Genomic DNA, 72,089 nt, shown 5'->3' with positions numbered 1-72,089 from the left:
GATGGCATACACCCTCGGGTCCTAAGAGAATTACGTTTAGTTATCAATAAACCCCTTTATCTTATCTTTTGTGACTCTCTTTCAACTGGCAGAGTTCCAGTAGAGTGGCTTCAGCCCATGTTTTCCCATGAAGGGCAAAAAAAATCGGATCTGGGAAATTATAGACCTGCTTGCTTAACGTCAGTTGTGTGCAAACTATTTGAGAGGTTACTAAGAGATACTATACAAGACCTCATAGTAGAAAATCTTATTTCTCAGCATCAGCATGGGTTTACTAAAGACAGGTCCTGTGTGACTAACATGCTCAGCTTTTATGAGATCGTGAACGCTAATGTGGCTATTGGGAATGCTGTAGATGTGATATACTTGGACTTTGCAAAGGCCTTTGACACTGTGCTACACAAAAGTCTGGTGCAGAAGTTGAGGATGCAAGGACTGCGGAAGAGTCTGTGTGCATGTATAGGTAGTGTTGGGCGAACAGTGTTCGCCACTGTTCGGGTTCTGCAGAACATCACCCTGTTCGGGTGATGTTCGGTCGGAGTTCGGTCGGAGTTCGGTCGAACACCATATGGCCGAACTAAGAGCGCATGGCCGAACGTTCCCCAAACGTTCGGCTAGCGCTGTGATTGGCCGAACGGGTCACGTGGTTCGGACCCGAACGCGCTCTGATTGGCCGAATGGGTCACGTGGTTCGGGTAAATAAATACCCGATCCACGTCATTTCTCCGCCATTTGTCTGTGGGTTTAGCTTTGGGTAGGCAGGCAGGGTAGTTCTCTCTCCAGCCAGGCTAGCCAGGGTCCCCCGGTCATTGTGTCGCTGCTGGGAATAGTAGTACACCTCTCACCCACACTATATAGCATTGTGTTTACTGCCACTCTGTGTCTCTGCTGGGAACAGTAGTACACCGCTCACCCTGTATAGCATTGTGCTCTGTGTCGCTGCTGGGAATAGTAGTACACCGCTCACCCACACTATATAGCATTGTGTTTACTGCCACTCTGTGTGTCTGCTGGGAACAGTAGTACATCACTCACCCTGTATAGCATTGTGCTCAGTGTCGCTGCTGGGAATAGTAGTACACCGCTCACCCACACTATACAGCATTGTGTTAACTGCCACTCTGTGTCTCTGCTGGGAACAGTAGTACACCGCTCACCCTGTATAGCATTGTGCTCTGTGTCGCTGCTGGGAATAGTAGTACACCGCTCACCCACACTATATAGCATTGTGTTTACTGCCACTCTGTGTCTCTGCTGGGAACCGTAGTACACCGCTCACCCACCACTGTATAGCATTGTGCTCTGTGTCGCTGCTGGGAACAGTAGTACACCGCTCAGCCACACTATATAGCATTGTGTTTACTGCCACTCTGTGTCGCTGCTGGGAATAGTAGTACACCGCTCACCCACACTATATAGCATTGTGTTTACTGCCACTCTGTGTCTCTGGTGGGAACAGTAGTACACCGCTCACCCTGTATAGCATTGTGCTCTGTGTCGCTGCTGGGAATAGTAGTACACCGCTCACACACACTATATAGCATTGTGTTTACTGCCACTCTGTCTCTGCTGGGAACAGTAGTACACCGCTCACCCTGTATAGCATTGTGCTCTGTGTCGCTGCTGGGAATAGTAGTACACCGCTCACCCACACTATATAGCATTGTGTTTACTGCCACTCTGTGTCTCTGCTGGGAACAGTAGTACACCGCTCAGCCACCACTGTATAGCATTGTGTTTACTGACACTCTGTGTCTCTGCTGGGAACAGTAGTACACCGCTCACCCACCACTGTATAGCATTGTGCTCTGTGTCGCTGCTGGGAACAGTAGTACACCGCTCAGCCACACTATATAGCATTGTTTTTACTGCCACTCTGTGTCGCTGCTGGGAACAGTAGTACACCGCTCACCCACCACTGTATAGCATTGTGTTTACTGCCACTCTATGTCTCTGCTGGGAACAGTAGTACACCGCTCACCCACCACTGTATAGCATTGTGCTCTGTGTCGCTGCTGGGAACAGTAGTACACCGCTCACCCACACTATATAGCATTGTGTTTACTGCCACTGTGTGTCTCTGCTGGGAACAGTAGTACACCGCTCACCCACCACTGTATAGCATTGTGCTCTGTGTCGCTGCTGGGAATAGTAGTACACCGCTCACCCACCACTGTATAGCATTGTGCTCTGTGTCACTGCTGGGAACAGTAGTACACCGCTCAGCCACACTATATAGCATTGTGTTTACTGCCACTCTGTGTCTCTGCTGGGAACAGTAGTACACCGCTCTCCCACCACTGTATAGCATTGTGCCCTGTGTCGCTGCTGGGAATAGTAGTACACCGCTCACCCACCACTGTATAGCATTGTGCTCTGTGTCGCTGCTGGGAATAGTAGTACACCGCTCACCCACCACTGTATAGCATTGTGCTCTGTGTCGCTGCTGGGAATAGTAGTACACCGCTCACCCGCCACTGTATAGCATTTCTGTACTGCCACTGTACTGCTGCCAGTCAGCGTGTACTTTAAGGATAAGTGAAATGAAGAAGAAATCCTGTGAAAGAGGGAGGGGCAAGGGAAGAGGTGTTCCCCCTGACGGTTCACGTACAGGCCACAGTGGAGCACCGAAGAAAACCCACTCAATACCACCCATGTTGTCCAGGAAATCAACCCTCACAAATCCAAAAGAACAGGACCAGATAATTAATTGGATGACCTCTCAAGCGTCCAGCAGTGGGTTAAGCAGCACCAGCACATCACGCACGAGGTCCGAGTCCTCAGGCAGTTACAAGGAGACAGTGGGCACACAGCTGACACAACCGGCAGCGACACCACGCACACACCTGCCAAATAACCAGTCCGAAGAGTTTCCTCAGGACACAATGGGGTATTCGCAGGAGCTATTCCCAGCCCAACAAACTTCCACCTTTCAAAGGTCAATGGAACAGCCAGAAATTTTGTGCCCGGATTCACAACCATTGACTGTGGGAAATGCACCGCGCACTGAAATGCAAGGCGAGTCCGAGGAGGACTTTGAAACCCAAATCCCAGAGCAAGTTGGGCAGGAGGGGTTTCAATTGCAGGAGGTCGGCCGAGAAGATCTTGAAGACGATGTTGGAGTGTGCTGCGCAGAGGTTGTTGTGGGGAGCTCTACTCCACGGCCCACAATCACATATGACGAGTTTGAGGAGACCCAGATTTTGTATGTGAAGGAGAACATCGCCGTCGTAGCAGCAGCACAGATGAGTCTGTTGAAGAACCCACTGCTGCACGAGTTCGCCTTGTGCCACAAGGTAGGCGGCGCGAAATTTCAGGCACCACAAGCGTGGAAGTTCAAGTGAGACGCAAAAGAGGCGCAAACAGAAATCGCCAGCAAGGCAGGTGCTCCAAAGTCTGGCCTTTCTTTGAAGACTGCAGTGAGGATGGTACCATGGTGATTTGCAAGGTGTGCAAGACCCGCCTGAGCAGGGGGAAACATATTAACAACCTCTCCACCACCAGCATGACCCGCCACATGGTATCCAAACATCCCACTCTGTGGCCGCCAGGACAGGGTACCAGCAACACTGCCTCCCTTGGGGTCACTAGACTCACCACCAGACCCTCCTCAGCAGGAGCGCTTCAATCTCCCCCACCATCGCTTGCTGTGTGATGTCCCTACGCGCTGGAATTCTACGCTGCACATGCTAGCCCACTTTTGCGAGCAGAAGAGTGCAGTGGTCCAGTACATGACGGCGCAGTACCGAGGCGCATCCGGACAGCTGCCAAGCTTCTGTGGATCCGATTGGGCCAACATGTTGGACCTCTGCCAAGTCCTCCAAAATTTTGAGCAATCCACGTTGCTTGTGAGCAGTGACAACTCTTCAGTCAGCATTACCATACCACTGCTGTGTTTACTGAAGAAGTCAATGTTGAAAATCAAGGAAACAGCTGTCATGATGCAACTGGGGGAATCTGAAGGAGAAAACGATCAGCGTGATGATACCAACATCAGGCCATCTGCCTCAGGAAACGCTGGCCCCAGCAGCTATGACGAAGAAGAGGAGGAGGAACAGCTGGAGTTGGAGCAGGAATTTCATGCCACCACAGACGAGGGCCAGAGCGGTGCACGTTGGACTTCCACAATTCAGCGCGAATGGTCAGCAGAAGCAGACCAGGAAGAAGGTGACGACTATGATGCATCACAACAACTATCACAACGCTCACAAGAGGATGATGAGGATTCTGGCAGGACTCTGGCACACATGGCTCAATTCATGCTAGACTGCATTGAACGCGACCCACGCATTGTGCGCATTCTGGACAACACCAATTACTGGGTTTATACCCTTCTAGATCCACGGTACAAACACAATGTTCCAAAACTGCTTGAAGAAAGAGTCAGACATGTCAAAATGGAAGAATACCAGCAGGCCCTTGTGGAGACTTTAGAGAGGAGATTGACATCCTCCCCCTCCTCTAGCCAGTTGTACGCCGACAGACTGACTTCCGCAAACCCAGGACGACCAGGAGGGCAGCAAACAACACAAGCCGCAGCTAGTGCCCAAAAGGGAATGGTATCGGCAGTGTCCTTGGAGTGGGAACATTTTCTGACACCCATGCAGCAGCCCACAGAACAGCAAGCGTGCAGATCCACCTCCAACACCGATCGCCTGGAGAAGATGGTCAAGGACTACATGTCAGATGGCGTAGCTGTGTTGAACAATCCATCTGCACCCTTCAACTATTGGGTATCGAAGCTAGACACCTGGCACGAACTGGCAATGTACGCAATAGAGGTGCTGGCTTGCCCGGCAGCCAGCGTTATGTCGGAACGCTATTTCAGTGCTGCCGGAGGCATCGTCACAGATCGGCGTATCCGCCTCTCCACAGAAAATGCAGACCGTCTGACTCAAATTAAAATGAATCAATCCTGGATTGGAAACGACTATGCAACACTCCTGGACCCCAACCAAGTAACATGAACAATGACCATCTGTGATGGGTTAGCGTTTCCGGTCCCTGTTTATTGAACCTCTTATCTGTATTACATTTATGACTGCATGGCGGCAAAATGCATGCTATCCGCACGCTTCTTGTCCTCATGCAAGGCCTGGGTTGTTGTGTCTGAAAGCGTGGCCTTCTCCTCCTGCGCCTCCTCCTGTTCCATCACGTGTGCTGCTGCTGGGTTAGCGTTGCCGGTCCCTGTTTATGGAACCTCTTATCTTTATTACATTTATGACTGCATGGCGGCAAAAAGCATGCTATCCGCACGCTTCTTGTCCTCATGCAAGGCCTGGGTTGTTGTGGCTGAAAGCGCGGCCTTCTCCTCCTGCGCCTCCTCCTGTTCCTCCTCCTGTTCCATCACGTGTGCTGCTGCTGGGTTAGCGTTGCCGGTCCCTGTTTATGGAACCTCTTATCTTTATTACATTTATGACTGCATGGCGGCAAAATGCATGCTATCCGCACGCTTCTTGTCCTCATGCAAGGCCTGGGTTGTTGTGTCTGAAAGCGTGGCCTTCTCCTCCTGCGCCTCCTCCTGTTCCATCACGTGTGCTGCTGCTGGGTTAGCGTTGCCGGTCCCTGTTTATGGAACCTCTTATCTTTATTACATTTATGACTGCATGGCGGCAAAAAGCATGCTATCCGCGCGCTTCTTGTCCTCATGCAAGGCCTGGGTTGTTGTGTCTGAAAGCGTGGCCTTCTCCTCCTGCGCCTCCTCCTGTTCCATCACGTGTGCTGCTGCTGGGTTAGCGTTGCCGGTCCCTGTTTATGGAACCTCTTATCTTTATTACATTTATGACTGCATGGCGGCAAAAAGCATGCTATCCGCACGCTTCTTGTCCTCATGCAAGGCCTGGGTTGTTGTGTCTGAAAGCGCGGCCTTCTCCTCCTGTTCCTCCTCCTGTTCCATCACGTGTGCTGCTGCTGGGTTAGCGTTGCCGGTCCCTGTTTATGGAACCTCTTATCTTTATTACATTTATGACTGCATGGCGGCAAAATGCATGCTATCCGCACGCTTCTTGTCCTCATGCAAGGCCTGGGTTGTTGTGTCTGAAAGCGTGGCCTTCTCCTCCTGCGCCTCCTCCTGTTCCATCACGTGTGCTGCTGCTGGGTTAGCGTTGCCGGTCCCTGTTTATGGAATCTCTTATCTTTATTACATTTATGACTGCATGGCGGCAAAAAGCATGCTATCCGCGCGCTTCTTGTCCTCATGCAAGGCCTGGGTTGTTGTGTCTGAAAGCGTGGCCTTCTCCTCCTGCGCCTCCTCCTGTTCCATCACGTGTGCTGCTGCTGGGTTAGCGTTGCCGGTCCCTGTTTATGGAACCTCTTATCTTTATTGCATTTATGACTGCATGGCGGCAAAAAGCATGCTATCCGCACGCTTCTTGTCCTCATGCAAGGCCTGGGTTGTTGTGTCTCAAAGCGTGGCCTTGCGCCTCCTCCTGTTCCATCACGTGTGCTGCTGCTGGGTTAGAGTTGCCGGTCCCTGTTTATGGAACCTCTTATCTTTATTACATTTATGACTGCATGGCGGCAAAATGCATGCTACCTGTGCAAAGAAAACAGACATTTCCCGCATTTAAAAGACAGTTTTCCCTTTGAAACTTTAAAATCGATTTTCTCAAAAACTATAAGCTCTTTTTGCTATTTTTTTTTCCCTCTTGTACCCACTCCCAAGGTGCACATACCCTGTAAATTTGGGGTATGTAGCATGTAAGGAGGCTTTACAAAGCACGAAAGTTCGGGTCCCCATTGACTTCCATTATGTTCGGAGTTCGGCGCGAACACCCGAACATCGCGGCCGTGTTCGGCGAACGTTCGCGAACCCGAACATCCAGGTGTTCGCCCAACACTATGTATAGGGAACTGCCTAATGGACAGAAAACAAAGAGTTGTGGTCAATGGATCTGTCACAACTCCTGCTAGCAGGGTATTTGCTGATCACATTTAGTAGCATATACAAAAGGTCAGGACACAGATATGCAATGAATTAGTGTTTAATATGAACTGTGCTATATACATATATACACATATAACAATTGCAGTACAGAATCATCAAGCATAATCAACATCAAACACAGTCCAAGATCAAATACGCACTAAGATCAGAACCCCTACGATATTACATACACACAGAGCTGCAACTAAGCTAACCTATGTATGTACAAAACAGGGTTAAATGAATACACTCTAGCTAATCTGGGACACAGACAAGCGACAGGGCAAGCTAGGACGCAAGCCAAAGGCTCACACAGACAGACAGACTGGAAACACGGAGCAAGGCAAGAAAGTATGTAAGCCAGAGGCTTACACAGGCAGTCAGACAAGCTGGAAACACAGAGCAGAACAAGGAAGTGGACCAGCAAGCAGAAGTCACACTGACACGAGGATCTGCGCAGTGTGAAGGGAGTGGCCAGCTTAAATAGGAACTAGCAGCCTGGCCGGACACCTGTGGAACAGAGGCATGTATAACCCATGATACTTCATCTAGTGGTAAACCTGTAAACTGCAGGCAACCATGAAAAGCAAACAGAGCCACCTGCTAGTGACTTGTGAAGACACCAGCAGGTGAAGCAGGAAGCAACAGAGTTTCTGACATTACCCCCGCTTTCAAGAGCAGCCTCCGGATGCTCAAAAATGTAACCTGCCCCCCAAGGTAGATCCCGGAGGGAAGCAAGCCAATCCAAAGATCATTCTGAATAAAATAAGGAATTCCACCCCCAGGGTCCTCTGAGCCACTTCGATAACCAACCGTCTCAGCTGCCAACCAGAGCCCCAGAACACCGGAATTAATGACTGCACATCTGAGCACTGGACCGAAAACCCACAAACTGCAAGTGATGCCTTGACACAAACAGCATTCGCCAACAGGTATCAATGCAGGTTCCTCAAAGACACTGGCAACCCCATTAGGGTACTTTCCAGTATCTCCGAGCAAGGCGAATTCCTCCGAAAGAGAGAGAAACCTAGAACAGGCTTGCCCCAGTTCCGAAAGATCACCAAGACTGCGGAAACCATAATAGCAAATGTTCTGTAACACAGGGACATGACTAAGCAAAAGAGCGCTCGTGCAGATCAAAAACATCCAGGCAGAGTTAGGTGGCTCCGGCAGCTTGCTGATAGTGCCGGCAACAAACATGGCTCTGTTCAAAAAACACGAAACGAGGACCCCAATAAGCAAAACCCCAGTACATCCAAAGCAATCTTCAGACAGCTGAATTCTGTAGGCAACAAATGGGAAAAAAGGCTGACTAGAAGCAAAAACCTGCTGAACAAAAATGAACAATTTTTCTGGATGTTACATAGTTACATAGTTATTTTGGTTGAAAAAAGACATACGTCCATCGAGTTCAACCAGTATAAAGTACAACACCAGCCTGCTCCCTCACATATCCCTGTTGATCCAGAGGAAGGCGAAAAAACCCTTACAAGGCATGGTCCAATTAGCCCCTAAAGGGAAAAATTCCTTCCCGACTCCAGATGTCAATCAGATAAAATCCCTGGATCAACATCATTAGGCATTACCTAGTAATTGTAGCCATGGATGTCTTTCAACGCAAGGAAAGCATCTAAGCCCCCTTTTAAATGCAGGTATAGAGTTTGCCATAACGACTTCCTGTGGCAATGCATTCCACATCTTAATCACTCTTACTGTAAAGAACCCTTTCCTAAATAAATGGCTAAAACGTTTTTCCTCCATGCGCAGATCATGTCCTCTAGTCCTTTGAGAAGGCCTAGGGACAAAAACCTCATCCGCCAAGCTATTATATTGCCCTCTGATGTATTTATACATGTTAATTAGATCCCCTCTAAGGCGTCTTTTCTCTGGACTAAATAAACCCAGTTTATCTAACCTTTCTTGGTAAGTGAGACCTTCCATCCCACGTTTCAATTTTGTTGCTCGTCTCTGCACCTGCTCTAAAACTGCAATATCTTTCCTGTAATGTGGTGCCCAGAACTGAATTCCATATTCCAGATGTGGCCTTACTAGAGAGTTAAACAGGGGCAATATTATGCTAGCATCTCGAGTTTTTATTTCCCTTTTAATGCATCCCAAGATTTTGTTAGCTTTAGCTGCAGCTGCTTGGCATTAAGTACGATTATTTAAATTGTTTTCGATGAGTACTCCTAAGTCCTTCTCCAAGTTTGATGTCCTCAACTGTATCCCATTTATTTTGTATGGTGCTAGACCATTAGTACGTTCAAAATGCATGACTTTACATTTTTCAACATTGAATTTCATCTGCCATGTATGTGCCCATATAGCCATCCTATCCAGATCCTGTTGCAATATGACACTATCTTCCTGAGAGTTGATGATTCTGCACAATTTTGTATCATCTGCAAAAATAGCAACATTGCTCACTACTGCATCTACTAGGTCATTAATAAATAAATTGAAGAGCACTGGACCCAGAACAGACCCCTGTGGTACCCCACTGCTAACAGTCTCCCATTTTGAGTACGATCCATTGACCACAACTCTTTGTTTTCTGTCCATTAGCCAGTTCCCTATCCATGCACACAGACTCTTCCCCAGTCCTTGCATCCTCAACTTTTGCACCAGACTTTTGTGGGGAACAGTGTCAAAGGCCTTTGCAAAGTCCAAGTATATCACATCTACAGCATTCCCAATATCCATATTAGCAATTTAGCATTCACTACCTCATAAAAGCTGAGCATGTTAGTCAAACAGGACCTGTCTTTAGTAAACCCATGTTGATGCTGAGAAATAAAATTATTTTCTAGTATGAAGTCATGTATAGTATCTCTTAGTAACCCTCAAATAGTTTGCATACAACTGATGTTAAGCTTACAGGTCTATAATTTCCTGGATCTGATTTTTGTCCCTTCTTAAATAATGGGAAAACGTGGGCTGTACGCCAATCCACTGGGACTCTGCCAGTTGAAAGAGAGTCACAAAAGATAAGATAAAGGGGTTTATCTATAACTGAACTTAATTCCCTTAGGACCCGAGGATGCATGCTATCCGGGCCAGGTGCCTTAACTATTTTTAATTTATTTAGTCTTGCCTTCACTTCTTCCTGCGTTAAGTATTTAATATTAGAAGATTGAGACTCTTCTGCCTCTGTAATTTTCAACAGTGCTGTTTCTTTTGTGAAGACAGAAGCAAAGAAAGCATTTAATGATCTGCTTGGTGCAGCATTTCACAAAATAGTAAATTGCTCTCTGCAAGCAGGGAGGTTTCCTACCTCTCTAAAAGAAGGAATCATCAAGCACCTTCTTAAAAAACCTATCATGGATCCAGATGCTATGAGCAGCTACAGACCTGTCTCCAACCTCCCCTTCTTAGGTAAAGTTATTGAAAAGGCTGTCTATCTGCAACTTGAAACCAGGCTGTCAGTAAACAACATCCTGGACCCTCTACAATCTGGCTTTTAAAGAGTAACTGTTAGCCCCCAAATTGAAATTTAAAACACTATTGCAATGTTTTATTTATTATATAAGTGAGCCAAAAAGCCAATGTACAAGTTAAAAATCAATCTAATTTTGTTACTATGTAACCTTTTCCCCCAGCTCCTGACGCAAGCCGCATATCAGATACTGTAGCATGCAGAGCATGCCTATGTCTGGCCAACCCCCCTCTCCCCCCCCAGGACCAGGTGCCAATATATTCTCCCCACCGCAGCTGACCGCTCTGACACGGAGAGAGAGCGGCAGCACTTCCAGAGCAGCACCGCAGAGCAGCCAGCGCCGTGCATCTCTCTCACATGTGATTCTCTCACATGTGACTCGGTGGCGGCTGCTCTGCGGTGCTGCTCTGGAAGTGCTGCTGCTCTCTCTCCGTGTCAGAGCGGTCAGCTGCGGTGGGGAGAATATATTGGCACCTGGTCCTGGGGGGGAGAGGGGGGTCGGCCAGACATAGGCATGCTCTGCATGCTACAGTATCTGATATGCGGCTTGCGTCCGGAGCTGGGGGAAAAGGTTACATAGTAACAAAATTAGATTGATTTTTAACTTGTACATTGGCTTTTTGGCTCACTTATATAATAAATAAAACATTGCAATAGTGTTTTAAATTTCAATTTGGGGGCTAACAGTTACTCTTTAAGAAACACCACAGCCCTCATCCAAGTCTGCAACGATCTGCTCATGGCAAGGGACAGAGGGGAACGCTCCATCCTAATCCTGTTGGATCTCTCAGTGGCTTTTGATACAGTTGACCATGAAATCCTGCTTAACAGACTGCAGGAGTACTGTGGCATCAGTGGATCAGTCCTCCAGTGGTTCAGATCATTCCTGACTGACAGAACACAGAGAGTATCCCTAGGTCCTATAATGTCCAAACCTGCACCTCTACAATTCGGAGTGCCACAAGAATCAATCCTATCCCCTCTGCTGTTTGCAATCTACATGTTGCCACTCAGTACACTTATCCTACGTCATGGCCTGACGTACCACTGCTACGCCGATGACACACAGCTATACCTGTCCTTCAAACCTGGTGGAACAGACCCTACCCCAAAAATAAACTCTTGCTTAGCTGAGCTACAGGCATGGATGAATGATAACTGCTTGAAACTAAATGCTGACAAAACTGAGGTCCTGTTTGTCCAAAGCCAGCACTCGCCATCAAAACAGCTCTATCCTAAAGCAACACCAATCAGGATTGGGAATTCAAACTTAAACAGCTCCAACCTTGTGCGCAGCCTTGGCGTACTAATCGATGGGGAATTGAGTTTCAGAAACCAAATTTCATCTGTAGTTAACTCTTCCTTCTTTCATCTGAAGAACATTGCAAAGATTAAACATCTGATTCCCCCAGAGGATCTTCCAACCCTAGTCCACGCCTTCATCACATCACGGCTGGACTACTGCAATGCCCTTTATGCTGGCCTCCCCAAAAAGGACCTGCGTCGCCTGCAATTAGTGCAGACTGCTGCTGCCAGATTGCTAACAAACCAGCCTCGCCACTGTCACATTACACTGATCCTTCGCTCACTGCACTGGCTACCAGTAGAATGGAGAAAACTCTTCAAGATTGGACTGCTGACATTCAAATCCCTGCACAATCTGGGCCCTGGATACATGAAGGACCTGCTGAAGCTGCACCACACCTCTCACAACCTCAGATCAGCAAGTTCTATAAACTTGGTCACTCCCAGAGTGCACCTCCAAAAATCTGGAGATAGAGCCTTCTGTCATGCTGCCCCTGCTCTTTGGAACTCCCTGCCACACCCAGTAAAGACAGCACCATCCCTGGAGCTATTCAAATCCAGACTGAAAAGCCACCTGTTTAGCCTGGCATTTCCAGACTTCTTCCTCTGTACCACGATGGTCGGAGCCATGCTTATGTGCTTTGAGTCCCATAGGAGAAAAGCGCTTTACAAATGTTATTTGTTGTTGTTGTTGTTAATAACTCTGCCTTACCTTGGTCATCCACCATTGAGTTCCCACCCTCATCATTTAGGAGTCCTATACAGTCAACCTTTCTTTTTTTAATGTACTTGTAAAACTTTTTTGGGTTAGATTTGATATCCCTAGCGATTTGTTTTTCAGCTTCAATCTTTGCCTGCCTAATTTCTTTTTTACAATTTTTATTGCACTCCTTATAATTGCTTAGTGCAGCCTCGGTCCCCTCCTGTTTTAAGACCTTATAGGCATTATTTTTCCTCTTCATTTTATCTTTAACCTTTCTATTCATCCATAGAGGCCTTTTTTTATTCCTAGATATTTTGTTTCCATATGGGATATACATACTACAATATTGATTGAGTATAAGTTTAAAAGCTTGCCATTTCCCTTCAGTGTCTTCCCCTTGTAGTACATTATCCCAGTTCACCAAACTTAGTGCCTGCCTAATTTGATTGAACTTTGCTTTTCTAAAATTCATAGTTTTAGTGGTCCCGCTGCCCCGTGGCCTATCAGTCACCAGATCAAACGTTATCATGTTGTGATCACTATTTCCCAAATGTTCTTGAACCTGCACATTTGATACATTATCTGGTCTATTACAAATGATCAGATCCAGTAACGCATTCCCCCTAGTTGGTTCCGTTACCATTTGAGTCAAGTAATTGTCCTGTAGTGCTGCCAGAAATCTGCTGCTTTTACCAGAATGGGTAGCCTCAATACTCCAGTCAATATCTGGAAGTCGCCCATAATTATGACCTCATTGTTACTTGCAGCTTTTTCAATCTGCTGTAGTAATCGCAGTTCTGCAGCTTCATTAATAAGAGGTGGCCTGTAGCATACCCCAATGAGCAATTGGCAACTTTTATTTCCACCATGAATATTTACCCAAACGGACTCCACATCTTCGCAATCTTCCTCCATCTCATTGTTGAGGACAGCTGTAAAATAATTCTTAACAAAGAGACAAACCCCTGTATGGCAAGGAAACACATAGGGCCTGATTCACAAAGCCGTGCAAACTGTTTAGTACGGGTGTGATAAACAGTTAGCACGTGAAGTGCCGTTCGCTGACTTTTGCGCGTGCAAAGTGCCACGATTCGCGTGAATCGCGGCACTTTGCGCGCGCAAAAGTCCGCGAACGGCACTTCACGTGCTAACGGTTTAGCACACCCGTGCTAAACAGTTTGTACGGCCTTGTGAATCAAGCCCATAGTCTCTGTATACATAGCAATAATGTAAGAATTCTCTGGGTACATGGAAAAATTGAACATCACCTGATAAATGGCAGGAATACACAAAGTCTTTGAATGCACAGAAAAGATGTACACAATTTCTGGGTACCTAGAAAAAAATGCAAAAAGTCTCTGGGGGCAACACTGGCGTGCACCCAATCCCTAAGGACATAACAAGTATGCACACAGTTTCTGAGGGCATGACAGATGTGCATAAAGTCTCTGCGGGTATAACAGGTGTGCCCAAAGTCTCTGAAGGCACAACAGGCATGCACAAAGTCTCTGAGGGTACCACAGGCATGCTCAAAGTCTCTGAGGGCACAACAGGCATGCACAAAGTCTCTGAGGGTACAATGGGCATGCACAAAGTCTCTGAGGGCACAACAGGCACGCACAAAGTCTCTGAGGGAACCACAGGCATGCTCAAAGTCTCTGAGGGAACCACAGGCATGCTCAAAGTCTCTGAGGGTACAATGGGCAAGCACAAAGTCTCTGAGGATATGGCAGAAGTTCACACAGTACCCAAAAGTATGGCTAACAAAGTTTCCAATGGCAGTTGTGCAGAAGCTACTGGCAAAATTTGTGATGACTGATCAAGAACAGTTTGCAGTGAGGAGACTGAAACAGCAGACAAGTTTTGCAATAACTGATCTGGAACTACTGACAAGGCTTGTGTTGACTGTGCAAGGACATTTGGTAAAGTTTGCAATGATGGCTCTGGCACAGCTGGCAAGGCTTGTAACGACTGTACAGGAACAGCAGGAAGAATTTGAGATGTCTGAGCCAGAACTATTAGCAGGAGCTGAAGTAGTTGTGCTAAAACAAATATCTCTCCGAAAGACTGAGACCATACACCATCAGCTGTAGGTGGACTTGAAACACAACCTGTTGCACACTCACTGGTTGCAAACTGGATAAAAGTACATTGCATATCATGTTGACTGACTGGAGACTGAATCAAAGCACGATTTATTGTATACAAACTGATTGCAAGCTGGAATGTAAAACAGTCTATTACATGTTGGTTAACTTCAGGCTGAACTGATGCACAACTTACAAAGCACAAATCGGCTGCAGATTGGTTTGAATTGTATGACATTACTTGTGAACTGGTTTCAAAGCGATCATCTTTGTAAATGTCTGTATGCTGATCGATTGCAGACTGAATTGGTGTACAATTTTTAGCATACAGACTGGTTGCAGACTGATTTGAATTACATAACATTGCATGTGAACTGGTTCCAGAATGATTATCTTTAGACACATTAATATGCTGATAAGTTGCAGACTGAACAGAAACACAATCTTTGGTACACAAATTGGTTGCAGATTGATTCGAATTGCATGATATTGCATGTGAACTGGTTTCAGAGCGCTTATTTTTGGAAACATTTATATGCTGATTAGTTGCAGACTGAACAGAAACACAATCTTTGGTACACAGATTAGTTGCAGATTGATTCGAATTGCATGATATTGCATATGAACTGGTTTCAGAGCGCTTATTTTTGGAAACATTTATATGCTGATTAGTTGCAGACTGAACAGAAACACAATCTTTGGTACACAGATTAGTTGCAGATTGATTCGAATTGCATGATATTGCATATGAACTGGTTTCAGAGCGCTTAGTTTTGGAAACATTTATATGCTGATTAGTTGCAGACTGAACAGAAATTTTGGTACACAGATTGGTTGCAGATTGATTCGAATTGCATGATATTGCATATGAACTGGTTTCAGAGCGCTTATTTTTGGAAACATTTATATGCTGATTAGTTGCAGACTGAACAGAAACACAATCTTTGGTACACAGATTAGTTGCAGATTGATTCGAATTGCATGATATTGCATATGAACTGGTTTCAGAGCGCTTATTTTTGGAAACATTTATATGCTGATTAGTTGCAGACTGAACAGAAATTTTGGTACACAGATTGGTTGCAGATTGATTCGAATTGCATGATATTGCATGTGAACTGGTCTCAGAGTAATTAATTTTGGAAACATTTGTATGCTGATTGGTTTCAAACAGAGTTGAGGCAGAATTCACAACATGGTGACAGGATTCAAACTGGACTGGTACAAAGTCAATAGCATACTGGTTGGTTACAGATTGATTCAGATTACATGGAATTGTATGTGAACTGGTTGCAGAATGATTTTCTTTGGAAACATTTGTATGCTGATCAATTTCAAACAGAATTGAGGCAGAGTTAACAACATGCTGACTGGATTCAGACTGGACTGGTGCAAAGTCTATAGTATGCTGGTTAATTACAGATTGATTCAGATTGCATGGAATTGCATGCAAACTCGTTGCAGAATTATTTTTGTTGGAAACATTTGCATGCTGATTAGTTTCAAACAAAATTGAAGCAGAGTTTACAACATGCTGACTGGTTGCAGATTGATCTAGATTGCATGAAACTGCATGCGAATTCTTGGTAGACAAATCATTATTACCATCATTTGTAAGCAGATTGGTTGCAGACTGGAGTGGAATACAGTTCGTAACATATTGATTGGTTGTAGATTGATTAGAGTTGCATGAAATTGCATGTGGATTGGTTACAGGCTGAACATTAACATAGTCTCCTGCATGTTGGTTAGCTGAAGGCTGAATAAGATTGCAGTCTTTTAAATGTAAATTGTCTGCAGGCTAAAGTATTGCACCGTCTTTAGTAGGCTGGCCGGTCACAGATTGGATCGAAGTACAGGCAGCAGCAGAGGTATAAATGGCTGAGGTAACCACAGTAGACGTTGGAAGTACAGTATGGACAGATGACAAATGCTGGATAGAAGCGGTAGGAAGAACCTTCTTTTTAGACTATGCTCTGCGAGTTGCTCTGCGAGAGGATTTAGAAACTGGAACAGCTACATTTACTGGCTTATCAACTGATGGACATACTGTTGCTGAGCACAATGAGTGAGAAGCAAAAGAGGAAAATTGGGAGGTTTGCAGGACAGGGACGTAAGAGAGAAAGAATCTTATACCATGCTGTCAATAAAGGAGAAACCTCCTCATACACACAGATTCCCAGACTGACAAGGTACTGTACATCATCCACACATTCTTGTACTAACTCTCTGGATTCATCACAATAATGCTCAAAGAATTCACCTTGATCATCCTTCAGCAAACACAGCAAGCAAACTATTGCATCTTGATCAAAAGGAGGTGCATAATTATGGATAACTGGACCAGAGAAAAACAAATCAGTCCATATCTCCAACAACGGTAGAACCTCCTCCATACCAAATATTCCTTGCTTAACAAAACTTTGCACACAATTATATAACTCAAGCAATCGGTGTTTAGAGTATTCAGAAAACGTTTTCTGACAAATAGTCTTGTGCTCCTTAGCCAGGCGCACCAATGAATCCACCTGATTGGGATTCATTTTCTGGGATCAGCACACAGGGTGCTGTCAGAACCTTTTGTATAGTTACAGTGATCAATGTTTGGCAGATCCTACTGTCACAACTCCTGCTAGCAGGATATTTGCTGATCACATTTAGCATATACAAAAGGTCAGGACACAGATATGCAATGAATTCGTGTTTAATATGAACAGTGCTATATACATATATACAAATATAACAATTGCAGTACAGAATCATCAAGCAGAATCAACATCAAACACGGTCCAAGATCAAATACACACTAAGATCAGAACCCCTACGATATTACATACACACAGAGCTGCAACTAAGCTAACCTATGTATGTACAAAAACTGAAAAAGATATTCCCTGAACCTCCCCTCCTAGCGTTCCGACAGCCACCCAATCTTAAGCAGATGATAGTGAGGAGTGCCTTAAATAGGCAAGAACAGAATGGAACATTCCCCTGCCGAGGGAAAAAGTGTGGGACCTGTAAACACATCCATTCCACTGACAGGATACTAATACCAGGTACACAACAGGAATACAAAGTACAAGGCACCTTTTCCTGCGACTCATCTAATGTGGTATACGTGATCATGTGTGCAAAATGCCCCAAAGGAATTTATGTGGGAGAAACAAGTCAACCACTGCGTGATCGCATGACAGGGGAGCTTTTAGCCTTTTTGTCACTCCAGGCAAGACATCCTTCGGTGCCCCCTCCCCCCGCCACACACACATATAATAAGAAATAGATGAATAAATAACACATTATAGAACTCTTTAATGGGGCTCTAGGCAAGATAACACATAACAGACTCTCACCAGGCCCTAGGCAGCTGCCTTGTGGATGATCCAGCTCTGTATGCCATACAGCACATGCTGCCACTATGTGCCTCAAAAAAAAAAAAAAAAAAAACAGCACGCACACTACAAGTCCCAACATCATGTCCCCACAGAACAATGTAAGGTATCATGTCATTCACATTGCAGGATCAGATCATCAAGCAAGACGTCTTCATTTCAGAACACTTTTTCACAAGCATTATGGGATATGTAAATAGGTTACCACCTGTTAGGCTAGGACTGGAGTGGGTGTATCAGGACTCTGAAATGCTACAATATTAATATTTACTTTCCATGTACTTTTTATTTCCTGCCATTTTTAAATGGCCCAGCACCAAACAGTATAGAATATGCAATTACGTTTATTGCATTTTATCAACTACAACACATCCCATTTGATATAATGCCATGAAAATGTCATTAAATAAAAATAGCCAAATCAGCAGATAACATGGCCACCTCAAAACATGTTTGGATATAACATGTCCCCACAAATCCAATGCAGTTACCATGTCCCCACTGATCAGATGCAGACACCATTTCCCCACAGATCAGGTGCAGGTATCCTGTCCCCCACAGATCAAATGCAGACACCATTTCCCCACAGATCAAATGCAGATACCATGTCACCACAGATCAAATGCATATACCATGTCCCCACAGATGAGATGCAGTTATCATTCATGTCCCCCACAGATCAAATGCAGATATTCTGTTCCCACAGCTCAATTGCATGCACCATGTCCCCTACAGATCAAATGCAGATACCATGTCAGAACAGATCAATTGCAGATATCCTGTCACCTGTGGGAGGCGTCAAGGTGAGAAAATTCACCTGTGGGTGCTGCTGGGAGGTGTGAGAGGTCATTGTGGCTGCTGCTGGGGGAAGAGAGTGGTTGAGGTGGCTGATGGGGGTGGGTGGGAAGAGGTCACTGTGGTCGCTGTAAGAGTGGGAAGGGGTCACTTTGTGCTTCCAGGGTGTAGGGAAATGTCACTGGGTGCTGCTAGAGGGAGGGGTCACTAGGTTATGCCAAGGAGTGGGTGGTCACTGGGATCTGGGGGGAGATGGTTGGGGGGGGGGGGTCACTGGTTGCTGCTGTGGGGTCGGAAGAGGTCACTGGGTGCTGCCAAGGGGGTAGAGGTCACTAGGTGCTGCTGGCGGGTAAGGAGAGGTCACTGGGTGCTGCCAAGGGGTGGGGGAGGACACTGGGGGGGGAGGGGGGGGGAGAGGTCACTAGGTGCTGCTGGGAGGTAAGAAGGAGAGGTCACAGGGTGCTGTCAGGGGTGGGGGAGAAGGTCACAGGGTGCTGCCGGGGAAGAGGTCACAGGGTGCTGTCAGGGGTGGGGGGAGAAGATAACAGGGAGCTGCCGGGGAAGGGGGAGAGGTCACAGGGTGCTGTCAGGGGTGGGGGAGGTCACAGGGTGCTGTCAGGGGTGGGGGAGAAGGTCACGGGGTGCTGCTGGGGAAGGGGGAGAGGTCACAGGGTGCTGTCAGGGGTGTGGGGAGAAGGTCACAGGGTGCTGCCGGGGAAGGGGGAGAGGTCACAGGGTGCTGTCAGGGGTGGGGGAAGGTCACAGGGTGCTGCCGGGGAAGGGGGAGAGGTCACAGGGTGCTGTCAGGGGTGGGGGAGAAGGTCACAGGGTGGTGTCAGGGGTGGGGGGAGATGGTCACGGGGTGCTGCTGGGGAAGGGGGAGAGGTCACAGGGTGCTGTCAGGGGTGGGGGAGAAGGTCACAGGGTGCTGCTGGGGAAGGGGGAGAGGTCACAGGGTGCTGTCAGGGGTGGGGGGAGAAGGTCACCGGGTGCTGTCAGGGGTGGGGGGAGAAGGTCACAGGTTGCTGTCAGGGTTGGGGGAGAAGGTCACAGGGTGCTGTCAGGGGTGGGGGAGAAGGTCACAGGTTGCTGTCAGGGTTGGGGGGAGAGGTCACAGGGTGCTGTCAGGGGTGGGGGGAGAAGGTCACAGGTTGCTGTCAGGGTTGGGGGGAGAGGTCACAGGGTGCTGTCAGGGGTGGGGGGAGAAGGTCACAGGGTGCTGTCAGGGGTGGGGGGAGAAGGTCACAGGGTGCTGTCAGGGGTGGGGGGAGAAGGTCACAGGGTGCTGTCAGGGGTGGGGGGAGAAGGTCACAGGTTGCTGTCAGGGTTGGGGGAGAGGTCACAGGGTGCTGTCAGGGGTGGAGGGAGAAGGTCACAGGGTGCTGTCAGGGGTGGGGGGAGAAGGTCACAGGGTGCTGTCAGGGGTGGGGGGAGAAGGTCACTGGGTGCTGTCAGGGGTGGGGGGAGAAGGTCACTGGGTGCTGTCAGGGGTGGGGGGAGAAGGTCACAGGTTGCTGTCAGGGTTGGGGGAGAGGTCACAGGGTGCTGTCAGGGGTGGGGGGAGAAGGTCACAGGTTGCTGTCAGGGTTGGGGGGAGAGGTCACAGGGTGCTGTCAGGGGTGGGGGGAGAAGGTCACAGGGTGCTGTCAGGGGTGGGGGGAGAAGGTCACAGGGTGCTGTCAGGGGTGGGGGGAGAAGGTCACAGGGTGCTGTCAGGGGTGGGGGAGAAGATCACAGGTTGCTGTCAGGGTTGGGGGAGAGGTCACAGGGTGCTGTCAGGGGTGGGGGGAGAAGGTCACAGGTTGCTGTCAGGGTTGGGGGAGAGGTCACAGGTTGCTGTCAGGGTTGGGGGAGAGGTCACAGGGTGCTGTCAGGGGTGGGGGGAGAAGGTCACAGGTTGCTGTCAGGGTTGGGGGGAGAGGTCACAGGGTGCTGTCAGGGGTGGGGGGAGAAGGTCACAGGGTGCTGTCAGGGGTGGGGGGAGAAGGCCACAGGGTGCTGTCAGGGGTGGGGGGAGAAGGTCACAGGGTGCTGTCAGGGGTGGGGGGAGAAGGTCACAGGGTGCTGTCAGGGGTGGGGGGAGAAGGTCACAGGTTGCTGTCAGGGTTGGGGGAGAGGTCACAGGGTGCTGTCAGGGGTGGGGGGAGAAGGTCACAGGGTGCTGTCAGGGGTGGGGGGAGAAGGTCACTGGGTGCTGTCAGGGGTGGGGGGAGAAGGTCACAGGGTGCTGTCAGGGTTGGGGGAGAGGTCACTGGGTGCTGTCAGGGGTGGGGGGAGAAGGTCACAGGGTGCTGTCAGGGGTGGGGGGAGAAGGTCACTGGGTGCTGCCGGGGAAGAGGTCACAGGGTGCTGTCAGGGGTGGGGGGAGAAGATAACAGGGAGCTGCCGGGGAAGGGGGAGAGGTCACAGGGTGCTGTCAGGGGTGGGGGAGGTCACAGGGTGCTGTCAGGGGTGGGGGAGAAGGTCACAGGGTGCTGCCGGGGAAGAGGTCACAGGGTGCTGTCAGGGGTGGGGGGAGAAGATAACAGGGAGCTGCCGGGGAAGGGGGAGAGGTCACAGGGTGCTGTCAGGGGTGGGGGAGGTCACAGGGTGCTGTCAGGGGTGGGGGAGAAGGTCACGGGGTGCTGCTGGGGAAGGGGGAGAGGTCACAGGGTGCTGTCAGGGGTGTGGGGAGAAGGTCACAGGGTGCTGCCGGGGAAGGGGGAGAGGTCACAGGGTGCTGTCAGGGGTGGGGGAAGGTCACAGGGTGCTGCCGGGGAAGGGGGAGAGGTCACAGGGTGCTGTCAGGGGTGGGGGAGAAGGTCACAGGGTGGTGTCAGGGGTGGGGGGAGATGGTCACGGGGTGCTGCTGGGGAAGGGGGAGAGGTCACAGGGTGCTGTCAGGGGTGGGGGAGAAGGTCACAGGGTGCTGCTGGGGAAGGGGGAGAGGTCACAGGGTGCTGTCAGGGGTGGGGGGAGAAGGTCACCGGGTGCTGTCAGGGGTGGGGGGAGAAGGTCACAGGTTGCTGTCAGGGTTGGGGGAGAAGGTCACAGGGTGCTGTCAGGGGTGGGGGAGAAGGTCACAGGTTGCTGTCAGGGTTGGGGGGAGAGGTCACAGGGTGCTGTCAGGGGTGGGGGGAGAAGGTCACAGGTTGCTGTCAGGGTTGGGGGGAGAGGTCACAGGGTGCTGTCAGGGGTGGGGGGAGAAGGTCACAGGGTGCTGTCAGGGGTGGGGGGAGAAGGTCACAGGGTGCTGTCAGGGGTGGGGGGAGAAGGTCACAGGGTGCTGTCAGGGGTGGGGGGAGAAGGTCACAGGTTGCTGTCAGGGTTGGGGGAGAGGTCACAGGGTGCTGTCAGGGGTGGAGGGAGAAGGTCACAGGGTGCTGTCAGGGGTGGGGGGAGAAGGTCACAGGGTGCTGTCAGGGGTGGGGGGAGAAGGTCACTGGGTGCTGTCAGGGGTGGGGGGAGAAGGTCACTGGGTGCTGTCAGGGGTGGGGGGAGAAGGTCACAGGTTGCTGTCAGGGTTGGGGGAGAGGTCACAGGGTGCTGTCAGGGGTGGGGGGAGAAGGTCACAGGTTGCTGTCAGGGTTGGGGGGAGAGGTCACAGGGTGCTGTCAGGGGTGGGGGGAGAAGGTCACAGGGTGCTGTCAGGGGTGGGGGGAGAAGGTCACAGGGTGCTGTCAGGGGTGGGGGGAGAAGGTCACAGGGTGCTGTCAGGGGTGGGGGAGAAGATCACAGGTTGCTGTCAGGGTTGGGGGAGAGGTCACAGGGTGCTGTCAGGGGTGGGGGGAGAAGGTCACAGGTTGCTGTCAGGGTTGGGGGAGAGGTCACAGGTTGCTGTCAGGGTTGGGGGAGAGGTCACAGGGTGCTGTCAGGGGTGGGGGGAGAAGGTCACAGGTTGCTGTCAGGGTTGGGGGGAGAGGTCACAGGGTGCTGTCAGGGGTGGGGGGAGAAGGTCACAGGGTGCTGTCAGGGGTGGGGGGAGAAGGCCACAGGGTGCTGTCAGGGGTGGGGGGAGAAGGTCACAGGGTGCTGTCAGGGGTGGGGGGAGAAGGTCACAGGGTGCTGTCAGGGGTGGGGGGAGAAGGTCACAGGTTGCTGTCAGGGTTGGGGGAGAGGTCACAGGGTGCTGTCAGGGGTGGGGGGAGAAGGTCACAGGGTGCTGTCAGGGGTGGGGGGAGAAGGTCACTGGGTGCTGTCAGGGGTGGGGGGAGAAGGTCACAGGGTGCTGTCAGGGTTGGGGGAGAGGTCACTGGGTGCTGTCAGGGGTGGGGGGAGAAGGTCACAGGGTGCTGTCAGGGGTGGGGGGAGAAGGTCACTGGGTGCTGTCAGGGGTGGGGGGAGAAGGTCACAGGGTGCTGTCAGGGGTGGGGGGAGAAGGTCACAGGGTGCTGTCAGGGGTGAGGGGAGAAGGTCACAGGGTGCTGTCAGGGGTGGGGGGGAGAAGGTCACTGGGTGCTGTCGGGTGGGGGGAGAAGGTCACAGGGTGCTGCTGGGGAAGGGGGAGAGGTCACAGGGTGCTGTCAGGGGTGGGGGGAGAAGGTCACAGGGTGCTGTCAGGGGTGGGGGGAGAAGGTCACAGGGTGCTGCTGGGGAAGGGGGAGAGGTCACAGGGTGCTGTCAAGGGTGGGGGGAGAATGTCACAGGGTGCTGTCAGGGGTGGGGGGAGAAGGTCACAGGGTGCTGTCAGGGGTGGGGGAGAAGGTCACGGGGTGCTGCTGGGGAAGGAGAAGGTCACGGGGTGCTGCTGGGGAAGAGGGAGAGATCACAGGATGCTGTCAGGGGTGGGGGAGAAGGTCACAGGGAGGCACCATCTTACCTGCCTGGGCTTCCCCACTTATATAGCTCCAATGTTCCTGTGGCAAGCTTTTACGGGGTGTGGGCAGAGCTTTCACCAGGTGGGGAGGCGGAGCCTAACATGAATGGAGGCGGAGCTTTAGCGGCAGGGGGCGTGGCTTCGCCCGTGACGGGCGATTTTCACTTACTTAGCAGGCATGATCTGCAGTTCAAAGGGCCCTCCTGCAGGTCCACCGGGTAGAAGGACTCACTGTATGCTCATTGGAGCCAGGGTGAGCCATGCCTGCAGAGCGCCTCTCTCCTCTCTCTCCCTTCCCTGCCTCACAAGCATCCTTCCCGCTCTCCTCTGACAACACGTGCAGAGGGCGGAGCCTAACACCCTCTTCACTGATTGGCCAGCGGCAAGGGTAACATCCGTCGGCTTGAGAGGGGAAGTGGATGCACGCAGCCAGCGCGAGACCCGCCGAAGGAGCTCTCCTGGCTTAAAGGGGCCATGTCATGAGAGGGTTAAAGGGTCAAAATACATCGCCCTTTGACCTTTGTGGCGCTCTAGGCACAGGGCTGTCCTGCCTATGCTCAGGAGCGCCCCTGTCGCATGACACACCACAGATCCACTATTAACAGCCGGAAAAAGAATATTACAAAATATACTGATCTCCCAATACCAACACACTTTTGTTTACCTGGACACAGTTTAAGCGATTTTCGCGTCACTGTAGTAATGGGTGGCTTCAAATCGGGAAACATGAGACTAACACAAGAAACTAAGTTTATACATTGGTTCAAAACTGTAGAAGATGGTTTAAACAAGGACTCTAACTTCTTGTGCTGGTACGATGGGTTTTAAATGCCACAATTCTTTTAATTTTAATTTTTCTATCTTTTCATTCATTTTTGTGCCATATGCTGTGTAAGATGGAATTCACTGTCACTATTCATTTTATTTGCTTTCAGGTGCTGGCTTTAAATGCCACAATTCTCTTATGGCCCATACTCACGGGCTACAATTGTCGCCGCAACACGCGGCACGCGCGTGTTGCGGCGACAGGTCGCCCGTGAGTATGCGGCGTTGCACGGGCGCGCACCCCGAACTGGCCCTCGTCGCTGATGTCGGCAGGCGATTGAACCGCTCAATCGCCTGGCGACAGTCGCCGCCGCAACTCCGCCGCAACTGTCGCTAGTCCGCGTGAGTACGCGGACTAGCGACAGCAACAAGATAGAAGTACATTGGGCTTCCGGCGGGGGAAGGAGCAACAGCAACAGCTTCCGCCGCATCAGTTGCCAGGTCCCTCCACCGTGTGTATGCGGAGGGACCTGGCGACGAGCTGTCGCCGGCCTGTCGCGCACACGCTCACGTGTGCTGGCGACAGGCCAAAAAGTTGCCCGTGAGTATGGGCCATAAAGCTTAGAATTAATGGTGCATGTAACCAGGCCAGTTACCATTTGAATTCGGAATTTACGATGTCTCCCCATCACCAGAGTCTGCTTTATGTCATGTTGAGGATTCTATTGATCTTATCAATTTAGATAGGATGCCTGGGAAAGCCTCCTCAGTAACAGTTAAGGCATCTAATTACATTTATGTTTGCTAAAGAATGTTTCTCCTCTGTATGTCAGTGTATATAAGCTGTGTTTTTCAGTTTTGGTCAGGAATCAGTCCGACGAAGGCTTTTTATAAGTCGAAAGCTCACTGTTTATCCATCTCTAAGTTAGCCAATAAATGGTATCATCCTGATTCAAAACCTCTTGCTATGTATGTACAAAACAGGGTTAAATGAATACACTCTAGCTAATCTGGGACACAGACAAGCGACAGGGCAAGCTAGGACGCAAGCCAAAGGCTCACACACACAGACAGACAGACAGACTGGAAACACGGAGCCAGCCCCGTTTCTATGGGCGTGCGATGCGTGCAATCGCCCGGGGCGCTGTATTGTTGCGGCCTGAGAGGGGCGCTGTGGCGGTGGGAGCCGGTATAATAGTAATAACTCACCTTCCTTCAGCAGAATAGCCAATCTCGTCCCACGCTGCTTCAATGTACTTCCTTTCTCGGCATCTGTCTCAGTAACAGCGCCCCCTGTGTTGATGTTCCGCATGTCAACACAGGGGGAGCTGTTACTGAGACAGATGCCGGGAAAGGAAGTACATTGAAGCAGCGTGGGATGAGATCGGCTATTCTGCTGAAGAACAAGGTGAGTTATTACTATTATGCCCGATCCCACCATGGTGCCTGCCCACCTATCTAAGCTATACTGCAGCACTTACCTACCTACCTAATCTATACTGCAGCACCTACCTACCTAACCTATACTGCAGAACCTACCTACCTACCTCATCTATACTGCAGCACCTACCTAATCTATACTGCAGCACCTACCTAATCTATACTGCAGCACCTACCTACCTACCTACCTAATCTATACTGCAGCACCTACCTACCTACCTAATCTATACTGCAGCACCTACCTACCTAATCTATACTGCAGCACCTACCTACCTAATCTATACTGCAGCACCTACCCACCTACCTTATCTATACTGCAGCACCTACCTACCTTCCTACCTAACCTATACTGCAGCACCTTCCTACCTACCTAACCTATACTGCAGCACCTTCCTACCTACCTAACCTATACTGCAGCACCTACCTACCCACCTAATCTATACTGCAGCACCTACCTACCTAATCTATACTGCAGCACTTATCTACCTACCTAATCTATACTGCAGCACCTACCTACCTACCTAATCTATACTGCAGCACCTACCTACCTACCTAATCTTTACTGCAGCACCTACCTACCTACCTACCTAATCTATACTGCAGCACTTACCCACCTACCTAATCTATACTGCAGTACCTACCTACCTACTCTATACTGCAACACCTTCCTACCTACCTAACCTATACTGCAGCACCTACCTACCTACCTACCTATACTGCAGCACCTACCTACCTACCTCATCTATACTGCAGCACCTACCTAATCTATACTGCAGCACCTACCTACCTAACCTATACTGCAGAACCTACCTACCTACCTCATCTATACTGCAGCACCTACCTAATCTATACTGCAGCACCTACCTAATCTATACTGCAGCACCTACCTACCTACCTAATCTATACTGCAGCACCTACCTACCTACCTAATCTATACTGCAGCACCTACCTACCTAATCTATACTGCAGCACCTACCTACCTAATCTATACTGCAGCACCTACCCACCTACCTTATCTATACTGCAGCACCTACCTACCTTCCTACCTAACCTATACTGCAGCACCTTCCTACCTACCTAACATATACTGCAGCACCTTCCTACCTACCTAACCTATACTGCAGCACCTACCTACCTACCTCATCTATACTGCAGCACCTACCTACCTAATCTATACTGCAGCACTTATCTACCTACCTACCTAATCTATACTGCAGCACCTACCTACCTAATCTTTACTGCAGCACCTACCTACCTACCTAATCTATACTGCAGCACTTACCCACCTACCTAATCTATACTGCAGCACCTACCTACCTAATCTATACTGCAGCCAGCACCTTCCTACCTACCTACCTATACTGCAGCACCTACCTACCTACCTCATCTATACTGCAGCACCTACCTAATCTATACTGCAGCACCTACCTACCTACCTAATCTATACTGCAGCACCTACCTACCTAATCTATACTGCAGCACCTACCTACCTAATCTATACTGCAGCACTTACCCACCTACCTAATCTATACTGCAGCACCTACCTACCTAACCTATACTGCAGCGCCTACCTACTTAATATATACTGCAGCACCTACCTACCTACCTACCTAATCTATACTGCAGCACTTACCCACCTACCTAATCTATACTGCAACACCTACCTACCTAATCTATACTGCAGCACCTACCTACCTACCTAATCTATACTGCAGCACTTACCCACCTACCTAATCTATACTGCAACACCTACCTAATCTATACTGCAGCACCTACCTAACCTACACTGCAGTCACTTACCGACCTAACCTATACTGCAGCACCTACTTACCTAACCTACACTGCAGTCACTTACCTACCTAACCTATACTGCAGCACTACTTACCTAACCTATACTGCAGTCACTTACCTACCTAACCTATACAGCAGTTACTTACCTACCTAACCTATACTGCAGTCACTTACCTACCTAACCTATACTGCAGCACCTACTTACCTAACCTACACTGCAATCACTTACCTACCTAACCTATACTGCAGTCACCTACCTATCTAAGGTATACTGCAATTACTTACCTACCTTACCTATACCTCAGTCACTTACCTACCTAACCTATACTGCAGTCATTTACCTAACCTATACTGGCACCTACCTATCTAAGCTGTACTGCATTCACCTACCTATCTAACCTGTACAGCAGTCACTTACCTACCTAACCTATACTGCAGTCACCTACCGATCTAACCTATACTGCAGTCACCTACCTAAACTATACTGCAGTCACCTACCTATATAACTTATACTGTAGTCACCTACATATCTAACCTATACTGCAGTCACTTACCTACCTAACCTATGCAGCAGACACCTACCTATCTAACCTATACTGGGGGCATCTACCTATCCAACCTATACTGCAGGCACCTAGCTAATTAACATATACTGGTGGCACCTACGTAGCTAACCTATACTGTGGGCACCTATACCTGGCTCCACGGTGGGGGGGTGGGGGGGCGACTTTTACACCCTCGCCCTGGGTGAAATTTAGCCTAGAAACTGCCCTGCACGGAGCAAGGCAAGAAAGTATGTAAGCCAGAGGCTTACACAGGCAGTCAGACAAGCTGGAAACACAGAGCAGAACAAGGAAGTGGACCAGCAAGCAGAAGTCACACTGACACGAGGATCTGCGTAGTGTGAAGGGAGTGGCCAGCTTAAATAGGAACTTGCAGCCTGGCCAGACACCTGTGGAACAGAGACATGTATAACCCATGATACTCCATCTAGTGGTAAACCTGTAATCTGCAGGCAACCATGAAAAGCAAACAGAGCCACCTGCTGGTGACTTGTGAAGACACCAGCAGGTGAAGCAAGAAGCAACAGCGTTTCTGACAGGATCTTATTCAAAATGGGGGACTGTTAGCAGTGGGGTCCCACAGGGGTCAGTACTGGGTCCAGTGCTCTTCAATTCATTTATTAATGATCTAGTAGATGCAGTAGAAAGCAATGTTGCTATTTTTGCAGATGATACAAAATTGTGCAGATGTCACAAGCCCGAACGGAGAAACAGGATTTGACCACAGTTTGCAGTATACAGACACTGGAACCAGGGAAAAAGGTGCAAAAATAAAGATTTTTTGAGAATGCACGCATACAAACGTGAATGCAAATATCATACTGGAGCGGAGCCTGTGTGGGCTGGAAACAAAGTTCTGTAGACTGGATGCAACATTCTGCGGAACAAACGTCTGGATTGGTTTCTGCCAATGGATTTGGTGCAAGCAAGATCTTTAATAACTGTGTAATAAAAGCTATAGTCTATACCAGAGGGAAATCAGCTGGAGGCTGCACCGGACAGGAGTTGACTGTAGGCTGCACCAGACAGGAGTCGACTGGAGGCTGCATCGGACAGGAGTCGGCTGGAGGCTGCACCGGACAGGAGTCGGCTGGAGGCTGCACCGGACAGGAGTCGGCTGGAGGCTGCACCGGACAGGAGTCGGCTGGAGGCTGCACCGGACAGGAGTCGGCTGGAGGCTGCACAGGACAGGAGTCGACTGGAGGCTGCACAGGACACAAGAAGACTGGAGGCTGTACTGGATAGGTGTTGACTGGAGGCTGTACCAGACAGGAGTCGACTGGAGGCTGCACGGGAGGGAAGACGATCTGAGGCTGTACCAGACAGGAACTGACTGGATAATGGAGGCTGTAGGGAAATATTTGCGTCCTGTTTTATGGACCAATCTGGAAACAGGAGCAAGTTCCGGTGTTGTAACTGAATACTGCCACGACCAAGGAGCGGACCTGATGGCGGTTTGTAATTTTACAGGATTTTTACTACTTACAGGTTCTGAGCTCTGGACTAGAGATGGCCTGAACCTCCGATTTTTGGTTTGCGAACCTCCCGCGAAAAATCGGTTTGCGCGAACTTTCGCGAACCGCAATAGACTTCAGTGGGGAGGCGAACTTTGAAATCTAGAAAAAATTATGCTGGCCACAAAAGTGATGGAAAAGCTGTTTCAAGGGGTTTAACACCTGAAGGGAGGGGCATGGCGGAGTGGGATACATGCCAAAAGTCCCGAGGAAAAATCTGGATTTGACGCAAAGCAGCGCTTTAAGGGCAGAAATCACAATAATTGCTAAATTGCAGGCCCAAAGTGCTTTAAAACATCTTGCATGTGTATACATCAATCAGGGAGTGTAATTAGAGTACTGCTTCACAATGACACACCAAACTCACTGTGTAACGCACCGCAAACAGCTGTTTGCATAGTGATGGCCGTGCTGGACTGGTGCGCACCATGGCGAGAGTGCAGGCCGTGGCGGTTTTTAGGTTGGATGGCAAATTGGGACAGCTCTGGCCACAGGTCAAGCCTGCGCACCCAGTAGTCCAAGGGTTCATCGCTGCTCACAGTGTCTACATCCACACTTAAGGCCAGGTAGTCGGCTACCTGCCAGTCCATGCGTTGGTGGAGGGTGGATCCGGAAGGGCTAAGGCGAAGCGTTGGACTAAAGAATGTCCGCATGTCTGACCTCACCATTAAATCGCTGGAGCATCCTGTCCTTGCCTGCGTGGACATGGGAGAAGGATTACTGGCAGTGGTACCTTTATTGCGGTGCTGTGACATCACCCTTATACGCATTGTAAAGCATAGTTGCCAGCTTGTTCTGCATGTGCTGAATCCTTTCTGTCTTCAGGTGAGTTGGTAACAGGTCCGCCACTTTGTGCCTGTACCGAGGGTCTAGTAGCGTGGCCACCCAGTACAGGTCATTCCCCTTGAGTTTTTTTATACGGGGGTCCCTCAACAGGTTGGACAGCATGAAAGACGCCATCTGCACAAAGTTGGATCCAGATGTACTATCCATCTCCTCTTGCTCTTCCTCAGTGACGTCCCGGTAAGTCCTCCTCCTCCCCCCAGCCATGAACAATACCACGGGAACGTTGAGCAGCACAAGCCCCCTGCGACGCCTGCTGCGGTTGTTCTTCTGCCGCCGCCGCCTCCTCCTCCTCCAAAGAAACACCTTCCTCATCATCCGAGTCTGACTCCTCTTCCCCACACGACTCTTCCTCCTCCTCCCCCCTCTGTGCTGCCGCAGGTGTTGAGGAAACATCTGGTTCTGATGAAAATTGCTCCCACAACTGTTCCTGTCGTAACTGTTCCTGTTCATGCTTCTCCACAGCTTGATCCACCACTCTACGCACAGCACGCTCCAGGAAGTAAGCGTACGGGATCAAGTTGCTAATGGTGCCTTCACTACGACTCACCAGGTTGGTCACCTCCTCAAACGGCCGCATGAGCCTGCATGCATTTCGCATCAGTGTCCAGTTGTTGGGCCACAACATCCCCATCTTCCCAGATTGTGTCCTTTTACAGTAATTGTGCAGGTACTGGGTGACGGCTTTCTCCTGTTCTAGTAGGCGAGAGAACATGAGCAGGGTCGAATTCCAGCGAGTCGGGCTATCACATATCAAGCATCTCACCGGCAAGTTGTTTCTCCACTGAATGTCCGCAAAGCGTGCCATGGCCGTGTAAGACCGCCTGAAATGCCCACACAACTTCCTGGCCTGCTTCAGGACGTCCGCTAAACCTGGGTACTTTGACACAAATCTTTGAATGACTAGATTCAGCACATGTGCCATGCAGGGTACATGTGTCAGCTTTCCCAAATTCAAAGCAGAAAGGAGATTGCTGCCGTTGTGTCACACCACGTTGCCGATCTCCAGCTGGTGCGGGGTCAGCTACTGATCCACCTGTTTGTTAAGAGCAGTCAGGAGAGCTGCTCCAGTGTGACTCTCCGCTTTGAGGCAAGACATGTCTTGAGATGGGGCTGTGTAGCTGGAGAGGAGATCGCGGCACCAGCCGAGGAGGAGGATGATGACAGCGAAGAGGATGTAGCAGGCGGAGAGGAGGTGTCAGGAGGCCTGCCTGCAACCCGTGGAGGTGTCACAAGTTGGTCCGCTGCACAGCCACATACTCCCTGCTTGCCATCGGTCACCAGGTTAACCCAATGAGCCGTGTAAGTAATGTAGCGACCCTGACCGTGCTTGGCAGATCAGGCATCCGTGGTCAGGTGGACCCTTGACCCAACGCTGTGTGCCAGAGATTACACCACTTGCCTCTCCACTTCATGGTGCAGTTTTGGTATCGCATTTTTAAAGAAATAATTGCGGCATGGCATCTTCCACTGTGGTGTCCCAATGGCCACAAATTTACGGAAGGCTTCAGAGTCCACCAGCTTGTATGGTAACAGCTGGCGAGCTAACAGTTCCGCCACGCCAGCTGTCAGACGCCGGACAAGGGGGTGACTGGCAGAAAATGGCTTCTTCCGCTCAAAGATTTCCTTCACTGACACCTGGCTGCTGTGGGCAGAGAAGCAGGAACCGCTTAAGGGCAGAGGCGGAGTGGAGGAGGGTGGCTGTGAAGGTGCAAGGGAGAAAGCGGCTGAATATGCTGCACCTGAAGGAGGAAGAGGAGATGGGTGGCTTTTCTTTTGTGTGCTGCTTTTACTCAGGTGCTCTTAACATTGCAGTTTGTGCCTTTTCTCCATGTGCCTTCGTAAGGCACTTGTCCCTACGTGAGTGTTGGCCTTTCCACGGCTCAATTTTTGGAGGCAGAGACAACAGATGGCATTGCTCCGATCTGAGGCAGACACATTAAAAAATTTCCAAACCGCTGAGCCTCCCTGGGGTGATGGCACTATGGTGGCATCAGCAGCTGACGTTGAAGGGCATGTTGGCTGGCTGTACATAGGTGGCGATACATGGCGCCGGACACTGCCACCAGCTGTTTCTGATTACGAGCTCCCCCTGCTTCTTTCAGGAACTCGTCTCCTCCTACTCCTCTCTGACTCCCCCTCTGAACTGTCCCTTTGGTCATCTTGTCTCTTAGGAACCCATGTGGGATCCGTATCTTCATAATCATCATAATCATCCTGCCCAGCTTCGCATGCCTCAGATACCTCCAAAAATGCACCAACAGCAGGTACTTCATCATCCGTATCATCATTATTATTATTATTTATTGTATTTATAAAGCGACAACATATTACACAGCGCTGAACATTAATTTAGGTTACAGACAATATTTAGGGTTGACATACAGCAATATGACAATACAGGAATACAAGAAAACCAGATCACACAGCACAGTATGAGCATAAGGTAATGCTTAGTCAGTCACTGGATGGAGCATGGGGATTAGGCACGTTAGGTTCACTCAAGTGCATAGCATGGGTTCACAGTAATGGAGGTGCATGATCAGGTAGGACACAAAAGGAGGAGGACCCTGCCCAAAGGCTTACAATCTAAAAGGAGAGGTAGAGACACGAAAGGTAGGGACCAGAGTTCCGTTGTGGCTTTATAGCAATTGTGAGGGGTGGTAGGCCAGATTGAAAAGGTGAGTTTTTAGGGCCTTCTTGAAGATGTTGAAGGAGGGGGCTGCCCTAATGGGTGAAGGTAGAGAGTTCCAAAGTGTTGGAGCAGCTCTTGAGAAGTCCTGGAGGCGTGCATGGGACTGTGTGATGCGGGGGGCGGTCAGGCGAAGTTCATTGGAGGAACGGAGTGAGCGGCTAGGTGTGTATCTCTGAGTAAGATCAGAAATGTAGGTTGGACAGGTTTTGTGGACAGATTTGTAGGTCAGACACAATATCTTGAATCTGATTCTGGACTGGATAGGAAGCAAGTGGAGGGATTCCTGGAGGGGAGCCGCCCTGGTGGAGCGATGGGAGGAGTGGATAATTTTGGCTGCCGCATTCATGATGGACTGCAGTGGGGCTATTCGGGTCATAGGGAGACCAGACAGAAGGGCATTACAGTAGTCGAGCCTGGAAATTATGAGGGCATGGATGAGGAGTTTGGTGGTGGCAGAGGTCAGGAAAGGGCGAAACTTACAGATGTTACGAAGGTGGGAGTTGCAGGACTTTGTGAGGTTTTGGATGTGGGGAGTGAAGGAGAGTTCGGAGTCCAGGGTGACACCCAGACAGCGGGCTTGAGAGGTAGGAAGAATGGTAGTAAGGTTAACAGTGACATGCACATCTGGGAGGTTCAGGGATAGCCGGGGTGGGAAGATCATAAATTCCGTTTTGTCTAGATTTAGTTTCAGGACCCTAGCGGACATCCAGGAGGAGATGGCTGATAGGCAGGAGGACACCTTGTCCATGGTAGTGGTTGAGATGTCTGGTGTGGAGGTAGATTTGGGTGTCATCTGTATACAGATGATAGTTAAAACCCATGGAGGAGATAACCTTGCCAATGGAGGATGTGTTTAGGGAGAACAGTATTGGACCAGGTACTTCATCATCCTCCTCCTCACACATTACGTCCATAGTGTCGCCTAACTCACACATATGAGGTGGTGTAACTTGCTTAGCACCTTCATCTTGTTGATGAACTAGTGGCTGTGAATCAGTGATTTCACCACCAAATAACTCCTGCAAATTGTCAAATGCAGCGGATGTGGTGCTTGTAGTAGCGCTGGTGGCTGCGGAAGATGAGGTGTTCTGTGTTAAATAGTCAACCACGTCCTGACAATCTTAGGAGTTGAGGGCACGTGCCTTCTTCTGAGCACTGTACTTTGGGCCAGGGCCACATGAAATCACATCAACACGACCTCGCACAGACCTGCCGGGTGGCCTTCCTCTGGGTCTGCCTCTACCTCTTCCTCTACCTGTTTTGTCCATATCGGGGGGGATGAAGTGAAAGGTATGCACCGACTTGACTAATACAATGTGCAGTCACACAGGTGCTGTTAACAGGTATGCACAGAGTGGCATATCACACTGCGTGCACTCACGTCGGTAGGTGTACTGTATATCACACTGCGTGCACTCACGTAGGTAGGTGTGTTCACTTAACACAACAGGTAGGTATATGCAGTGATGAGGTGGGTGCACTGAACACATCAGGTAGGTATATGCAGTGATGAGGTGGGTGCACGCAACATAACAGGTAGGTATATTCAGTGATGAGGGGGGTTCACTGAACACAACAGGTAGGTATATGCAGTGATAGGTTCACTGAACACAACAGGTAGGTATATGCAGTGATGAGGTGGGTTCACTGAACACAACAGGTAGGTATATGCAGTGATGAGGTGGGTGCCCTCAACACAACAGGTAGGTATATGCAGTGATGAGGTGGGTTCACTGAACACATCAGGTAGGTATATGCAGTGATGAGGTGGGTTCACTGAACACATCAGGTAGGTATATGCCGTGATGAGGTAGGTGCACTGAACACAATAGGTAGGTATATGCAGTGATGAGGTGGGTTCACTGAACACAACAGGTAGGTATATGCAGTGATGAGGTGGGTGCCCTCAACACAACAGGTAGGTATATGCAGTGATGAGGTGGGTTCACTGAACACATCAGGTAGGTATATGCAGTACTGGGTATTACAATGTGCACCTGTCACACACACAGGTAGTCACTGAATGTGCTGGGCCTGGCTGGCAGTGGCACACACACAGTATGAATTAACAAGGCTGTCTATGCAACACAAGTGTCAGTGGGACACACAGAAAAAAAAATCATAGATCACAAGAACAAGATTAGCTCTCAAAAGAGCTGTCGTGGGGTGCTATTTTAGCAATAAGAAATCAGAAAGGAGCAAGCTAACAAGCCTACAACACAGCCTAACTTTCCCTATGAGAGTCTGCCAGCAGCTGTCTCTTCTCTCACAACTGCAGGCACACGAGTGAGTGTAATGGCCTGACATTTATAAGGGGGGGGAGTGGCTCCACGAGGGAGTCTAGCCTGATTGGCTACAATGTGCCTGCTAACTGTGATGCAGAGGGTCAAAGTTGACCCTAATGGTGCATTATGGGGGCGAACCGAACTTCCGGAAAAGTTCGCCTTACATGGCCAACGAGAACCACCGGAAGTTTGCCGGCGAACCGTTCGGGCCATCTCTACTCTGGACATGGTTGGAGATATATGGAGGGTGAGGAGAAGGAGGAGATGGAAACAGGAAGAAAGAATCTCACAACAGACAGTAATCAACACAGAAGCAAATTCACGCTTACAAAGCTTGTGCAGCATCAATGACTCAGTTGCACGAATACAGGCACACACATACAATTCACCCTTCTCAAAGTAAGATTCATAAAACCCTTGTTTGTCTCTCTTCAAATAACCATATAAGTAATCAATCTGATCAGAGTTGAAAAATTAAATCAAATTGTTTTTTGATGGGTATTTTACATTTAAGCTGTTTAGCGGCTGAGGGTTCTGAATGTGACAGACATTTGGGGGTTAACAGAAGAATGGCTGAACTGCAGAAATCAGTAACACTTTGCTCACATGCAAATGTTCAAACAAATGCATTCACAGATTCACTCATCCAGGCACCACTGTTATCCCTACAGCTAAATTAAAAGCCGGGGTCTTAATTCACAAAGGAATGAATTATTTTGCTTAGTCACCTACACTGCGCAGAAGTACCCAGGTAAACGTAGGTGTCCTAACTCTGGCCCTGTAACATGCATAGTGCAGACATGCAAACATTCATTGCATTAAACCTATCTAGGGATTAGGAGCACACATCCTGACGTCCTCTCATGGGACAGATAGCGCATCATACCAATCACACAAGGGAGCTAACGTAATGTATCCATGCGCACAATGCACATACACCAGCATAAGCTGTGTGCATGCTGACAAAAAACACAAACGGAAAGGAGGGAGTGCACTAGATTAAAACCCTGGCCACAAGGGTCTGTTAGAATTTAAGTATTATATGATTGAAGTCGTAGGCCTCAGTTACTTGAACTGAGGTTAGGTAAAATACTTGATTTGCAGAGTCTCCCTTTAAGCAGAGTTCCTCGGAGAAGAAATTATGCAGTCAGTTACAAGGAACCTGTTCTTTGTGGAAGGCCACATAATGGGTTATCAGGTCTAAGGTCTAACTGCTCCGACCGTTAGACGACAGAAACGGTAAACAAAGCCGATGTTTACAAAACATTGCATTCTTTGCAACTAGGTTATAAAGCAATGGAATATTCATTGATGAGGTGGGTCACATGCCCATGCCCGCCAATTGTAGGCTTGGGGGTATGGTTCAGATGATGTCACATTTAACTCTTTGGTGATCAGTATTAAAGCCGGGGACGGGCTGCAGAGAGGCACTTCTGCTTCCTGTGACTGCTGACTTCAACCCTTAACTTTTATTTATAATATGTTTTGTCATCTTATCTAACTGTATGCTGTATAATAGGCCTATGGGCCACGTAGCCTAGATGTAACGTAGTTTAGACTGAAGATAAAGACTGGTTACCCTTCACCAGGAAGGAAGCTAAGAGCTGTAATGCAAAGGACTTACTACAGAACAATGTGCTTCGCTAAGATGTAACCACATGTACTGTATATCTGTTTACGGAATAAACTCCTTAACTTTGAGGACGCCTAAGAAGTTCTATCTGCTAGATGAGAGTCAAGTTATCTCACATTGGGCTTGATTCACAAAAGAGCGCTAACTGTTAGCACGGCCGTTTTCGCGCGAATTTTCGCATTGCGCGTGATCGTGAATTTTCGCGCGAAACGATATAGGTTTTCAAGCGCAAACGCGAAATCGATATCGTTATTGTGAAAAAATTCACGTTAGCGCACGAAAACCGTTATCGTTTCGCGTGAAAATTTGCGATCGCGCGGAATGCAAAAATTTGCACGAAAACGCCGTGCTAGCGGTTAGCACTCTTTTGTTAATCAAGCCCATTGAGTGAGCTGCAGCTCTAATGAGTTGCTGTTGCTGGAACAAAGGTGTAGTGTTGTTGCCAATAGCAACCATTGTATAGTTTCTTGCAGGGTCCATAACGAGAAAAAAACACATAAATCGAGGCACATCGACTCTAGTCAGGACATTTTAATAAGTAATTTAAGGAAAGGGAGGTGCTAAAGGGGGTGTGGCCAGAAAAATAGCAAAAATCAATAACCCTTTGCACGCTCACATGCAAATGTTCAAACAAATGAAAGGAATGCATTATTTTGCTTAGTCACCTACACTGCACAGAAGTACCCAGGTAAACGTAGGTGTCCTACACACCTACTGCACACAGCTTATGCTGGTGTATGTGCATTATGCGCATGGATACATTACGTTAGCTTCCTTGTGCGATTGGTATGATGCGCTATCTGTCCCATGAGAGGACGTCAGGATGTGTGCTCTTAATCCCTAGATAGGTTTAATGCAATGAATGTTTGCATGTCTGCACTATGCATGCTACAGGGCCAGAGTTAGGACACCTACGTTTACCTGGGTACTTTTGCGCAGTGTAGGTGACTAAGCAAATTAATGCATTCCTTTGTGAACTAAGACCCTGGCTTTTAATTTAGCTGTAGGGATAACAGTGGTGCCTGGATGAGTGAATCTGTGAATGCATTTGTTTGAACATTTGTATGTGAGCGTGCAAAGGGTTACTGATTTTTGCTATTTTTCTGGCCACACCCCCTTTAGCACTTCCCTTTCCTTAAATTACTAATTTAAATGTCCTAACTAGAGGCGATGTGCCTGGATTAATGTGTTTTTTTATTTTATTTTTGTTTTTTTTCTTGCTTAACTGCAGGACTTCTAAATAGGCAGCAATTAACCACTTGAGGACTCAGCCTTTACCCCCCCTTAAGGACCAGCGCTGTTTTTTCCATTCAGACCACTGCAGCTTTAACGGTTTATTGCTCGGTCATACAACCTACCACCTAAATGAATTTTGGCTCCTTTTCTTCTCACTAAGGCCTAGTGCACACCAGAGCGTTTCCGCTGCGGTTTGCGATCTGCTTGCTGGTGCGGATCCGCTAGGGTAATTTATTTCATTGGGCTGGTGCACACCAGAGCGGGAGGCGTTTTGCAGAAACGCATACTCCCGGGCTGCTGCAGATTTTGGATTGCGGAGGCGTTTCTGCCTCAATGTTAAGTATATGAAAAACGCAAACCGCTCTGAAAAACGGCACTTCAGAGCGGTTTGCCAGGCATTTTTTGTTACAGTAGCTGTTCAGTAACAGCTTTACTGTAACAATACATGAAATCTACTATACCAAAAACGCTTCACAAAACCGCAAAACGCTAGCTGAAACGCTGCAGAAAAATAAGAAAAAGCGTTTCAAAATCTGCTAGCATTTTGCGGATCTGCTAGCGGGTTTTGGTGTGCACTAGGCCTAATACAGCTTTCTTTTGATGCTATTTGATTGCTGCTGCGAGTTTTAGTTTTTATTATATTCATCAAAAAAGACATGAATTTTGGTAAAAAATGATTTTTTTTTAACTTTCTGTGCTGACATTTTTAAAATAAAGTAAAATTTCTGTATACATGCAGCGCGAAAAATGTGGACAAACATGTTTTTGATAAAAAAAAAACCCATTCAGTGTATATTTATTGGTTTGGGTAAAAGTTATAGCGTTTACAAACTATGGTGCAATAAGTGAATTTTCCCATTTTTAAGCATCTCTGACTTTCTTGACTACCTGTCATGTTTCATGAGGTGCTAAAATTCCAGGATAGTATAAATACCCCACAAATAACCCCATTTTGGAAAGAAGACTTCACAAAGTATTCACTGAGAGGCATAGTGAGTTCATAGAAGATTTTATTTTTTGTCACAAGTTAGCGGAAAATGACAGTTTGTCACAAAAAAAAAAAAAAAAAGGTTTCCATTTCTGCTAACTTGTAACAAAAAAAAAATGAAATCTGCCATGGACTCAACATGCCCCTCAATGAATACCTTGAAGTGTCTATTTTTCAAAATGGGGTCATTTATGGGGTGTGTTTACTGTCCTGGCATTTTGGGGGGTGCGAAATTGTAAGCACCCCTGTAAAGCCTAAAGGTAGTCATTGCACTGTGGGCCCCTTAGCGCAGTTTGGCTGCAAAAAAGTGTCACACATATGGTATCGCCATACTCGGGAGAAGTAGTACAATGTGTTTTGGGGTGTATTTTTACACATACCCATATTGGGTGGGAGAAATATCTCTGTAAATGACAATTTTTTGATTTTTTTTTACACACAATTGTCCATTTCCAGAGTTATTTCTCCCACTCAGCATGGGTATGTATAAAAATACACCCCAAAACACATTGTACTACTTCTCCTGAGTACGGCGATACCACATGTGTGGCACTTTTTTGCACCCTAACTGCGCTAAGGGGCCCAGAGTCCAATGAGTACCTTTAGGATTTCACAGGTCATTTTGAGAAATTTGGTTTCAAGACTACTCCTCACGGTTTAGGGCCCCTAAAATGCCAGGGCAGTATAGGAACCCCACAAATGACCCCATTTTAGAAAGAAGACACCCCAAGGTACTCAATTAGGAGTATGGTGAGTTCATAGAAGATTTTACTTTTTTGTCACAAGTTAGCGGAAAATGATTTTTATTGTTTTTTTTTTACCAAGTGTCATTTTTTGTCACAAGTTAGCGGAAAATGACACTTGGTAAAAAAAAAACAATAAAAATCATTTTCCGCTAACTTGTGACAAAAAGTAAAATCTTCTATGAACTCACCATACTCCTAATTGAGTACCTTGGGATGTCCTCTTTGTAAAATGGGGTCATTTGTGGGGTTCCTATACTGCTCTGGCATTTTAGGGGCCCTAAACCGTGAGGAGTAGTCTTGAAACCAAATTTCTCAAAATGACCTGTGAAATGCTAACGGTACTCATTGGACTCTGGGCCCCTTAGCGCAGTTAGGGTGCAAAAAAGTGCCACACATGTGGTATCGCCGTACTCGGGAGAAGTAGTACAATGTGGTTTAGGGTGTATTTTTACACATACCCATATTGGGTGGGAGAAATATCTCTGTAAATGGACAATTGTGTGTAAAAAAAATCAAAAAATTGTCATTTACAGAGTGATTTCTTCTACCCATCATGGGTATGTGTAAAAATACACCCTAAAACACATTGGTCTACTTCCCCCGGGTACGGCGATAGCACTTGTGGCACTTTTTTGCAGCCTAACTGCGCTAAGGGGCCCAACGTGCAATGACTACCTTTGGGCTTTACAGGGGTGCTCACAATTTAGCCCCCCCCCCCCACATGACAGGACAGTTAACAAACCCCACAAATGACCCCATTTTAAAAATAAGACACCACAAAGTATTCCATGAGGGGCATGGTGAGTTTATAAAAAAAAATATTTTTTTGTCACAAGTTAGCAGAAAAGGATACTTTGTGAAAAAAAACAAAAAACAACAATTTATGCTAACTTGTGACAAAAAACAAAATCTTCTATGAACTCACCATGCACCTCACGGAATACTTTGGGGTGTCCTCTTTCCAAAATTGGGTCATTTGTGGGGTCTGTCCTGGCATTTTAGGGCCTCTGCAATCATTACATGTATGGCCAGTATTTCTGCTATACTCCTTATATTGGGCATACAGGTAGTGCATTCAGGGCCGGATTTGTACTTTTTACCGCCCAAGGCCCACTGTCACCATCCGCCCCCTCCAACTAACAGCACCCCCCCCCCCCCCTTCCAATCAATACACAAGTGCAAAACACAATCCCCTCCCCCAGCAAACACAGATCAATAACAAAATAAATCTTCTTGCGTCACACCATTCCAGGACTGGGTTCCTCTCTGATTGAATAAATTACTTCATTATGCAAGCATGGTCATAAGTTAGGTCTGCACATGCCCAGTAGAACTAGGGCGCTTAGCATTTTTCCTCTGTGCACAAGCACTTAATTTTACTGGGCATGTGCAGACCTTAATTGTGCATGCCCAGTTCAAATACGGTCACACTTGTACACTGAAAAAAACTATTTGAACAGAGAGGGATACAGCACTGGAACGGTGGGGTACAGGAAGCTATGGGAAACCTCTAAACCATCCAGAGGCTTCCCATTAGCTAAGCATCAATTTGTTTATTTTATGCGTTTCAGGTTTGCCAGCGTGTGTGTGAAAGGAAGTAGGCAGCTAGAATTTAAGGAGGTCAACTAGAGGAGATGTAAAAATGCAGAGAGGCATTTAGAATTGAGGATGCAGAGGTCACCTCAAGCAAGGGGGGTTGTAAGGGTGGAGAGGAACAGTAACTGAAGAGCTGGTCAGGGCAAGGAGATATCAGTGAGGTAGGGGGTGAGGAAAAAAGTTATAGAGGAGGCAGCCAGAACTGAGGCGGTGATCAGAGTGAACAAGTCAGCCAGGGTAAGGCGAGAATTGAGGGGCTCACCAGGACAGGTGTTTCCATAAGGGCAAACTTAAATCAGGTCCCAGCATGTCCCCCTCTATAGAGGAACCACAGCTGCCAGCATGCCCCTACCCCTCCACAGAGGCACCACAGCTCCCATGACACCTCTTCCCTTCCAGAGGCACTGCAGTTCCCAGCATGCCTCTCAGTCTCCATAGAGTATTGGGTTGTCCCCGAGGGCCCCAGAGATGGCTGCTGGGTCCCCTCTAATGTGAATAGTGGTCCCCCGGGGTCCCTGTATTTGCAGTGGAGTGCATTCAACTGTCCAGCCAGTGTGCTCCCCCCCATCTATGTGCTCATCATTGTAGAAGGCTTAATTCCGTGACTTGGTGGCATGTACATACTCATGCTGCTGGGCTAGGGAGATAAAGCATAGAGAAGCATGCCAGACAGGTAAATGCGCTCCTCTGTGATAACGCTGCAGAGGCTCCAGGGGATCACTAATCACTTTGGGGGAGACCAGGGGGTCCACACCAGCCAGCCCTAGGGGATACCCAATACTATATGGAGGAAGGGCATGCTTGGAACTGTAGTGCCTTTATAGAGGGAGGAGGGGCTTGCTGGCAGCTATGGTGACCCTATAGTGGGGGACGGGAATGCTGGAAGCTGTGGTGACCCTATAGTGGGGGATGGGAATGCTGGCAGCTGTGGTGACCCTATAGTGGGGGATGGGAATGTTGGCAGCTGTGGTGGCCCTATAGTGGGGGATGGAAATGCTGGCAGCTGTGGTGACCCTATAGTGGGGGATGGGAATGCTGGCAGCTGTGGTGGCTCTATGGAGTGGGAGGACATGCTGAGGGGGAGGGGGGTGTACACACACGCATGCAGTCACACCAGCAGCAAATACTTACAAGCATGCAATGACAGCTGCAGAAGTTTAGGAATGTCAGGAATCTGATCATCCTCTTCTGTGCACCGTGGAAGGCTGCACACAGACACAGACAGAACCCTGCTTCTCCCCATCATGCGAGCTCTAGTCCAGTCCCGTCGAGCTGAGCTAATCAGCTGATCTCTCTCTCCCTCCCCCGCTGTGCTATCACTGTCTTCCTCCTTCCTGCTTCATTGTCAGGGCTTTAGAAGGGAGAAGGGACAAACCGCTGCCGTGCTTCTTTTAATCTGTGCACGGAGATCGCTCTGCCTGCTGCGCCCTGGGGGTTTCTGATCTGTCAGCCCCAGCACCTGGCGAGACCTCCGTGCAGCAGACCTGTTCCTTACCAGTTCCCACGTTTGGTCGCTGCGTCCGGCTGTTGCGTTTCTATCAGCTGATGAGATCAGCTGATCTGGTTCCTGACTCATCTGTAGCCGCCCGCTGACTGCGCACACAAGGACAAGCTATAGTGTGCAAAGCGGGCGGCTGTACGGCAGGCGGCTGAACGGCAGGCTGTAGAAAGAGTAAATGTTGCAGGTGGCTCTTCTCCCGCCCCAAGTGAACTTCCGCCCTAGGCAGTGGCCTTGGAGGCCTGCCCCTAAATCCGGCCCTGAGTGCATTCTGGGCTGAAAGGAAAAATGAACGGCAAACATCCCTTCATTCGCATCGATCAATGTGGATGAACAAATATCTGCCAAAAAATGTGAAACAAAAAGAAAAGAAAGAGGGACATAGGAGCTGCCACCCCAAAAATCCAAACCCACCAGCTCGTATGCCCAGGCAAACCTGATTTATTCATCCACATCGATCGATGTGAATGGAGAAATCATTGCTTGAGTTCTTTTTTGATACAAAGTGCTTGCCAAAGCATATGAACCCCAACACCGCTCCTCGGCCCATATGCCTCGGCAAACGTATCTTTTTTACTGTGGAGGAGAAATCTCGCCCTACAGTGCTGCATGCACCGATTTTGTGTAACCTGACAGAAGCGCAATGCTTCTGTCAGGATGCATCATCAGTGCTGCAGCTGATTGGTCGGTCGGTCGGTCTGGATAGAAAAAAGAGAGAAGAAAAACAAAAAAACAAAACAAAAAGGAGGGGAAGGCGTCCGCCTGGACATAGGAGCTGCCACCCCAAAAATCCAAACCCACCAGCTCGTATGCCCAGGCAATCCTGATTTATTCATCCACATTGATCGATGTGAATGGAGAAATCATTGCTTGAGTTCTTTTTTGATACAAAGTGCTTGCCAAAGCATATGAACCCCAACACCACACCTTGGCCCATATGCCTCGGCAAACGTATCTTTTTTACTGTGGAGGAGAAATCTCGTCCTACAGTGCTGCATGCACCGATTTTGTGTAACCTGACAGAAGCGCAATGCTTCTGTCAGGATGCATCATCAGTGCTGCAGCTGATTGGTCGGTTGGAAAAAAGAGAGAAGAAGGAAAAAAAAAAAAAAAAAAGCAAGCAGCAAAGCACTTCAATAACATTAACTTTTTAAACTTTATTAAATATGTTCAAAACAAACAATAACATTGGTAACCAAATATTAACTTTTTTGCTTACCTGTTTTTTTTGTTTTTGTTTTTTTTACCTGCGAGCTGAGGATAAACTTCTCCTCCCCCATGGATCAATGTGCAAAGTGCAAATCGCACAGATATGTGGCGAAGTACATTATGCATTCTGTCCCAAGTGAAAGGAGAGGTTTCTGGCAAGCCAGTGTATTTGGATCTCTCAAAACCTGATGTTTGGGTTCACACTGCATACTGGCCTATCCGGTCGGTCGAGCCCGCCGCACCGTCTCGCCCAAAATAGATCTTCAGGGGGAATACCACAAGAGTAGCATTCGGCCTAGTAATTAACTGCGTCGCCGTAGACTAACATGACTTCCGGGCCGACCCAAATTGCCGCAGAAGCCACGCAGTAACGTAGGCATGCACTAGCATTAAGTCAAGCACTTCCGTCGTAGGGGGGGACCGCAAAGTGTGACTTTTGCTAGGCAATTTGCCCTAACGCATCGCGCCAGTGTGAAATAGCACTGAGAGACCCTTGTGTGCCTACTGCTGTGTCTGTAGTTCCCTAGGTTCTAAAAGTGTGCCTTCTCGTGGTACCTCTCATAACACTCCCCTAGGCATAGGCCAGGCTGGTCAGGACAGGAGGGACAGTAAACGGGGGTGTCACGCCTTATTCCAGCTTTGCTGCAGACACGACATCTTTTTCTGGGGTTGCGTTGAGTTGGGGTACTGGGAATCGGGTAGGCGTAATGCCTTCCATGCAGCCGGCTAGTTGCATTTGGGGGTTGGGCTCTGGCACCTTCTGGATAGAGGAGTGCCGAAACGATCTCTTCCTGGAATTGAAGGAAAGATCCAGTTCTCCCAGCCTTACTGTAGAGAACAAAGCTGTTGTACATCGCCAATTGAATTAAATACACAGACACTTTCTTATACCAGCGTCTGGTTTTTCGGGAAATTAAATAGGGCCCTAACATCTGGTCATTGAAGTCCACCCCTCCCATGTTGGCATTATAGCTGTGGACGGCGAGGGGCTTTCAATGACCTCTGTTGCCCGTGTAATTTGTACTGTCGTGTCTGTGTGAATGGTAGACAGAAGGTAAACGTCCCTCTTGTCCTTCCATTTCACCGAGAGCAAGTCATCGGTACACTAGGCGGCCCTCTCCCCCCGTTGAAGTCTGGTGTTAACGAGCCGTTGGGGGAAGCCCCGGCGACTAGGCCGCGCGGTGCCACAGCATCGGATTCCTTCTAACTTTAAGTGCTGAAAGAGGGCCACACTTGTGTAAAAGTTGTCCACATAAAGATGGAACAAGGGTGACACCAAGTCCCACACAACCCTGGAACAAGGGTGACACCAAGTCCCACACAATCTTTCCACTGCTCCCCAGGTAGTCAGGACATCCGACCGGCTCCAATTTGAGTCTTTTCCCTCATAGACCCTAAAACGAGATGTTTAGCCTGTGGCCCTATCACAGAGCTTATACAGTTTCACCCCATACCGGCGCGCTTGCTTGGGATGTACTGTTGATGCCAAGGCACCCGGTAAAATGTACGAGGGACTCATCTACACAGATGTTTCTGTTCAGGGGTATAAGCATCTGCAAATGTGGATGACAGGTGGTCTATGAGGGGCCGAATTTTGTGGAGCCGGTCATAAGCTGGGTGGTCTCTTGCATGACAGGTGTCGTTGTCATTGAAATGCAGGAAGCGCAGGATGATCTCAAATCGTGTCCTGGACATGGCAGCAGAGAACACGGGCATGTTATGTATTTGGCTTGTAGACCAATAAGAGCGCAATACATTTTTTTTGGTAATACCCATGTTGAGGAGAAGGCCCAAAAAAATTTTAAGTTCGGAAACTTGGAGTGGTTTCCACCGAAAAGGCTGGGCGTGGCAGCTTTTCGGATGGGCGGTTATAAATTGTGTAGCATATAGGTTGGTCTCAGCCACAATTAAGTCAAGGAGATCCTGGGTGAGGAACAGTTCAAAAAAGTCTAGGGCCGATCCTAGTTCAACTGTCTCCACCTGGACTCCAGACTGGGCGGTGAAAGGGGGCAGTATGGGTGCGGCGGGATCAGGGGAATGCCAATCAGGGTTTGCCAGCACCTCTGGAAAAACCAATGGGAGTACGGGCCCGTCTACTTGGTGCTGCGGATCGGATCTTAATTCACGTACCACCGAACCAGTTTCTACTTCCAGGCTGGTGTTCGCCACTTCACCAGGGTCTTCTACGGAAGTACTGGTGTTGATAGGTCCAGGAGATGCTGCGCTGCTGGTGCATGCCTCACCAAGAAAAATCAGATCAGCGCCAGCACCACTCTGCTGCCCTTGAGACTGATCTTCCGCCACCTGCAGTCCAGTGACATGGGGTGTGGTACGCCTGGCTCTAGCCGGGACCTCAACCTCGTCATCGGAACTATCGGTCAGAGAGCCACTGCTGTCTACAGGATCGTACTCTGAACGCGAAGATTCGTCGAATAAGTCGACCCAATCATCCTCATCCGACTGGTCCATGTACCTGTAGATGTCTTCATTGGAAAACCTCTTTTTTGCCATGGTGGCCTGCTAAATTTAGGAGGTATTCCTCTGAGACTACCCAGGAAAAGAGCACCTACCTAGCGAAAGGGAGTACTTGAGAGGTAGAAAGCTGTGGTCACTGAGTTTAGATAAAAAAAAATCAAAACTGATGTTTACAGTGCCACAGCTTGTGTACAGTGTTTTTTGCAGTGATCAGAAAAAAAAAATTCTGTCACTGCGGTGGGGCGGGCTGAACGCAGTGCAGGCGAACGATCAGGTCTGATCGGGCAAACACTGCGTTTTTTTGTGGATCCTAGTGACCCTAATATAGATCTGACTGTGATCACTAATAATCACTTACAGATACTATATAGTACCAATGCTGATTAGCGACAGTGATGACGCTAATTAGTGACTGTGGTGCAGTGGGCTGAGCACTAACTGACACTAACAACCCTTTTGCTTAGCTAACTGGCCTAACTGTTTGTTACCACTAGTGATACTAAAAAAGTTTTTAGATCACTAGGATAGTGATGGTGAGGGGGGGGGGGGGGGGGGGGAGGGGGGTTGGGGATCAGAGAGCAATCACAAATAATCAAAAACAATCACGAGACAATTACAACACAATTACAGCAATCGGCGCAATCAAAGCCAATCACGACCAATTGAATCCAATAACGCGACAATCAAAAACCAATTACGTGACAATTGAAGCCAATCACACGACAATCGATGCTAATCACAGGGCAAAACAGCCAATCAGTGGGCAATTGGCAAAATCAAAACCAATTACGGGCAATTGAAGCCAATCACGCGACAATCGAAAACAAATTACGTGACAATCGAAGCCAATCAAACGACAATCGATGCCAATCACAGTGCAATTGAGACATTTGTAGCCAAACAAAGCACAATCAAGCCTTACAGACAGGAGATAAGATACACAATGGCAGCGGGGGAGAATATACGCAATCGATGAACTAGGACGGTGTGGGGAGGATCGGAAGGGGTGGGGGTGATCAGATACCCCTAAGGGGTAGTTGGGGGTCTAATCTGATGGATAGGAGTGACAGGTGGTGACGGGGTGATAGATGGGTTATTGACGGGTGATAAGTGGGTGTTTACAGGGAAAAACAGATGTAAACAATGGGACTGCTGATGTGATCAGGGGGGGGTGTCTCGGAGGGATCTGAAAGGGTGGGTGGGTGATCAGAAGCCCCTAAGGGGCAGTTGGGGGTCTGATCTAATGGGGGGCAGTGACAGGTGGTGACAAGGGATGATTGACAGGTGACTGATAGGTGATTAGCAGCTGATCACTGGGGAGATAGACAGATGCAGGGGAGATAGATAGGTTCAGTATACAGGGGGAGGGGGGGAGATCTGAAGGGGTGGGGGGTGATCAGATAACCCTAAGGGGTAGTTAGGGGTCTGATCTGATCGATAGGAGTGACAGGTAGTGACAGGGATAGATTGATGGGTGATATGGGGGGTGGTTAGGTTGAAGCTGCGTGCTGCAGGGGGGTACAGGGGGGTGTCTGATGGGTGCTGCGGGTGATCGGGGGGTCTGTGGGGCTCCTAAGGTGTGCGTGTGTGCTGCTATACTGTGCCTGCTCTCCTCGCTGGTGGTCGATCGCTAAGTGTGACCACCAGCGGGAGGCAGGCAGTATAATACAGTTTGTTACGTAAACAAACTGTATTATACGCGTTCTATTGGTTAGTTTGAACTTTTACAGCCCGCCGGCGCTGCTGATTGGCCGGCGGGCTGAAGTCACAAGGGGGCCGAAGAGTGTGACGTAGCGATTGCGCGGCTGTAGCTGCGCGATCGCTCGTTAATCAGTCTGCAGCCGCTGGTCCTGCAGCTGCCACTTTGCCGACGCACGGTATAAGCGTGCGGTCTCGGCAAGTGGTTAAGGCAGAAGCGGATTCATACTTGCAAAGCCTGTGCACAATCAATGACTTAATGGCTGCAGCCGTCTATTCAAACGGCTCTGCCATTCATGAATCCCATGCACGTAGTGCTTCCGTTTCCATACTCAGGCCTGGTGCACACCAAAAACCGCTAGCAGATCCGCAAAATGCTAGCAGATTTTTAAACGCTTTTTGTTATTTTTCTGTAGCGTTTCAGCTAGCATTTTGCGGTTTTGTGAAGCGTTTTTGGTGTAGTAGATTTCATGTATTGTTATAGTAAAGCTGTTACTGAACAGCTACTGTAACAAAAAACACCTGGCAAACCGCTCTGAAGTGCCGTTTTTCAGAGCGGTTTGCATTTTTCCTATACTTAACATTGAGGCAGAAACGCATCCGCAATCCAAAATCTGCAGCAGCCCGGGAGTATGCGTTTCTGCAAAACGCCTCCCGCTCTGGTGTGCACCACCCCATTGAAATACATTACCCTAGCGGATCCGCACCCGCAAGCGGATCGCAAACCGCAGCGGAAACGCTCTGGTGTGCACTAGGCCTAACAGTACGGAGCTGAAGTCACCACAGGAGAGCAAGGTCAGAAACAGGTTATTAGAAAAGCACGGTACCAGGGATAAGGAAAAAGGCAAGGTCTCAGACAGAATAAACAGGGTTCAGCAACAAGAAGGCATACACAGAAATCAAGGCAAGGAAGAGGAACCAGGGTGTCCAGAAGCTCAGGCCTGGGAGCTCAAAGTTCTGGCAATTAGCTGTAGGAAGAGGCAGTCCTTAACCACTTGCCGACCGCCCACTACCTAAGGGCGGCGGCAAGGTGGCTCCCCCAGGACCACGTAACGCAGATGGGTGGCGGCATCTGGAGGACGGGATTGCGGGCAATCGCCGGCATTAGGCTCCGCCCACCCGTGATGCAACCCGCCGGCCAATTAGCAGTGCCGGTGGGTTGAAACTTTTTGATTTAGCCAATAGAAACTGTATAATACACTTTGCTAGGTAAACAAAGTGTATTATACAGGCTTCCTCCTCCCTGGTGGTCATAGTGATCGATTGACCACCAGAGAGGACGGCAGCACTGTAAGTTAACACACACACACTTTCAGGCACACAGACCCCCTGATCGCTCACAGCTCCCCTCAGACACCCCCCCCCCCCCCCGATCACCCCTTCAGTGTACTGTTTGCACCCAATCACCCTCCTAATCACCCCCCTAATCACCCATCAATCACTCCCTGTCACTATCTGTCGACGCTATCCTTTAGATCAGGTCCTAAACTGCCCCTAGGGGCTCCAGATCACCCACACCCTCAGATCGCCCTCAGACCCCCCCCCCCCCCGATCACCTCCCAAATGCGTTGTTTACATCTGGTCTCCCCTCTAAACACCCACTGATCACCCACTGATCACCCATCAATCACCCCCTGTCACCACCTGTCACTGCTACCCATCAGATTAGACCCTAATCTGCCCCTTGCGGGCACCCAATCACCCGCCCACACCCTCAGATCGCCCACAGACCCCCCTGATCACCTCGCCAGTGCATGCTTGCATATATTCTCCCCTGTAATTACCTACTGATCACCTATCAATCACCCCGTCACCACCCGTCACTGAGGGGTCCTGATCACCCCCCCTGCCCTTAGATCCCCCTCTGATCACTCCCCCCTGCCCTTAGATCACCCCCCCTGCTACTGTGTACTTCTAATCTCCTGTCTGTAACGCTTGATTGTGCTTTGATTGGCTCCGATTCTGAATTGCCCTGTGATTGACTTTGATTGTCCCGTGATTGGTTTTTGATTGTCCCGTGATTGGTTTTCATTGGCCTTTGAATGGCTTTGATTGCGCTGATTGGCTGTGATTGCCGTCTGATTGCCTCTAATCACTCTTATTGGCTCTAATTGTGTTGTAATTGCCTTGATTGCCCTCTGATTGGCTTTGACTGTCTGTGATTGTCTGTGATTGTTTCTGATTGCCCTCATTGCTGTCTGATTGGCCTCGATCAACCCCCCTCCCCCCCCCCCCCGCCACTATCCTAGTGATCGAAAAACAGTGATTTTAGTATCACTAGTGTTAACAGTTAGGCCAGTTAGCTAAGCCCCTGAGTTAGTGTCAGTTAGCGCCCAGCCCACCACACCATAGTCACTAATTTGTCGCTGATTAGCTTCATTACTGTCGCTAATCAGCATTGGTACTATATAGTATCTGTAAGTGATCATTACTGTCATCCCAGTCAGATCTATATTAGGGTCACTAGGATTCACTAAAAACGCAGTGTTTGCCCGATCGTTCGCATGCACTTGCGTTCAGCCCGCCCCACCGCATTGACAGAATTTTTTTTTCTGCAAAAAACACTGTACAATAGCTGTGGCACTGTAAAGATTAGTTTTGATTTTTTTTTAATCAAAACTCAGTTACCACAGCTTTCTACTCCACAAGTACTCCCTTTTGCTAGGTAGGTGCTCTTTTTCCTGGGTAGTCTCAGAGGAATACCCCCTAAATTTAGCAGTCCACCATGGCAAGAAAGGGATATTCCGATGATGAGGTGTACAGGTACATAACTCAGTTGGATGAGGACAATTAGGACGACTCATCCGACGAATCTTCTGGGTCAGAGTTCAAACCTGTAGACAGCAGTGGCTCTCTGACCGATAGCGATGATGAGGTTGAGGTCCCAGCTAGAGCCAGGCATACCACACCCCATGTCACTGGACCGCAGGTGGCGCAGGATCAGCCTCAAGGGCAGCAGAGTGGTGCTAGCGCTGGTCTGAGGTTTCATGGTGAGGCATACACCAGCAGCGCAGCATCTCCTGGACCTAGCACCAGTACTTCTGTAGACCCTGGTGAAGTGGCGAGCACCAGAATGGAAGTTGTAACTGGTTCGGTGGCACGTGCATTAACCCCCTTGGCGGTATGAAAAATACCGCCAGGGGGAAGCGCAGCAGTTTTAAAATTTTTTTTTTTTTTTTTTATCATGTAGCGAGCCGAGGGCTCGCTACATGATAGCCGCTGCTCAGCGGCATCCCCCCGCCCGCTTCGATCGCCTTCGGCGATCACCGATCAGGAAATCCCGTTCAAAGAACGGGATTTCCTGGAGGGCTTCCCCCGTCGCCATGGCGACGGGGCGGGATGACGTCACCGACGTCAGCGACGTCGGGACGTCATTGGGAGACCCGATCCACCCCTCGGCGCTGCCTGGCACTGATTGGCCAGGCAGCGCTCGGGGTCTGGGGGGGGGGCGCGCGCCGCACCGGATAGCGGCGATCGGGCTCGCGGCGGCGGCGATCGGGGTGCTGGCGCAGCTAGCAAAGTGCTAGCTGCGTCCAGCAAAAAAAAAATTAAGTAAATCGGCCCAGCAGGGCCTGAGCGGCACCCTCCGGCGGCTTACCCTGTGTCACACACGGGGTTACCGCCAAGGAGGTTAAGACCCGAGTCGCAGCCACCAAAAAAAACGGGCCCGTACTACCAGGGCCGGATTTGTGGGCAGGCCCCATAGGCTGAGGACTAGGGCGGAGCCTAGGGAAGGGCGGGTTAACAGTGTCCCAATAGCTGCTCTGAGATCTCTCACAATAATGGCAGTGTTTGTCAGCGGCCGCCCCTCGCTTTGCTCTGCACACAAAGTAACATGTCTGTGTGTGCAGCAGCAGCTATAGACAAGGACAGAGCGAGCATATTTGCTATTGTGACAGGAACAGTGTCTGCATCATTGCAGCCCTGCCTGCTGTCACTCAATAGTTCCTCCAGGTCCAGAAGCCTGTCCAATAGCGAAAGTGCAACCCATTGTATCCCGCCCTCCTCCTTGTTACTACCAATCGCAAATTCAGAGGGGCGGGGTTACAGGAGATGGATCAAGCATGCTTTTAAACCTCCGAAGCTGGTAGGAAGTGAAAGCTGCAGAGAGGTATGGTGGTCTGCCTAAAGATGCATATTCTCTTCGTGCCTAGAAGTGTCTGTAATGTATTGCTACAAACACTCCCCTGCTTGTGTGCGTCTAGTCATGCTGAAATTCCTCTTGTCCCGTTATTAGCACTGGCATCTGCACCCCAGCACTTCCTCTGTAATATTGGTGGGGGTGACGAATGGAATCCCAGGGCAGAGGTGCACTGCAGACCCCTGTGAGAGAAAAAGTACCAAATGTTTAATCTTCTGGGCAAGAGGGGAGGCTGACAGGACAGCACACTGCTCAGGTGCTGGTAAGATGTTATATGTCTGCATTAACTTCTGTAAATGTTCTGTGTTTCCCAGCCTGATTATATATATATAAATATATATATATATATATATATATATATATATATATATATACACTGCACACTACTAGTCCCTCACCACTTGTTAATCACACTGCCCAGGCTTTTTACTCTGTTATTCTGAGCCCTTGGCATAACATGCACTGGGCGCAAATGCCTTTAAAAACCAGTGTGTGACATGACACCCTCCACCACTGACACCCCCTTCTTACAATCAGAATAGCACAGTGGAACAAGGTATTTTATCTACCCCAGTGGCTGGTCAGATCTAAACTCTCCTGTTCTTCATTGTAGTGGGGCATTTTAATACTGTGTACTTCTGTACCGCTTCTAGGTGTTCTTGCATGTCATGTGCCATAAAGAGGTATGCTGCAGCATAGCACTCCAGTGCAGTAAAGAGGAGAGGAGTGTGTGTGAACCTGACCCACCACTCGGTTATTGAAAACAGCACGCTCTGCCATGCTACTCTGCAATTTTAACTGAGCTGCAGGGTGGCACTGGAAGAGGATTCATTGGGATGGGTGAGAGAGGTAATGATCTGCCCCAAACGCTTTAGATAGTTGGACGGAGCAGAAGGAAGGGTTACAAAACAGGTAAAATGTAACTATAGACCAGGTTTTCTCAACCAGGGTTCCCTGGAACCCCAGGGTTCCTTGAGGACTCTGCAGGGGTTCCCTGGCATTGTCCACCATGGGGGGGGGGGGGGGGCAGTATAATAGAGCACATTATAATAGGGGGTACTGTAAAAAGCACTAAATTGGGGATCAGAATAATCATGAGCACAGTATAATGAGTGGTAATGTAATAGGAGTTCGTGAAATTTACAGCCTCACCTACTTTTAAAGACCATGCCTCTGGAAAAATAAATGCAGGGTTTCCTCCAGATTAAAAAATTGTTTGCAGGGGTTCCTTGAGACCCAAAAGTTATTTGCAGGGTTCCTCCAGGGTAAAAAGGTTGAGAAAGGCTGCTTTAGACAATAGCAGTGAAGACTTATCTATGTATTTTGCCAGGAGCCCACTGCAAAAATCCAGATTAGCAGATTAGCTCATGATAATGGTAGAGCCTACTTCCCCTTACCCCCCAAAGACCCCACATTCCCCCTCAACTTAAAACCTCCTAAAATAATAGACACGGACTACCTGGCATTGGATTAATTTAAGGCCATAGCAGCCCCTTCTTTATTCAGCCAATTAACAATGTTCCAAACAAAATAGAAACCACAACGTAACTAAACGATCTCCATCAAGAACTGGGGTAAAAGGGTCCGGAGGCACCGAAACTTGTACTCCAAAACACCCGTGTGACATGCAGCCTTGTACCGGCCCCCAGCCGCGTAGCTTGGCTCGGGGACAGCTGCATGCCCCAAAGTGCTTCCCTTTTTCAAAACAGCGGATTCGTCCTACGACAAATCTCCTTCCCAAGGCCAGAGCCGGGACAAGGTCCTCCAGCACCCAAGGCTGAGATAGCAAAGTGCGCCCTTCCATCCCTGCCCCCCCAGCCATCACACACTGATTGCTATTAGACTAAGAGGCGCCACAGGGCCCACAACCTCCCCAACACCTTAATATCTAGTTATCTGGCTTGCAGTCACTGCCATGTATCCCCTTTTATTATTTCTTTCTGCTTCAAACACAATTAGGAATGACAGCTGAATGAATTCTGCGCCCCCTCCTACCCTGCGCCCTGAGGCTGGAGCCTCTCCAGCCTATGCCTCGGCCCGGCTCTGCCCAAGGCACTAACCTCCGGAGCCCCTTTTTACCCCTCCGGCTGCAATGACAAACAAGAACAAGACACACAACATAAAACATAAAGGGAGGGAGGGAGGGAGCTTCTTTCATTGCTGCTCAAACCGGAAGTGCCCGCCCCATTACTTCCGCCGCCTTGCCCGGGAAAAACTGTCACTCCCCTCTCCACCAACACCCGCCCCCTCCTCCTTGTTGTGCTGCCTCCTAGCCTGCACCGCCCCCAACCCACGCTAACCCCTGCACTACCGGGGAGACGGCTACCCCATCATGCCCGGGCCCTCCGCATTCCGCTGGGCTACAGCTACGGACCCTCTCTTTCACACCAGTGCACTTCTGTCCGCTTTTTTTCAGCAACATGATGTGCTTAAAAAAAGCGGACAGAAGCGCACAAAGTGTGAATGAGTTGGCGGAGAAAGGGGGTGGTTGTTGATGCCAGTGGGCCTTGGGCGGTAAAAAGTACAAATCCGGCCCTGCGTACTACCCATAGTCTTCCAGAGGTGCTGGCAAATCCCATTTGGCAATCCTCTGGTTCCGCCGCACCCGTACTGCCCCCTTTCACCGCCCAGTCTGGAGTCCAGGTGGAGACAGATAATCTAGGATCGGCCCTAGACTTTTTTTTTATCTGTTCTGCACCGAGGATCTCTACGACTTAATTGTGGCTGAGACCAACCGTTATGCCACACAATACATAACCGCCAATCCGAGAAGCTTTTATGCCCAGCCTTTTCGGTGGAAACCACTCCAAGTTTCCGAACTTAAAACCTTTTTGGGCCTTCTCCTTAACATGGGTCTAGTCAAAAAGCATGTATTGCGGTCTTATTGGTCTACGCACCCAATATATCACATGCCCATGTTCTCTCATGCTGTCATGTCCAGGACACAATTTGAGATGATCCTGCGCTTCCTGCACTTTAATGACAACACAACCTGTCATCAAAGTGACCACCCTGCTTATGACCGGTTCCACAAAATTCGGCCCCTCATACACCACCTGTCATCAAAATTTGCAGATGCTTATACCCCTGAACAGAACATCTGCGTAGACGAGTCCCTCGTACATTTTACCTGGTGCCTTGGCATCAAACAGTACATCCCAAGCAAGCGCGCCCGGTATGGGGTGAAACTGTATAAGCTCTGTGAAAGGGCCACAGGCTATACTTATGGTTTTAGGGTCTAAGAGGGAAAAGACTCAAAATTGGAGCCGGTCAGATGCCCTGACTACCTGGGGAGCAGTGGCAAGATTGTGTGGGACTTGGTGTCACCTTTGTTCCAGAAGGGGTACCATCTTTATGTGGACAACTTTTACACAAGTGTGGCCCTCTATCAGCATTTAAAGATAGAAACAGTGGTGCTCATCCGGATTCCGGATATCCGAACTACCCAGATAATCCGAACTTTTTCCAGTATCCGAACTTTGAAAAGCAATTGGGATATATTTTAAAATCCGAATAGACTATCCGAGCAAACTTGGATTTCCCATCTGAAATTCGAAATCTAGGCGGTTGGTTAGTTCGGATGTCCGAGCAAAAGCCAAAATCACCTTCAATGGCAAAAATTCCTTTCGAAAGCATCCAGGCCGACAGAGAGAGAGAGAGAGAGAGAGAGAGAGAGAGTTTTTTGCCATTTTCAGGTCACTTTTCTATCCGGATATCTGAATCCGGACGGATACTGAGGTTGGATATCCGATTCGGATCCGGATTGGAAAATTTTGAACTCGGATACCCAATTTTGAACTCGGATATCCGACCCGGATCGGATATCTGGTTAATGAGGGCTGGGACCTTTTGGCCTGGGGGGAAAACATAGCCTAGAGGCCCTGTCTTAGCAGCCCCATTAAGGGCTTGTTTACCCAATGAGCGTTTGCATATTTTTTTAAACGGTGGCGATTTTAGAAATCACCCTAAAAGCTCTTGTGCAATGATTCCCTATGAGAGTGTTCACATATGAGCGGTTCGATTATGATCCGCTTCCAAAAGCGCTGCCTGAACCATTTGAGCACTTTGGCTAAATGGAAAGTATAGGGAAATTGCTAAGCGCTTCTAAAAGCGTTTTGTATAGCAATTTCCCGAGCGCTTTTAAGAATAAATAAATTGTATTTATTCTTCCCCAGGTCAAAGAGTTCACTGGCGTCAGGAAATGAAAAATCTCAATCGCTCATCAAAAGCACATACAAAAGCACCCAACGCTGAGAAAATGTCGGGTATTGCTTGAAAAAGATCAGCACAAAAACGCTCAGAGCTTGCAATCCCGCTTGCTATTTATGTGAACAAAGCCTTATTGTACGCAAATATATATCATATTCTAAAACAACAATATGTTTGAGCTCTGATGTGCTTTAATGTGCCCATAAATACATCGATTTTTTTTATTTGATTACCAAAAATGTCCAATTAATTTTGACAAAGAAACATAATTGAAAGTGTCAATCAGACAGGATGAAAAATCTAGGTTGATTGGGGCAGGGCAGAAGCGACAGCGACGGTAGGTCTACAGCCTAAAGTGCTGCACTATATCAAATACGGTAATATAATGCTGCAGTTTATTGAAAATGTATGTGCTGTGTGATAGGTATTAATTCCTGAACCACCCCTCTGCACAGGTGAATAATTGTTTTCTTCACTTCACTTTATACTTGCTTTACATTGCAACCAGGCAGCATGGTGGCATAGTGGTCAGCTCTCTCGCCTGTGTCCCGGTTTGAATCCAGGGGCGTAGGGCCTGTGGTCGCAACGGTCGCCACGGCGACCGGGCCCGGCTCCTGAAGAGGCGGGGGAGGGGCCCGGGGGGGGGGGCCCATGTCTTATTGTAGTGCCGACCGTGCGGCCCGTGCGCGCTATTGGGAGGGGGGAGCCGCAGCCGCAGGGAGGGCAGCCCGACCTCTCCCTCCCTTCCTCTCCCCGGGCCCCCCCCCTTCAGATGCAGAGTAAGCGGCGCACGGAAGCGCTGTAGGCAGAACTCACCTCCGTCCCTGCGTTCCAAGCACCGCTGATCTCCTCCCGCTGTATAGATGCTGATACACACTGCTTCCGGCTAAACAGGAAGCAGTGTGTAACAACATCTATACAGCAGGAGGAGATCAGCGGCGCAGGGACGGAGGTGAGTTCTGCCTACAGCGCTTCCGTGCGCCGCTTACTCTACATCTGAAGAGGGGGGGGGGGGGGCGGGGAGAGGAAGGGAGGGAAAGGTCGGGCTGCCCTCCCCGCGGCTGCGGCTCCCCCCTTCCTACCTACCTACCTACCCTATCCTGGGGGGCAGCTACCTACCTACCCTATCCTGGGGGGCAGCTACCTACCTAACCTATCCTGGGGGGGCAGCTACCTAATCTAACCTATCCTGGTGGGGGCAGCTACCTAATCTAACCTATCCTGGGGGGGGGGGGGCAGCTACCTAATCTATCCTGGGGGGGGCAGCTACCTAATCTATCCTGGGGGGGCAGCTACCTACCTAACCTATCCTGGGGGGGCAGCTACCTACCTAACCTATCCTGGGGGGGCAGCTACCTACCTAACCTATCCTGGGGGGGGCAGCTACCTAATCTAACCTATCCTGGGGGGCAGCTACCTAATCTAACCTATCCTGAGGGGGGGCAGCTACCTAATCTATCCTGGGGGGGCAGCTACCTACCTAACCTATCCTGGGGGGGCAGCTACCTACCTAACCTATCCTGGGGGGGCAGCTACCTACCTAACCTATCCTGGGGGGGCAGCTACCTACCTAACCTATCCTGGGGGGGCAGCTACCTACCTAACCTATCCTGGGGGGGCAGCTACCTACCTAACCTATACTGAGGGGGCAGCTACCTACTTAACCTATTACTTAATATTTGAGGTGACTAAACCTCTTGGATCTGCATAGCAGTGCACGCTGTAGCATCCCTTTCTTGTGGGCTAACAGTCCACTATGTAGGATATGCAAAGTTGACAGCGCTGCACTTCAATACACAACCAGTCTCATATGAAATAAATAAATAAGTATATGGTCTCACGTGTAATTTTGGCAAAATTAGCAATATCTTTATTAATGAGTTATCAAAATGTTTAAAAAAATGGGATCAGGGATAAGATGGGAAGGAAAACAGATAAAATCAATAGAAACGCAGCGGAGCTAGTTATTCCACTTTGCTGGCCAGCTTTATAGGTCAAAAGCCATTCATACATGCATACGCCACAGACATACAATTTGTTAGCAAGTTTAGTCTGAGGTGGTACCACCTAGGCAGTTCATTGCGCAATATGGCATCTGGAAGTCCTCTGGTCAATAATTAACAATCAAGGGCCATTAGCATGATTGGGCTGCTTGTTCCTAATAACATATTAATAGTCCAATTCAGTTTGCTATATTAAGCAAGTGTTAGTGCACATTAGCTTTAGGGCAAGGAACAGCAAGCAGTTCTCTTATCTTGTCATGTATAAGCAGGCAGCCATAACAGTCCAATATTGCACTGATAAGGTACTAGACCTATATCTCACCACTCCGTATCAAATACGGTAATATAATGCCGCAGTTTATTGAAAATGTATGTGCTGTGTGGTAGGTATTAATTCCTGAACCACCCCTCTGCACAGGTGAATAATTGTTTTCTTCACTTCACTTTATACTTGCTTTACATTGCAACCAGGCAGCATGGTGGCATAGTGGTCAGCTCTCTCGCCTGTGTCCCGGTTTGAATCCAGGGGCGTAGGGCCTGTGGTAGCAACGGTCGCCACGGCGACCGGGCCCGGCTCCTGAAGAGGCGGGGGAGGGGCCCGGGGGGGCCCATGTCTTATTGTAGTGCCGAACGTGCGGCCCCGTGCGCGCTATTGGGAGGGGGGAGCCGCAGCCGCAGGGAGGGCAGCCCGACCTCTCCCTCCCTTCCTCTCCCTGGGCCCCCCCTCCCCCCCTTCAGATGCAGAGTAAGCGGCGCACTGAAGCGCTGTAGGCAGAACTCACCTCCGTCCCTGCGTTCCAAGCGCCGCTGATCTCCTCCCGCTGTATAGATGCTGATACACACTGCTTCCGGCTAAACAGGAAGCAGTGTGTAACAACATCTATACAGCGGGAGGAGATCAGCGGCGCAGGGACGGAGGTGAGTTCTGCCTACAGCGCTTCCGTGCGCCGCTTACTCTGCATTTGAAGGGTGGGGGCAGGGAGAGGAAGGGAGGGAGAGGTCGGGCTGCCCTCCCCGCGACTGCGGCTCCCCCCTTCCTACCTACCTACCTACCTACCTACCCTATCCTGGGGGGCAGCTACCTACCTAACCTATCCTGGGGGGGCAGCTACCTAATCTAACCTATCCTGGGGGGGGGGGGCAGCTACCTAATCTAACCTATCCTGGGGGGGCAGCTACCTAATCTATCCTGGGGGGGGGCAGCTACCTACCTAACCTATCCTGGGGGGGCAGCTACCTACCTAACCTATCCTGGGGGGGCAGCTACCTAATCTAACCTATCCTGGGGGGCAGCTACCTAATCTAACCTATCCTGTGGGGGGGGGGCAGCTACCTAATCTATCCTGGGGGGGGGGCAGCTACCTACCTACCCTATCCTGGGGGGGCAGCTACCTACCTAACCTATCCTGGGGGGGCAGCTACCTACCTAACCTATACTGGGGGGGGGGCAGCTACCTACTTAACCTATCCTGGGGGGGGGCAGCTACCTACCTAACCTATCCTGGGGGGGGGGGCAGCTACCTACCTAACCTATCCTGGGGGGCAGCTACCTACCTAATCTATCCTGGGGGGCAGCTACCTAATCTATCCTGGGGGGCAGCTACCTACTCTAACCTATCCTGGGGGGCAGCTACCTACTCTAACCTATCCTGGGGGGCAGCTACCTACTCTAACCTATCCTGGGGGGCAGCTACCTACTCTAACCTATCCTGGGGGGCAGCTACCTACCTAACCTATCCTGGGGGGGGGCAGCTACCTACCTAACCTATCCTGGGGGGCAGCTACCTACCTAACCTATCCTGGGGGGGCAGCTACCTAATCTAACCTATCCTGGGGGGCAGCTACCTAATCTAACCTATCCTGGGGGGGGGGGGGAGCTATCTAATCTATCCTGGGGGGGCAGCTACCTACCTAACCTATCCTGGGGGGACAGCTACCTACCTAACCTATCCTGGGGGGGCAGCTACCTAACGTATCCTGGGGGGGCAGCTACCTACCTAACCTATCCTGGGGGGGGGGGGCAGATACCTACCTAACCTATCCTGGGGGGGCAGCTACCTACCTAACCTATCCTGGGGGGGGGGCAGCTACCTACCTAACCTATCCTGTGGGGCAGCTACCTACCTAATCTATCCTGGGGGGCAGCTACCTAATCTATCCTGGGGGGCAGCTACCTCATCTAACCTATACTGGGGGGCACCTACCTCATCTAACCTATACTGGGGGGCAGCTACCTAATCTAACCTATACTGGGGGGCACCTACCTATCTAACCTGGGGGCACTTACTTGTCTAACCTGTATTCGGGGCACCTAGCTAGCCTATAGAGGTGGCAACTATACTGGCTACCTATATTGGAGGCACCTACCTAACTAACCTATACTGGGGGCACCTACCTATCTAACCTATGCTGGGGGCAACTATTCTGGCTACCTATATTAGAGGCACCCACCTAGCTAACCTGTACTGGGGGCACCTATCTATCTAACTTATCTAACTTATACCGGCGGCGCCTGCCTATCTAACCTGTACTGGGGGCAACTATACTGGCTACCTATGCTGGAGGCACCTACCTGGCTAACCTATACCGGGGGCAACTATACTGGCTTACCTATGCCTGGCTACCTATACTGGGGGGGACCTATAGCTGGCTATAGGGATTCGGATATGTGTGTGCGTCGGGTGTTGCCGGGGGAGGGGGGCTGTTGTTGCCGTGGGGGGGGGGGGCACATCCAGATTCCGCATCGGGGCCCAGAGGTTTGTAGCTACGCCACTGTTTGAATCCTAGCCAGGGCACTATCTGCATGGAGTTTGTATATTCTCCTCGTGTCTGTGTGGGTTTCCTCTGGGCACTCCAGTTTCCCCCCTCATCCCAAAAACATACAGATAAGTTAATTAGCTTCCTCCTAAATTGGCCCTAGACTACAATACATACACTACACGATATACACAGACATACACTATGACTATGGTAGGGATTACATTGTGAGCTCTTCTAAGGAACAGTTAAGTGAAAAGACAATATACTGTGTACAGCGCTGCAGAAGATATTAGCACTATATAAATAATAACTGACTGCTGCATCGGTACTTCATCTATATGTGTAAAAGGAAACATCAGGCTACAAAAAAAAAGAGCTTTACTAATCCGGGGCTTCCTCCAGCCCCTGGCAGCCATCCTGTGCCCTCGCTGCAGCTCCAGGTCCCCTCCGGTGCAGATGCTGACCTTGCTAGGTCGGCATCCACTGCGCCTGCACGAACACCGCTGTCAATCACTCACACGTCGTCTCTCGTGTTCTGCGCAGGCATAGCAGCTCTGTGCCTGCGCAGAACACTAGAGACCACGTGTGAGTAGACCTGGACCTGTGAGTAGACCTGTAGCTGCAGCTAGGACACAGGACAGCTGCCAGGGGCTGGAGGAGGCCCGGATTAGTAAAGCTTATTTGTTTTATTTTATTTTTTTTCTTTAGCCTTATTCAGCCAAAAGAGTTTGCGTCTGTCTGTCACTTGGCTCTGGCAGCTCCCCTCACAATAAAAAAAATAAAAAACCTCCCATAGTTTTCATTATTACTTCAGGGCTAGCTGCTCCTGGCTTCTATAGATTTTCTCTGCTGGCTATTACTGGTGTCCTCCTGGCAATCAGATGGAGAGGTCGGGTGATCGTTTTTATTGTGGTCAGCACATCACCTCCAGCTCTCTTGCATACCTCCCAACTTTTGAAGATGTGAAAGAGGGACACTTAAGCCACGCCCCCTGTGTGGCCTTAAGCCACACCCCTGCTTTTGTAAGAGGGTGACAATGGAAGGGATTTTGTGGGGAGGGTGCCAGTGGGTGGGAGAGGGTGACACTGGGTGGAAATGAGGGTGCTAGTGGGTGGGGGAGGAAGGTGCCAATGGGTAGGAGGAGGGTGTCGACAGGGTGCAGGGACAGGGTGCCTGGGGCACGGGCCAGGGTGCAGGGACTGGGTGCCTGGAGCAGGGTGCCTGGAGCAGGGTGCTTGGGGCAGGGACAGGGTGCAGGGACTGGGTGCCTGGGGCAGTGCCAGGGTGTCTGGGGCAGGATGCAGGGACTGGGTGCCTGGGGCAGGGACTGGGTGCCTGGAGCAGGGTGCAGGGACTGGGTGCCTGGAGCAGGGGCCAGGCATTGGGTGCCTGGGACAGGGCCAGGCACTGGGTGCCTGGGACAGGGGCCAGGCACTGGGTGCCTGGGACAGGGGCCAGGCACCGGGTGCCTGGGACAGGGGCCAGGCACCGGGTGCCTGGGACAGGGGCCAAGAGCAGGATGCCTGGGACAGGGGCCAAGAGCAGGATGCCTGGGACAGGGGCCAAGAGCAGGATGCCTGGGACAGGGGCCAAGAGCAGGGTGCCTGGGACAGGGGCCAAGAGCAGGGTGCCTGGGAAAGGGTGCAGGGGCAGGGTGCCTGGGGCAGGGACAGGGTGCCTGGGGCAGGGGCCAGGGTACACTGACACTGGGGAAGGGTGCAGGGTGCCTGGGGAAGGAGGGTGCAGGGTGCCTGGGGAAGGAAGGTGCAGGGTGCCTGGGGAAGAAGGGTGCAGGGGCCAGGGTGCCTGGAGAGGGGTGCAGGGGCCAGGGTGCCTGGGGAAGGGTGCAGGAACCAGGGTGCCTGGGGCAGGGTGCCTGGTGAGGGGCACGGTGCCTGGGGCCAGGGTGCACTGACACTTGGTGGGTAGGGGGGTTGTCAGTGGAGGGGGTGGGGAGAATGCCCGTGGGTGGGGAGGAGGGTGCCACTATTAGGTGTGTGTGTGTGGGGGGGGCCGTGGGCAGAGAATGGAGGCGGAAAAGCTATTCAAGGCTCCAGCCGCGGTAATGAGGGATGCGGGAGCCCGGCTTCATTACTTCCTCCCTCCCTCTCTGAATGCCTCCTAATGTATGTCCGTGTGCCCCCCTCTCCTCCCCTCCCTATAGGCAGAGTGAGCGCAGCGGAGCGGGCAGTCGGGTCCTCTTACTGTTGGCTGATGCACGCGTACACTGTCTCTGGCATCGGACCTCCATGTGCTTCCTGTGACGTCATAGTAAACAGGAAGCACATGGAAGTCCGATGCCAGAGACAGTGTACGCGTGCATCAGCGGTAAGAGGACCTCACTGCCCGCTCCGCTGCGCTCACTCTGCCTACAGGGAGGGGAGGGGGGCACACAGACATACATCAGGGGGGATTCAGAGAGAGAGGGAGGGAGGAAGTAATGAAGCCGGGCTCCCGCATCCCTCATTACCGCGGCTGGAGCCTCGATCATTTTTTCCTCCTATATTCTTCCCAGCCGTCGGGATTCAAGAGGGGGGGCCCGGGATAGCGGGAGGGCCCCCCCCCCCCCCAAATCGGGAGAATCCCGACGAAAATGGGACAGTTGGGGGGTATGCTCTTGTCTCCTCACATGCAGCCTTGCCAGGTGCCAGTGACCAGACGTTTGTCCATTCCTTATCTGTAGGGGAGGGAGCCCAGCATGAGTGGAAGCATGGTGCAGACAGGGTCAGCAGTTCATGCAGAGACACTCAGACTGAAAGCCAGCTGAATAGTCTGTGTCTTATGCAGCCCCGTTTCTATGGGCGTGCGATGCGTGCAATCGCCCGGGGCGCTGTATTGTTGCGGCCTGAGGGGGGCGCTGTGGCGGTGGGAGCCGGTATAATAGTAATAACTCACCTTCGTTCAGCAGAATAGCCGATCTCGTCCCACGCTGCTTCAATGTACTTCCTTTCCCGGCATCTGTCTCAGTAACAGCGCCCCCTGTGTTGATGTTCCGCATGTCAACACAGGGGGCGATGTTACTGAGACAGATGCCGGGAAAGGAAGTACATTGAAGCAGCGTGGGATGAGATCGGCTATTCTGCTGAAGAAAAAGGTGAGTTATTACTATTATGCCAGGTCCCACCACGCTGCAGCACCTACCTACCTATCTAAGCTATAATGCAGCACCTACCTACCTACCTACCTAATCTATATTGCAGCACTTACCTACCTACCTAATCTACACTGCAGCACCTACCTACCTACCTAACCTATACTGCAGCACCTACCTACCTAACCTATACTGCAGCACCTACCTAACCTATACTGCAGCACTTACCTACCTAACCTATACTGCAGCACCTACCTACCTACCTCATCTATACTGCAGCACCTACCTAATCTATACTGCAGCACCTACCTACCTACCTAATCTATACTGCAGCACCTACCTACCTACCTAATCTATACTGCAGCACCTACCTACCTACCTAATCTATACTGCAGCACTTACCTACCTACCTAATCTATACTGCAGCACCTACCTACCTAATCTATACTGCAGCACCTACCTACCTACCTAATCTATACTGTAGCACCTACCTAACCTACCTAATCTATACTGCAGCACCTATCTACCTAATCTATACTGCAGCACCTACCTAATCTATACTGCAGCACCTACCTACCTAATCTATACTGCAGCACCTACCTACCTAATCTATACTGCAGCACCTACCTACCTAATCTATACTGCAACACCTACCTACCTAATCTATACTGCAGCACCTACCTACCTACCTAATCTATACTGCAGCACCTACCTACCTACCTACCTAATCTATACTGCAGCACCTACCTACCTAATCTATACTGCAGCACCTACCTACCTAATCTATACTGCAGCACCTACCTAACCTACCTAATCTATACTGCAGCACCTACCTACCTAATCTATACTGCAGCACCTACCTACCTAATCTATACTGCAGCACCTACCTACCTAATCTATACTGCAACACCTACCTACCTAATCTATACTGCAGCACCTACCTAACCTACACTGCAGTCACTTACCTACCTAACCTATACTGCAGCACCTACTTACCTAACCTATACTGCAGCACCTACTTACCTAACCTATTCTGCAGTCACTTACCTACCTAACCTATACAGCAGTTATTTACCTACCTAACCTATACTGCAATCACTTACCTACCTAACCTATACAGCAGTCACTTACCTACCTAACCTATACTGCAGTCACCTACCTATCTAAGCTATACTGCAGGCACCTACCTTTCTAACCTATACTGGCACCTACCTATCTAAGCTATACTGCAGTCACCTTCCTAATAAGCTATACTGCAATCACTTACCTACCTAACCTATACAGCAGTCACTTACCTTCCTAACCTATACTGCAGTCACTTACCTACCTAACCTATACAGCAGGCACCTACTTATCTAAGCTATACTGCAATCACTTACCTACCTAACCTATACTGCCGTCAACTACCTATCTAAGCTATACTGCAATTACTTACCTACCTTACCTATACCACAGTCAATTACCTACCTAACCTATACTGCAGTCATTTACCTAACCTATACTGGCACCTACCTATCTAATCTGTACTGCAGTCACCTACCTATCTAACCTGTACAGCAGTCACTTACCTACCTAACCTATACTGCAGTCACCTACCGATCTAACCTATACTGCAGTCACTTACCTACCTAAACTATACTGCAGTCACCTACCTGTATAACTTATACTGCAGTCACCTACCTATCTAACCTATACTGCAGTCACTTACCTACCTAACCTATGCAGCAGACACCTACCTATCTAACCTATACTGGGGGCATCTACCTATCTAACCTATACTGTAGGCACCTAGCTAATTAACACATACTGGTGGCACCTACGTAGCTAACCTATACTGTGGGCACCTATACCTGGCTCCACGGTGGGGGGGTGATTTTTACACCCTCGCCCTGGGTGAACATTGCTCTGCATCTTGCCTGTCACATCCATGTCAGCTTCCTGCAGCAGCCCAGGCACCCTGAGATATATACTCACACACACACACTTCTTCCATGACTTTCAGAGGGCTGAATTGGGCTCATCGCACACATTCAGGCAGCTGCTCCTCGTGGTCTGCAGTCTCTCTGATTCGGCTCTAGAAAGTTGCAGGGTGGAGTTTAGCAAGTGCATCATCAGCACTGCAGCCAATGGAGGAGAAGGACAAGAGAAAAGGGAGCTAATACAAAGCCCTGCAGTCTCTGGCCTGACGTGCACCAACAGGACAGCCTAGGCTGGTAACAGTGAGCTGTGGGCGTGGCTGAGTTCCCAGGCTGAGTTCCCTTAGTTACTACAGTAACCCAACTTCGGCCCTAATTGATTAATGAAGAGGCGGCCCGGGGGGAAATTGCCACCCATCCCCCCAGGCCAGTCCGTCTATGCTGGGTATCTGGATCCAAATTAGTTCCAGATAGTTAAAAATGGTATCCGAACACCACTGATTTTGAAGGTCTTCTACTTGATATTGTAAGGAACTGCAAAAATGGGAGTATTTGTCCCTCTCTTTCGCCAGTTCTGCCTGTAGCTCAGCTATCTTAGACTCCAGTTTATCCACTCTATCATTTGCGGTTTGTTTCCACTTCTGCTTTGGTGGCTACCACTATTTTCTCTGTCTGATCTGTAAGATCTTGCTTAGTGGGTAGGTTTTTTAAATGTCCTCCAGGTTTCCCTGTTTCTTATGAGGAACTTCCTGGGATTCGGCCGCTGGTGGGGCTGTCTGTTGCTTTTCTGTCTGCTTTCCAGCTTTTGGGAAGAATTCTTTAGCTGATCTCTGAGAGGAATTAAGGCTCTCACCTGCCTCTTCTCTCTTTTTGTTGCGGCCTGTCATTTTCTCAATGCCACAGTCTATTATTATATACAGTCTGCTCTGCCCGAGCTATCTCTAAATTCCCCCTTAGAGATGGCTCGAACCTCCAATTTTCGGGTACCTCGAACGCGAACCTCCGCAAAAAGTTTGGTTAGCGCAAACTTCCGCAAATCGCAATAAACTTCAATGGGGAGGCGAACTTCGAAAATTAGAAACATTTATGCTGGCCACAAAAGTGATGGAAAAGATGTTTTAAGGGGTCTATCATCTGAGTTACATAGTTACATAGTTATTTTGGTTGAAAAAAGACATACGTCCATCGAGTTCAACCAGTATAAAGTACAACACCAGCCTGCTCCCTCACATATCCCTGTTGATCCAGAGGAAGGCGAAAAAACCCTTACAAGGCATGGTCAAATTAGCCCCTAAAGGGAAAAATTCCTTCCCGACTCCAGATGGCAATCAGATAAAATCCCTGGATCAACATCATTAGGCATTACCTATTAATTGTAGCCATGGATGTCTTTCAACGCAAGGAAAGCATCTAAGCCCCCTTTAAATGCAGGTATAGAGTTTGCCATAACGACTTCCTGTGGCAATGCATTCCACATCTTAATCACTCTTACTGTAAAGAACCCTTTCCTAAATAAATGGCTAAAACATTTTTCCTCCATGCGCAGATCATGTCCTCTAGTCCTTAGTGAAGGCCTAGGGACAAAAAGCTCATCCGCAAGCTATTATATTGCCCTCTGATGTATTTATACATGTTAATTAGATCCCTTCTAAGGCGTCTTTTCTCTAGACTAAATAAACCCAGTTTATCTAACCTTTCTTGATAAGTGAGACCTTCCATCCCACGTATCAACTTTGTTGCTCGTCTCTGCACCTGCTCTAAAACTGCAATATCTTTTTTGTAATGTGGTGCCCAGAACTGAATTCCATATTCCAGATGTGGCCTTACTAAAGAGTTAAACAGGGGCAATATTATGCTAGCATCTCAAGTTTTTATTTCCCTTTTAATGCATCCCAAAATTTTGTTAGCTTTAGCTACAGCGGCTTGGCATTGAGTACGATTATTTAAAGGGGAACTGAAGAGAGAGGTATATGGAGGCTGTCATGTTTATTTCCTTTTAATCAATACCAGTTGCCTGGCAGCCCTGCTGGTCTATTTCTCTGCAGTAGTATCTGATTAAAACCAGAAACAAGCATGCAGCTAGTCTTGTCAGATCAGACTTATAAGTCTGAACCACTGAAACACCTGATCTGCTGCATGCTTGTTCAGGGGCTATGGCTAATAGTATTAGAGGCAGAGGATCAGCAGGGCTGCCAGGCAACTGGTATTGTCTAAAAGGAAATAAACATGACAGCCTCCATATACCTCTCTCTTCAGTTCCCCTTTAACTTGTTGTCAATAAGTACTCCTAAGTCCTTCTCCAAGTTTGATGTCCCCAACTGTATCCCATTTATTTTGTATGGTGCTAGACCATTAGTACGTCCAAAATGCATGACTTTACATTTGTCAACATTGAATTTCATCTGCCATGTATGTGCCCATATAGCAATCCTATCCAGATCCTGTTGCAATATGACACTATCTTCCTGAGAGTTGATGATTCTGCACAATTTTGTATCATCTGCAAAAATAGCAACATTGCTCACTACTGCATCTACTAGGTCATTAATAAATAAATTGAAGAGCACTGGACCCAGAACAGACCCACTGCTAACAGTCTCCCATTTTGAGTACGATCCATTGACCACAACTCTTTGTTTTCTGTCCATTAGCCAGTTCCTTATCCATGAACACAGACTCTTCCCCAGTCCTTGCATCCTCAACTTTTGCACCAGACTTTTGTGGGGAACAGTGTCGAAGGCCTTTGCAAAGTCCAAGTATATCACATCTACAGCATTCCCAATATCCATATTAGCATTCACTACCTCATAAAAGCTGAGTATGTTAGTCAAACAGGGCCTGTCTTTAGTAAACCCATGTTGATGCTGAGAAATAAGATTATTTTCTAGTATGAAGTCATGTATAGTATCTCTTAGTAACCCTTAAATAGTTTGCATACAACTGATGTTAAGCTTACAGGTCTATAATTTCCTGGATCTGATTTTTTGCCCTTCTTAAATAATGGGAAAACGTGGGCTGTACGCCAATCCACTGGAACTCTGCCAGTTGCAAGAGAGTCACAAAAGATAAGATAAAGGGGTTTATTTATAACTGAACTTAATTCCCTTAGGACCCGAGGATGCATGCCATCCGGGCCAGGTGCCTTGTCTATTTTTAATATATTTAGTCTTGCCTTCACTTCTTCCTGCGTTAAGTATTTAATATTACAGTTGGAAGATTGAGACTCTTTTGCCTCTGTAGTTTGCAACAGTGCTGTTTCTTTTGTGAAGACAGAAGCAAAGAAAACATTTAATAACTCTGCCTTACCTTGGTCATCCACCATTGAGTTCCCACCCTCATCCTTTAGGAGTCCTATACAGTCAACCTTTCTTTTTTAGAGTTAATGTACTTGTAAAACTTTTTTGGGTTAGATTTGATATCCTTAGCGATTTATTTTTCAGCTTCAATCTTTGCCTGCCTAATTTCTTTTTTACAATTTTTATTGCACTCCTTATAATTGCTTAGTGCAGCCTCGGTCCCTTCCTGTTTTAAGACCTTATAGGCATTCTTTTTCCTCTTCATATTATCTTTAACCTTTCTATTCATCCATAGAGGCCTTTTTTTATTCCTAGATATTTTGTTTCCATATGGGATATACAAACTACAATATTGATTGAGTATAAGTTTAAAAGCTTGCCATTTCCCTTCAGTGTCTTCCCCTTGTAGTACATTATCCCAATTCACCAAACTTAGTGCCTGCCTAATTTGATTGAACTTTGCTTTTCTAAAATTCATAGTTTTAGTGGTCCCGCTGCCCCGTGGCCTATCCGTCACCAGATCAAACGTTATCATGTTGTGATCACTATTTCCCAAATGTTCTTGAACCTGCACATTTGATACATTATCTGGTCTATTAGAAATGATCAGATCAGGTAACGCATTCCCCCTAGTTGGTTCCGTTACCATTTGAGTCAAGTAATTGTCCTGTAGTGCTGCCAGAAATCTGCTGCTTTTACCAGAATGGGTAGCCTCAATACTCCAGTCAATGTCTGGAAAGTTGAAGTCGCCCATAATTATGACCTCATTTTTACTTGCAGCTTTTTCAATCTGCTGTAGTAATCGCAGTTCTGCAGCTTCATTAATAAGAGGTGGCCTGTAGCATACCCCAATAAGCAATTGGCAACTTTTATTTCCACCATGAATATTTACCCAAACGGACTCCACATCTTCGCAATCTTCCTCCATCTCATCGTTGAGGACAGCTGTAAGAGAATTCTTAACAAAGAGACAAACCCCTCCACCTTTTTTCCCTGTTCTATCCCTCCTAAACACATTGTTTTTGTATGGCGCAGTGGTATACATGCCAAAAGTCCCGGGGAAAAATCTGGATTTGACGCAAAGCAGCATTTTAAGGGCAGAAATCAGATTGCATGCTAAATTGGAGGACTACAGTGCTTTAAAACATCTTGCATGTGTATACATCAATCAGGGAGTGTAATTAGAGTACTGCTTCACGCTGACAGACCAAACTCACTGTGTAACACACAGCACACAGCTGTTTGTGTAGTGACGGCCATGCTGGACTGGTGCGCACCATGGCGAGAGTGCAGGCCATGGCGGTTTTCAAGCCCTTATGGTCGCTGGGCTGGAGTAGCTCAATGACAGAACAACAGTGACTGTCCAGCTGATCGAATTTGATCTGTCCACAATGAAGCAACGACCTTATTATCTTGGGTGTGCCCACCTTCACCCCCCGAGACACTCATATAGCCGTCGGTCATTGCTTCATTGTGATACGCAAGCCCCTTCACCACGGAAAGGTAACGATCACGAAGGGGAATTGACACATGTACATGCCTTTTGTTTTGTTGTTGCAGCTGCAGTGCAGCCAGAAAAATTAGACAGGCATGTGCACACTGGCATGTACTTGCACCAGAAAAATTCAGGAATCCGCCTGGAGTCCTGGACCCTGTTGGTGGTGGTGGAGAAGGCAGTCAAGCGGCCTGCAGGCAGAGATGCTGTGTGGGGACCGACTTAGTCAGGGGGTAAGCAGTCACAAGGCGTGCAGGCAGAGATGCTGTTTGCGGGGACTGACTTAGTCTTCAGGAGGGCAGTAGCCCTCTGGGATCCATGCCTCATTCATTTTGATAAAGGTGAGGCACTGAACACTTTTGTGACTTAGGCGACTTCTCTTCTCCGTGACAATGCCTCCAGCTGCACTGAAGGTCCTTTCTGACAGGACGCTTGAGGCAGGGCAAGACAGAAGTTGGATGGCAAATTGTGACAGCTCTGGCCACAGGTTAAGCCTGCACACCCAGTAGTCCAAGGGTTCATCGCTGCTCACATTGTCTACATCCACACTTAAGGCCAGGTAGTTGGCTACCTGCAGGTCCAGGCGTTGGTGGAGGGTGGATCCGGAAGGGCTAAGGCGAGACATTGGACCAAAGAATGTCCGCATGCCCGACATCACCATGAGATCGCTGGAGCATCCTGTCCTTGCCTGTGTGGACATGGGAGAAGGATTACTGGCAGTGGTACCTTTATTCCATTGTGCTGTGACATCACCATTAAATGCACTGT

The sequence above is a fragment of the Hyperolius riggenbachi genome, chromosome 6, assembly GCF_040937935.1.
Source record: "Hyperolius riggenbachi isolate aHypRig1 chromosome 6, aHypRig1.pri, whole genome shotgun sequence".
NCBI lineage: Eukaryota > Metazoa > Chordata > Amphibia > Anura > Hyperoliidae > Hyperolius > Hyperolius riggenbachi.
The sequence above is the reverse complement of the archived record's forward strand: the minus strand, read 5'-3'. Positions refer to the sequence as shown.